General features: G+C 38.9%; 4 protein-coding genes across 4 annotated transcripts; 3 read left to right on the plus strand and 1 right to left on the minus strand.

Annotated features, from left to right (window-relative positions):
- Window positions 1-3,845: 3,845 nt before the first annotated feature.
- On the plus strand, window positions 3,846-17,601 carry LOC127986880 (mucin-5AC-like). The gene is made up of 12 exons (XM_052589138.1): window positions 3,846-3,865; window positions 5,329-5,777; window positions 5,839-5,996; window positions 7,826-7,923; window positions 8,021-8,267; window positions 8,315-8,459; window positions 8,749-8,879; window positions 9,366-9,500; window positions 11,663-11,742; window positions 12,539-13,169; window positions 16,997-17,284; window positions 17,596-17,601. The coding sequence occupies exons 1-12, from the start codon at window positions 3,846-3,848 to the stop codon at window positions 17,599-17,601; spliced, it is 2,388 nt and encodes a 795-aa protein (XP_052445098.1).
- A 7,732-nt stretch (window positions 17,602-25,333) lies between these two features.
- LOC127988453 (uncharacterized) lies at window positions 25,334-28,071 on the plus strand. Its single transcript, XM_052591212.1, has 3 exons — window positions 25,334-26,150; window positions 27,496-27,609; window positions 27,690-28,071. The coding sequence occupies exons 1-3, from the start codon at window positions 25,490-25,492 to the stop codon at window positions 27,746-27,748; spliced, it is 834 nt and encodes a 277-aa protein (XP_052447172.1). The 5' UTR covers window positions 25,334-25,489; the 3' UTR covers window positions 27,749-28,071.
- A 1,662-nt stretch (window positions 28,072-29,733) lies between these two features.
- On the plus strand, window positions 29,734-58,839 carry LOC127988454 (26S proteasome non-ATPase regulatory subunit 1). The gene is made up of 25 exons (XM_052591213.1): window positions 29,734-29,908; window positions 30,422-30,465; window positions 30,548-30,621; window positions 31,532-31,701; window positions 32,117-32,325; window positions 32,412-32,555; window positions 32,637-32,863; window positions 33,035-33,095; window positions 33,173-33,301; window positions 33,433-33,521; window positions 33,616-33,694; window positions 35,167-35,340; window positions 35,431-35,542; window positions 35,672-35,868; window positions 36,392-36,487; window positions 36,786-36,850; window positions 52,434-52,548; window positions 54,684-54,800; window positions 55,660-55,762; window positions 56,397-56,566; window positions 57,229-57,321; window positions 57,444-57,536; window positions 57,622-57,816; window positions 58,075-58,239; window positions 58,658-58,839. The coding sequence occupies exons 1-24, from the start codon at window positions 29,893-29,895 to the stop codon at window positions 58,219-58,221; spliced, it is 2,919 nt and encodes a 972-aa protein (XP_052447173.1). The 5' UTR covers window positions 29,734-29,892; the 3' UTR covers window positions 58,222-58,239; window positions 58,658-58,839.
- htr2b (5-hydroxytryptamine (serotonin) receptor 2B, G protein-coupled) lies at window positions 38,259-49,037 on the minus strand. The gene is made up of 4 exons (XM_052591214.1): window positions 48,592-49,037; window positions 47,470-47,959; window positions 42,052-42,252; window positions 38,259-40,063 (listed from the first exon to the last, which is right to left on the minus strand). The coding sequence occupies exons 2-4, from the start codon at window positions 47,744-47,746 to the stop codon at window positions 39,171-39,173; spliced, it is 1,371 nt and encodes a 456-aa protein (XP_052447174.1). The 5' UTR covers window positions 47,747-47,959; window positions 48,592-49,037; the 3' UTR covers window positions 38,259-39,170.
- Window positions 58,840-63,189: the final 4,350 nt, after the last annotated feature.

Here is a 63,189-nt window from a genome sequence, read left to right on the forward strand (position 1 = left end):
AATATGGAAGCAAAAAAAGAATGTCATTGTATAATTTACAGTAAAAAAAAACAAAAAAAAAACAACAAATTGATATTCACAGAATTCCTTGCATGTCTCTTTACATTTTATGTTTTTCATTCAAATAACTGTTTCTTCTATGATTTTTCTTATTAGATGTGTATGAGGGTTTTTATCATCAGATGTTGTAAAATGAATGTTTATTGCATTTTTAGTATCAAGTGTTTTATCGTGGTGGTGGTGGTGGTGTTTAGTGTTTGTGTGAATGACACTGTGCATCTACTATATATTAGAATTTCCCTTCTCAGTTTGTAGTTTGACTTTCACATCACCACCTGTTTTCGTGGTTATCATTGTATTATAATCAAAACATGTATCAGTACTTTAATAGGTCAGTATAGAAACATTACGTCAGCAAATGAAAATGTTTTTAGTTTTGCCGTGAATTCAAGCTAGGTCTATAACACTAAAATTTTTACAGTAAAGTTCTGGCAATCACAGCTGTAGTTGACAGGGTGGCTCTGTGTTTCTATCAAAACACTGGTTCATTTGTTTGAACATTGTGACCATCCCAACACAGCAATGTTGGCTTAAACTATCACATATTTGGGTTTTCCGGACCAGAGGTAATTGCCTAGAGTCTGAAAACAAGTTTACTATTATTTCCACAGTTTTGCTTGATACCAAAAGTGTTTCTTTAGTGTTTGAAATAAAAACAAAAAATTGTGTCACTTGCAAAAAGTGAGCAGAATAAACACAGAAATTCAGTAGTGAAAATGCTCTTTGCAAAAGTATGTGACCCATAATTCTGCAAGTTCATCTACACCTTAGAGATCAAATCTTGCTCTATAATTATAATCCCTTAAATTTCTTAATACTAGTGCACCATATTTTAAAACAAACTGCCAAGAAATGTCGAAACAAAAACACTCCCTGCAAATGCAAACAAAATTTGCAATGCAATTCATTTTGGCGTAAGTGTCATAAAGGAAAAACACTCGATAAAGTGTCAGAAAAGAAAAACACTTGATAATATAACTGATAGTGAAATATGTAGCACAGTTCATTACTGCATTGTTTGTTACTAAAGGGACATTAAGCTGTTGCCACATGATCAGTTTTCATAACAGTTCATGATAGCTGGTGACCCATTGGGAACTAGATAAGAGCAAAATGGATTTGTGTATATCAACCATTTTTGTAGAGATTTTAGTGCCTCTTTGTGGGATAAATAAAAATGTATCACTTAAATTGTATTAACAAAAATGATAAGATGCACAATACAAAATATCTTTTGCAATATCTGTATTGCAAAAGAGCGTTACATAAATAACGGTGACTTAACTTTTGCCTCATTTTAAAGATGTAATTGTGAACAATAGTAATATTTGTAAATATTTGTTTGCAAACATTTTGAACTTGAACCTGTTTAGTCTTTAAGTTCATTAAACAAATCTTTAACATTTATTTTGCAGTTGTATTACAAATGTAATGTTTGACACCTGGAGCACTTTAAAGGGATAGTTCATCTATAAATGAAAATTTGCTTTTAATCTACTGACCATCAGGCCATCACAGATGTCCGTGACTTTTTTTCTTCAGTGGAACAGTAAAGAAGATTTTTATCTGAAACAGTGATCCTTGGTGATTCATACACTCCAAGTTGATGGCTGCAGGTTTTTGAGGGTCAAAAAAAAGCATACAGACAAGATCAAATTAATACCACAGAGTGACTGTTCTGATTCATAAGACCTCAACGTGTCATCAGGAGATTGGCAATGTGACGATTCGTGTACCCAGAAAGACACAGGGAGAGCGAGATCCAATTGCTGGTATTTAATATAGTAATCCAAATAGTCGAATACAGCAAATGACAAAAACCAAAAATGACAGTCCGAACAAAACAAACAAAGTGAAAGGGACAGGAAAAGGGAACTAGGAATGTGAGAAGACTGGAAGAACGAGCAGACAGGGAGAATCTCGGGAGACGAGAAAGCTAGACACACGAAGGGTAAGGACTCCATACAAACAACAGGAAAAGCGGAGGGCTAGGTCCTTAAAAAAGGCAAACAGAATGAAAGACATAGACAAGAAACCCAGGAGGGAGGTGGACCGGCGGAGGAACAGGGGGAGGGACGGAGGGCCAGGTCCATAGGAGGAAACAGAAAGAAAAGAAACAGACAGCAGAACAACAAAAAGTAAACACAAAAACACAAGTCCAAGAACGACATCACGTGACGCCCACCAGGGCAAAACAGAAGAACTGTGTGGTCGGGACGGACACCCCACAGGGCAGAGCAAAAGACCACCACAATCGTGTGGTCAGGGCAGAAACCCCCCCAGGGCGGAGCAGAAGACTACCATAACCGTGTGGTCGGGACAGACGCCCCCCAGGGCAGAGCAGAAGACCACCACATCCGTGTGGTGGAGACCGGAGTCCCCCAGGGCGGAGCAGAAGACCACCACAACCGTGCGGCCGTACCAGACGCCCCCCAGGGCAGAGCAGAAGACCACCACAACCGTGCGACTGAACTAGACGCACTTCAGGGCGGAGCAGAAAACCACCACATCCTTATGGTCGAGGCAGAAGGCCCCCAGGGTGGAGCAGAAGACCACCACATCCGTGCGGCCTGACCAACTGGAGGACAAGTCTGGTTGGGCAAGTCTGAAACATAGAACACAAACATGTTAGGGGTAGTCTCCGTGGCCACAACAGGAACAGATGGGTGCTCAGAGAGTTCGACTGAGACATAATGAGTCTCTGGAAGTTCCGCAGAGGCAAGGAGAGACTCTGGTAGTTCATCAGAGCCGTGGAGAGGATCAAGTAGTTCCACAGAGAAGTGACGAAACTCTGGTAATCCCATGGTGTTTATACTGGATCCCAGAAGATCGGTGCTGACTTGACTCTGCTCATGAAGATTATTTGTGACTTGCATTTGTTCATGAAGATCACTGGTGACTTGACTCTGTCCTTGAAGATCACCAGTGACTTGACTCTGAAAGGTTAACAGGAATCTGACTCGATTCAGGAGGATCAACTGGAACGTGACTCGACTCTGGATCGTCAACAGGAGCCTGACTCGACTCTGGATAGTCAACAGGAGCCTGACTCGACTCTGGATAGTCAACAGGAGCCTGACTCGACTCTGGATAGTCAACAGGAGCCTGACTCGACTCTGGATGGTCAACAGGAACTAGCCCTGACTCTGGATGGTCAACAGGAACTAGCCCTGACTCTGGAAGGTCAACGGTGACTAACCCGGACTCTGGAAGATCGACGGTGACTAACCCTGACCCTGGAAGGTCAACGGTGACTAACCCTGACCCTGGAAGGTCCACGAGCACCTGACTCGACTTTGGAGGGTCAACAGGAATCTGACTCGACTCTGGAAGGTCAACCGGAACCTGACTCAACTCAGGAAAACCCCCTATAGCTGCCATCCTCTGCAGTGGCTCCGGGCTGGCGGCCGCCTTGTGCAGTGGCACTGGGTTGGTGGCCATCTTGTACTGTGGTACTGGCTCAGCAGACGTGACATGAACACTCCTGGGAATCTCTAGGATCTTTGATAGCATGGAGAAATAATCCAAAAACGTCTCAGTGGCCATCTTGGGCGTTGTCGCTGAACTGGCATCCATCTTGCCTCGTGGTGCTGGGTTGACTGCCATCTTATGAAGTGTCGTGGGACCTGTGGCCATCCTGGGCAGTAGTGCTGGGCCGGCGACCATCTTGTGCTGTAGCGCTGGGCTGGCGGCCATCTTGCCTCATGGCGCTGTGCTGGCAGGCCATCTTGTGCTGTGGTGTGGGGCTGGCTTCCATCTTGCCTCGTGGTGTTGGGTTGGCGGCAATGCTGCACAGCAGCGCTGGGTTGGCGGCCATCTTGTGCAGCGGCACTGGACTGGTGGCCATCTTGTGCAGCGGCGCTGTCTCTGCAGACTTACGCCTCCTCTCCCCTCTCTGTCCACAATGGGGAGACGGTGGCTCCCATCTGAACCCAGGGTCGACGGGGGGCCACAGTGGAGAGTGATGCCAGACCTCCTCTCAACCATTCACTCCTGAGCGACCTCCCCTGGTTCCACGGAACACGACCAGGCGGGTACCCTCAAAACCATTCCTCACCCGCTCAGTGACTGGGGAGGAAGTAAGAATATGCATACCGCTGGATCTCTTAGAAGATGTAGTCCTTCTGTGACGATTCGTGTACCCAGAAAGACACAGGGAGCAGAGATCCAATTGCTGTCATTTAATATGAAAATCCAAATAGTAAATATATCAAATACAGCAAATTACAAAAACCAAAAATGACAGTCCAAAAAAAAACAAACAAAATGAAAGGGACAGGAAAAGGGAACTCGGAATGCGAGAAGACTGGAAGGACCAGCAGACAGGGAGAATCTCGGGAGACAAGAAAGCTAGACACACGAAGGAATAAAAAAGTCACCTACATTTTGGATGGCCTTAGGTCAATTAATAGCATATCTTTATTTTTGGGTTAAGCCTGCATGTTTAGTCCATATGGCAAAAGTCATAAATGCAGATTGTTTTTAAATAAATGCTATTATGTATAAAACTAATTCACTAAAGGTTGAGCCAACTAAAAAAAAAAAAAAACAATTCAGTTAATAATTTGAAGAGAGAGAACTAGATACAATATATATATATATATATATATGAAACAGCTTCATTTTTTTTTACAATGTACCTATTGTTCATCAAGGATAAAGGATAATGTAACTAGCCTTCATTCACAGATCAAAAAGTAAACATTTGTAGTACTGAAATTCACTTAAAACCATGTTCAAACAGAGTATCACTAACACTAAAAAACTATTTATTTATAGGTCAAATAGATGTTGCTTCCATTTTTGCTTTATTCCACTATAGGTCACTATTATCTGCCATGTTTTTCCTCTTAACTCTTCTTCTTTCTTCTCGTGTTGTTTTATTTTCATTTAAATAATCAGCTGCACAAACAATAACTCCACTAACATCAAATGCACCAACATCAACCACTCTGTTAACAACAGTTGCACCCACCTCCGAAACAACTACACCAACATATACGACTCCAGCAACAACTACTGCACCAAACTCAGAATCAACGGCAACAATATCTACCAATCCATCAACAACTACTGCACCAAACTCAGAATCAAAAGCACCAATATTTACTAATCCATCAACAACAACTGCACCAACATCAACCACTCCATCAACAATAACTGCACCAACATCAACCTCTCCATCAACAACAACTGCACCAACATCTACCACTCCATCAACAACAACTGCACCAACAACAACCATTCCATCAACAATAACTGCACCAGCCATTGGGGCATCAACAACAACCACTCCATCAACAACAACTGCACCAAAATCTACCACTCCATCAACAACATCTGCCCCAGCCATTGGGGCATCAACAACAACTGCACCAAAATCTACCACTCCATCAACAACAACTGCACCAACAACAACCAGTCTATCAACAACAACTGCACCACCCATTACATCAACAGCACCAACATCTACCGCTCCATCAACAACAACTGCACAAACATCCACCACTCCATCAACAAAAACTGCACCACCCATTACATCAACAGCAACAATATCTACCATCCCATCAACAACAACTGCAACAACATCTACCACTCCATCAACAACATCAACCACTCCATCAACAACAACTGCACCAGCCACAACATCAATGGCATCAACACCTACCACTCTATCAACAATTGCACCATCATCTACCACTCCATCAACAACAGATGCACCAACCATTACATCGACAGCACCGACATCTGCCACACCATCAACAACAACTGCACCAGCCACAACATCAAGGGCATCAACACCTACGACTCTATCAACAATTGCACCATCATCTACCACTCCATCAACAACAACTGCACCAACAACAACCACTCAATCAACAACTGCACCAGCCATTACATCGACAGCACCAACATCTACCACTCCATCAACAACTGCACCATCATCAACAACTCAATCAACAACAACTTCACCACCAACAACCACTCCATCAACAACAACTGCACCAGCTATTACATCGACAGCACCAACATCTACCACTCTATCAACAACAACTGCACCAACATCAATCACTCTATCAACAACAACTGCACAAACATCAACCAGTCTATCAACAACAACTGCACCAACATCTACCACTCTATCAACAACAACTGCACCAACATCCACCACTCTATCAACAACAACTGCACTGACATCCAGCACTCTACCAACTTCTGTACCAACATCCACCACTCTATCAACAACAACTGCACCAACATCCACCACTCTATCAACAACAACTGCACCAACATCCACCACTCTATCAACAACAACTGCACCAACATCTAGCACTCTACCAACAACTTCTGCACCAACATCCACCACTCTACCAACAACGACTGCACCAACATCCACCACTCTATCAACAACTGTACCAACATCCACCACTCTATCAACAACAACTGCACCAACATACACCACTCTATCAACAACCACTGCACCAACATTCACCACTCTATCAACAACAACTGCACCAATATCCACCACTCTATCAACAACTGCACCAACATCCAACACTCTATCAACAACAACTGCACCAACATCCACCACTCTAACAACAACTTCTGCACCAACATCCACCACTCTATCAACAACAACTGCACAAACATCCACCACTCTATCAACAACAACTGCACCAACATCCAGCACTCTACCAACAACAACTGCACAAACATCCACCACTCTACCAACAACAACTGCACCAACATCCACCACTCTATCAACAACAACTGCACTGACATCCAGCACTTTATCAACAACAACTGCACTGACATCCAGCACTCTACCAACTTCTGTACCAACATCCACCACTCTATCAACAACAACTGTACCAACATCCAACACTCTATCAACAACAACTGCACCAACATCCACCACTCTATCAACAACAACTGCACCAAGATCCACCACTCTACCAACAGCTTCTGCACCAACATCCACCACTCTATCAACAACAACTGCACCAACATCTAGCACTCTACCAACAACTTCTGCACCAACATCCACCACTCTATCAACAACAACTGCACAAACATCCACCATTCTATCAACAACAACTGCACCAACATCCAGCACTCTACCAACAACAACTGCACAAACATCCACCACTCTACCAACAACAACTGCACTGACATCCAGCACTTTATCAACAACAACTGCACTGACATCCAGCACTCTACCAACTTCTGTACCAACATCCACCACTCTATCAACAACAACTGTACCAACATCCAACACTCTATCAACAACAACTGCACCAACATCCACCACTCTATCAACAACAACTGCACCAAGATCCACCACTCTACCAACAGCTTCTGCACCAACATCCACCACTATATCAACAACAACTGCACCAACATCTAGCACTCTACCAACAACTTCTGCACCAACATCCACCACTCTATCAACAACAACTGCACCAACATCCACCACTCTATCAACAACTGCACCAACATCCACCACTCTATCAACAACAACTGCACCAACATCCAGCACTCTACCAACAACTTCTGCACAAACATCCACCACTCTACCAACAACAACTGCACCAACATCCACCACTCTATCGACAACAACTGCACCAACATCCACCACTCTATCGACAACAACTGCCCCAACATCCAACACTCTATCGACAACAACTGCACAAACATTCACCACTCTATCAACAACTGCACCAACATCCACCACTCTATCAACAACAACTGCACCAAAATCTAGCACTCTACCAACAACTTTTGCACCAACATCCACCACTCTATCAACAACAACTGCACCAACATCCAGCACTCTACCAACTTCTGTACCAAAATCCACCAGTCTATCAACAACAACTGCACCAACATCTACCACTCTATCAACAACAACTGCACCAACATCCACCACTCTATCAACAACAACTGCACTGGCATCCAGCACTCTACCAACTTCTGTACCAAAATCCACCACTCTATCAACAACAACTGCACCAACATCCACCACTCTATCAACAACAACTGCACCAACATCCAGCACTCTACCAACAACTTCTGCACCAACATCCACCACTCTACCAACAACAACTGCACCAACATCCACCACTCTATCAACAACAACTGCACCAACATCCAGCACTCTACCAACAACAACTGCACCAACATCCACCACTCTATCAACAACAACTGCACCAACATCCACCACTTTATCAACAACAACTGCACTGACATCCAGCACTCTACCAACTTCTGTACCAACATCCACCACTCTATCAACAACAACTGTACCAACATCCAACACTCTATCAACAACAACTGCACCAACATCCACCACTCTACCAACAGCTTCTTCACCAACATCCACCACTCTACCAACTTCTGTACCAAAATCCACCAGTCTATCAACAACAACTGCACCAACATCCAGCACTCTACCAACAACAGCTGCACCAACATCCACCACTCTATCAACAACAACTGCACCAACATCCACCACTTTATCAACAACAACTGCACTGACATCCAGCACTCTACCAACTTCTGTACCAACATCCACCACTCTATCAACAACAACTGTACCAACATCCAACACTCTATCAACAACAACTGCACCAACATCCACCACTCTATCAACAACAACTGCACCAACATCCACCACTCTACCAACAGCTTCTTCACCAACATCCACCACTCTATCAACAACAACTGCACCAACATCTAGCACTCTACCAACAACTTCTGCACCAACATCCACCACTCTATCAACAACTGCACCAACATCCACCACTCTATCAACAACTGCACCAACATCCAAAACTCTATCAACAACAACTGCACCAACATCCACCACTCTATCAACAACAACTGCACCAACATCCACCACTCTATCAACAAGAACTGCACCAACATCCAGCACTCTACTAACAACTTCTGCACAAACATCCACCACTCTACCAACAACAACTGCATCAACATCCACCACTCTATCGACATCAACTGCACCAACATCCACCACTCTATCGACAACAACTGCACCAACATCCACCACTCTATCGACAACAACTGCCCCAACATCCACCACTCTATCGACAACAACTGCACAAACATTCACCACTCTATCGACAACAACTGCACCAACATCCACCACTCTATCGACAACAACTGCACCAACATCCACCACTCTATTGACAACAACTGCACCAACATCCACCACTCTATCGACAACAACTGCCCCAACATCCACCACTCTATCGACAACAACTGCACAAACATTCACCACTCTCTCAACAACTACAACAACATCTAGCACTCTACCAACAATTTCTGCACCAACATCCAACACTCTATCAACAAAAACTGAACCAACATCCAGCACTCTATCAACAACTGTACCAACATCCACCACTATATCAACAACTACTGCACCAACATCCACCACTCTATCAACAACAACTGCACCAACATCCTCCACTCTAGCAACTTCTGCACCAACATCCACTACTCTATTAACAACAACTGCACCAACATCCACCACTCTATCAACAACAACTTCACCAACATCCACCACTCTATCAACAACTGCAACAACATCCAAAACTCTATCAACAACAACTGCACCAACATCCACCACTGTATCAACAACTGCACCAACATCCATCACTCTATCAACAACAACTGTATCAACATCCACCACTTTACCAACAACTTCTGCACCAAGATACACCACTCTATCAACAACAACTGCACCAACATCCACCACTCTATCAACAACAACTGCACCAACATCCACCACTCTATCAACATCAACTGCACCAACATCCACCACTCTATCAACAACAACTTTACCAACATCTATCACTCTATCAACAACAAGTGCACCAACATCCACCGCTCTACCAACAACTTCTGCACCAACATCCACCACTCTATCAACAACAACTGCACCAACATCCACAACTCTATCAACAACTGCACCAACATCCACTACTCTATCAACAACAACTGCACCAACATCCACCACTCTATCAACAACAACGGCACCAACATCTACCACTCTATCAACAACAACTGCCCCAACATCCACCACTCTATCAACAACAACTGCACCGACATCTAGCACTCTACCAACAACTTCTGCACCAACATCCACCTCTCTATCAACCACAACTGCACCAACATCCACCACTTTACCAACAACTTCTGCACCAAGATACACCACTCTATCAACAACAACTGTACCAACATCTATTACTCTATCAACAACATCTGCACCAACATCCACCACTCTAGAAACTTCTGCACCAACATCCACCACTCTATCAACAACAACTGCACCAAAATCCACCACTCTATCAACAACAACTGCACCAACATCCACAACTCTCTCCACAACAACTGCACCAACATCTAGCACTCTACCAACAACCTCTGCACCAATATCCACCACTCTATCAACAACAACTGCACCAACATCCACCACTCTATCAACAAAAACTGCACCAACATCCACCACTCTATCAACAACAACTGCACCAACATCCACCACTCTATCAACAACTGCACCAACATCCAGCACTCTACCAACAACAACTGCACCGACATTTAGCACTCTACCAACAACAACTGTACCAACATCTATCACTCTATCAACAACAACTGCACCAACATCCACCACTCTACCAACAACTTCTGCACCAACATCAACTGCACCAACAACAACCGTACCAACATCTATCACTCTATCAACAACAACTGCACCAACATCTACCACTCTATTAACAACTTCTGCACCAACATCTACCACTCTATCAACAACAACTGCACCAACATCCACCACTCTATCAACAACAACTGCACCAACATCCACCACTCTATCAACAACTGCACCAACATCTAGCACTCTACCAACAACAACTGTACCAACATCTATCACTTTATCAACAACAAATGCACCAACATCCTCCACTCTACCAACATCTTCTGCACCAACATCCACCAATCTATCAACAACAACTGCACCAACATCCACCACTCTATCAACAACAACTGCCCCAACATCCACCACTCTATCAACAACAACATTTGCACAAGCATTTAGCACTCTACCAACAACTTCTGCACCAACATACACCACTCTATCAACAACAACTACACCAACATCCACCACTCTATCAACAACTGCACCAACATCCACCACTCTATCAACAACAACTGCACCAACATCCACCACTCTATCAACAACAACTGCACCAACATCCACCACTGTATCAACAACAACTGTACCAACATCCAACACTCTACCAACAACTTCTGCACCAACATACACCACTCTATCAACAACTGCACCAACATACACCACTCAATCAACAACAACTGCACCAACATCCACCACTTTATCAACAACAACTGCACCAACATCCACAACTCTATCAACAACAACTGCACCGACATCTAGCACTCTACCAACAACTTCTGCACCAACATCCACCTCTCTATCAACCACAACTGCACCAACATCCACCACTCTATCAACAACTGCACCAACATCCACCACTCTATCAACAACAACTGCACCAACATCTAGCACTCTACCAACCACTTCTGCACCAACAACAACTGCACCAACAACAACTGTACCAACATCTGTCACTCTATCAACAACAAGTGCACCAACATCCACCGCTCTACCAACAACTTCTGCACCAACATCCACCACTCTATCAACAACAACTTCACCAACATCCACAACTCTATCAACAACTGCACCAACATCCACCACTCTATCAACAACAACTGCACCAACATCCACCACTCTATCAACAACAACTGCACCAACATCTACCACTCTATCAACAACAACTGCACCAACATCCACCACTCTATCAACAACAACTGCACCAACATCCACCACTTTATCAACAACTGCACCAACATCCACCACTCTGTCAACAACAACTGTACCAACATCTATCACTCTATCAACAACAACTGCACCAACATCCACCACTCTACCAACAACTTCTGCACCAACATCCACCACTCTATCAACAACAACTGCACCAACATACACCAATCTACAGACAACTTCTGCACCAACATCCACAACTCTATCAACAACTGCACCAACATCCACTACTCTATCAACAACTGCACCAACATCCCCCACTCTATCAACAACAACTGCACCAACATCTACCACTCTATCAACAACAACTGCACCAACATCCACAACTCTATCAACCACAACTGCACCAACATCTAGCACTCTACCAACAACTTCTGCACCAACATCTACCACTCTATCAACAACAACTGCACCAACATCCACCACTCTATCAACAACAACTGCACCAACGTCCACCACTCTATCAACAACATCTCCACCAACATCCACCACTCTATCAACAACAACTGCACCAACATTCACCACTCTATCAACAACAACTGCACCAACATCTAGCACTCTACCAACAACTTCTGCACCAACAACCACTGCACCAACAACAACTCTACCAACATCTATAACTCTATCAACAACAACTGCACCAACATCCACCACTCTATCAACAACACCTGCACCAACATCTAGCACTCTACCAACAAATTCTGCACCCACATCCACGACTCTTTCAACAACAACTGCACCAACATCTAGAACTCTACCAACAACTTCTGCACCAACATCCACCACTCTATCAACAACAACTGCACCAACATCTACCACTCCATCAACAACAACTGCACCAACATCCACCACTCTATCAACAACAACTGCACCAACATCCACCACTCTATCAACAACTTCACCAACATCCACCACTCTTTCAGCTACTGCACCAACATCCACCACTCTATCAACAACTTCTGCACCAAAATCCACCACTCTATCAACAACAGCTGTACCAACATCCAGAACTCTACCAACTTCTGCACCAACATCCACCACTCTATCAACAACAACTGCACCAACATCCACCACTCTACCGACAACTTCTGCACCAACATCCACCACTCTATCAATAATAGCTGCACCAACATCCACCACTCTATCAACAACAACTGCACCAACCTCCAACACTCTACCAACTTCTGCACCAACATCCACCACTCTATCAACAACAACTGCACCAACATCTACCACTCTATCAACAACAACTTCACCAACATCCACCACTCTATCAACAACTGCACCAACATCCACCACTCTATCAACAACAACTGTACCAACATCCAGCACTCTACCAACTTCTGCACCAACATCCACCACTCTATCAACAACAACTGCACCAACATCCACCACTCTATCAACAACAACTACACCAACATCCAGAACTCTATCAACAACAACTTCACCAACATCCACCACTCTATCAACAACTGCACCAATATCTAACACTCTACCAACAGCTTCTGCACCAACATCCACCACTCTATCAACAACAACTGCACCAACATCCACGACTCTATCAACAGCAACTGCACCAATATCCACCACTCTATCAACAACAACTGCACCAACATCCACCACTCTACCAACAACTTCTGCACCAACATCTACCACTCTATCAACAACAACTGCACCAACATCCACCACTCTATCAACAACAACTGCACCAACATCTAGCACTCTACCAACAACTTCTGCACCAACATCCACCACTCTGCCAACAACTTCTGCACCAACATCCACCACTCTATCAACAACAACTGCACCAACATCCACCACTCTATCAACAACAACTGCACCAACATCTAGCACTCTACCAACAACTTCTGCACCAACATCAACTGCACCAACAACAACTGTACCAACATCTATCACTCTATCAACAACAACTGCACAAGCCCCAACATCAACTGCAACATTTTCCACAACATCAACAACAACTGCACCAACATCCACAACTCTATCAACAACAACTGCACCAACTTCTAGCACTCTACCAACTACTTCTGCACCAACATCAACTGCACCAACAAAAACTGTACCAACATCTATGGGTCATTATACGAAAACGTGCCATTTCCCACTTTTAATGTTTGATTTTCAAATTTCTGTTTTGAAAATCTTTAAGCCCCTTTTTGGATTAAGTAGATCCTTACCTCTCAGGAAAATGTGCCGTGCCATCTCAGGCTATCTTATTTTTTTCATTTTTTTCATTTAACTAATTTAAATGTGTGTTTTTGGTCAACCCTGTTACCAACATATTAATTACTTTTTGAAAAGGTTTTAAATACATGTATAGAACAAATCTGATATACTGTGGAAGATATACTCCCCCTTGTTACATTAAGAGTGTTTGTGAATTGAGAATATTGAAAGTTTTATTTTTTTAAGGGGATGAATACGTTCATTTCCAAATTACACTCTCCCAGCATCTTCTGTTTTAAGAAAAATGTATGGAAACAAAAATTAAACACCTCAATTCAATTTTGAGTGGATTATTAGCCTCTCTTAATAAACATTTACAATTAATTGATTACATTTTTATTTACATTTTTTAAGTTATATTAGAATATTATACAAGTAACAGGGTTGACACATCAGTTACAGGGTTGACAACAGCTACCGTATTGATTATACTGCTTGTTTGAGTTACAATTATGGTTGTAATGGAGTCTTAATTGGACATTCATAAACCTTTAATTCAACATGACTAATCAGCATATTATGTAGACGGCTCTATTGAGATATTTTAGCATAAAAATGATGAAAAACCGAAACTTATCTGTTTGCATGAACTTTAACTTTAAAATGTTTTAACTGTTGCCCCGCCTTCTACTTCTCAAACCTCATACTTTCTATGATATTGTGCTGAGAAAACACAGATTTACCCATTCTGTGTTGGTAGTGGCGTGTACCACAGTTTGCTTTGCCAATTGAGAAACTTGATTGGTAAACGGTTTGCCAGAATATACCCTGACCCAGATCTATCCCGTTAGTGAAGCATTGGTTTCCACACTGGTTTCATTAGATAAATAAATAAAGGAAATTATTATTTTAAAAGATTCACGAATAAGAATCATCTGTTCACGAATTGGATCGTGAAATTGCATTACCGAGCCAAAGATGATACTGAACATTTCGAATGAATAAAGAAGTTCATCTGTAAACCACATAAAGCTATTGTTTGACTTCATAAACCTTTATTTTATGCATGCTTCGTATGGATCTGTTGACTGAATGCATAGTGTGATTTCTAGGAGAATGTTTGTGTCGTTATGTGCTTGTAACGGGAAAAAATCAGTCGCGGTATTGTTTGAAATCCCCAAACTTAAATATTAAATTAATAAATTACATCAAAATAAAAGTAATCACTGGTAATCTAAAATAGTTTTCAGATGGTACTGTAATCTGATTACCCCTTATTTAAAATGTAATTTTAACGAAATACAGTTACTCATATTTTGTATTTTACATACGTAACGCTGTTACATATATTTCGTTACACCCCAGCCCTGATTATTTATGATTGTGTAGCATACTGTAAATGTAAGTAGTTCACATGCCATCAAATAATCATACAAGTCACACAAGCTTGATTTATTTTTTGACAAGAAAACTTTTTCAAACTATTTGGATGGAGTGCATGTATGGAGAGTATCCCAAATGCAAACTGAAAAGCTTGTGAATTTATTGACTTCTCATAATAAAAAAAATAATGACTTTTGATTTATAAAGCACATTTATAAAACCCAATGCACTTGTGTGTATCAGTATAGATCAGTAACCTCAACATATTTTAGCCTATCTATCAGTAGAATAAATAAAAAAACATGATTTTTAGGGATAAAAACTGTAAAAACATGTATATTATGTATACTATTTGTAAGAAAAGTATGTCTGTTAAAATTCTCAGTCATCCAGGTCATAGTTATCCAAGAAGGGTTGGCTCAGGGGTGACAACCCCACAGAGGTTAAATGCCTGGCACTCCCCATCAGTCATTTAGAAATGAAGAAACCCCTTGGATGAGAGGCAATAGCTTCAAATATGGACGTACCTAGTCCAGTTGCCCTTGATTTAACCCTTCTTGTGTATACAACATGGGTAAGACACACAAAAGCGTACTTGGGTCAACCCTCTTACCCTGGAATGGTTACAGGGTTGACGGTAACAGGGTTGACGAAAAAGGTTATTGCCGGCCATTACTAGCCATGAGGTATAGGTAATGACACTACATTACGTGCCTTAATGAGAGGCTTAAATATTATCATATATGTAAATTTTTAAATATGTACAAAAAACTTTTTAACATATGCTTTTCTGGTAACAGGGCTGACACAATGAGCGTGTCCCTGTCTTTCAGACATTACATAACCTCAAAGAAAATTCATTAAAAAGAAGAGAACACTTACTTGTCTTCTACCATCAACTTCATGAAAGTCAGATAATGTCACTTCCTGGAACTGATGCAACTTTTGGAACAGTCCATTATCTTTAAAGAGGTGTTTTTATAAAAAGTAACAGGGTTGACAAGAACCTAGGGACCCGACTAAATTGTGTGTTTTTTTATTTTATTTGACACGTTAAGAATAAAATCCATTTATGACTAATGAACTGACACTTAAGGCTTTATACAAGTATATGTTTTTTTATGATAGTTTGACTTTTTTGGCCTCGATAGCAAGTAGAAGTAGAAAAATCTTACTGAGGGACAGGCCATTTTCAACATTTCTTCAAGATGCTTTGTACAAAAATGTGATTAAAATCCTTTAAAAACCAAAGAAACAGAAAATAATTTATTCTTATATTATGAGACATTATGGAAACTAAAATATAAAATATTCTATTTCTTTTATGTTTTATTAAGATTTACAGAGCTTTTTTTCCATGAGGGACACAAAATGGCACGTTTTCGTATAATGACCCCTATCACTCTATCAACAACTGATGCACCAACCTCAACAACTGTACAAAAATCCAGCACTGTATCAACAAATGCACCAACATCAACATCAACTGCACCAACATCTACCACTCCATCCACAACTACTGCAACAACATCAACTGTACCAACATCTACTACTCTGTCAACAACAACTGCACCAGCCTCAACATTAACTGCAACGTTTTCCACCCCATCAACAACAACTGCACGAACATCCAACACTCTACCAAAATCTGCCGCACTAACCTCAACATCAGCAGCACCAACCTCAACATTAACTGGACCAATATCTACCACTCTATCAACAATATCAACTGTGCCAGCATTGACATCAACTGGATCAACAGCTCAAACTACATCAGCTGCATCAACATTCAAATCAACTACATTAACATCTACAACTCGAACAGCAACACCAACATTTGCATTTAATCTGACAACAACCCAACTTGTGTCTACAACTCAACAAGCAAGTCAATCGACACCCTCATCGCCAGATGCTGTCCTGCAAAGTAAGCAAAGTTAATTTTATATGTCCATTCTTTTCTTATTATTATTATTCACAGCCCAGGTTTTGTAAATAAAGTTTTATTCACATATGTTAATATGAATCTGATTTTTTTATAGATATGACAGCAGTTGCATACATAAGTTTAAAATTGAGATCTTTGGTTGAGCTGAGCAGTGAGGAAATCATTACATATATTGAAAAGGTAAGCTGATATTTTGTCATTAACACATATATAGTATGCATATATATATATATATATATATAGAGAGAGAGAGAGAGAGAGAGAGAGATTCTTTGTTTTAAGTTTAAGTGATGAAGTCAGAAACACTGACTCATTATCTCCACATGATAGATTACATAATCTGATAATATATGTTTTCCATTTGAATTGGTTAATTTGAAAGTAGACATTTCACTCTCTATATATGTTTTTCATATCTGTTAGATAAGTATACAAAGAGACAAAGGTGGCAGAAAGGGCATTCCTGTTTGCTTTCATTATTTTACAAAAGGGCAATGTTTTTTTTTTTTTTTTGTCAACTTGAGTGCACAAAAATTATTGTAGAGTTTTTGCATATTTGAAAGATGTATTGCTCCTATCTGTGTAAGCAAAAATGATGGAGTATTTTAAGAGCAAGTGAATGCACCAGCACCTCCATCTGTCATGCAGTGAGCGCTACTGTTCAATTTCCACACTCCACCCATACCCTTCAATAGCATATTTCTGTAGGTTTACATTAGATTGAGCAACCAGGTAAAGTTGCTAATACTTACATATTTCAGATGATAAGCCATATTTGAGGTCGATGAATGACAGGCAAGTGTTTGGATGTCCTGCCCAACAGTGTTAATTTTGACAGCGAATTCGGATTTAGTCTTAGTCTTAGTCTTTTGAATAACACACCATTTAGTTTTAGTCACATTTTAGTCATCTGAAATGTTTTAGTCTTAGTCTAGTTTTAGTCAACTAAATATCATAAGAGTTTTAGTCTTAGTCTAGTCTTAAGTCTTTTAGTCTTAGTCTAGTTTTTTTTTTTAGTAGAACAAAGTCAACTTAGTTGACTTGACTAAATGTTTCCATCAGTCTGTTATGGAATGGTATTTATAAAATAAACATAAGGCCTGCTCTCAATGAAAAATATACATGCTCTCTGAAAAAGATATGCATTCGTCCTGAATGATATGCAATGCATATGACATTCTTTCAAGATGAAGTACAGTATTATTGAAATAGACAACCACATATATTATATTTGTATTGTTTGTTCATTCTGTTTCTTTATTTGTGCTATTTACACAAAGTTTACATTTTTTTAAGTTTGTTTTTGTTCATTTAAAATAGCACTGCATAGTCTTCACTGTAAAATAAAATACACAATCAAACCAAAATGTATTCAGACACCTTCAACGTTTCTTACAATATCACAGTTTATTTGCCTGTAGTTTAGAAATTAGTAATAAAATATGACAATAACTCAACAATTTTTTAGTCACTAGTAAAACAATATAATCTATTCTATCTGATTTTTGGATTGACTTTGGATAAATTCTTGTTAAAACTACAAAGTAATTAAATCAAGAGCAGTGAGTGATTTACTTTCATTTTCATACATTAAAGACACTGACAGCAGAGCTAGTAAATTAGGCGCGGTCACTTTAAGAGACAAATGCATCCATTATAAAGATACGCATCCGATTTCTTTCCAACTCTTTACTTTCACTGAAGACATAACTACAGACTTTTTCGAACACACTTTCCAAGACGGGTATTTCGACATATTTAGTATGTATTTGTTGTCGGTCCAAAAGCAAGAAGACATTGAGACGCGTCTCTGCTTGCTCCCTGAACACCGCGCTGCTGAATTGAGCTTTTTTACTTTTAGCTCTTTTTCTTATGTTTATTTAAAATGCGATTTGTATTTGTTCGTTCAGGTGCAGGAGGACACAAATGTCCTGAAGGAGATCTCGGTTCAGTGTTGCGTGTAACCATCTGCTCAGTTCAGCGTTCCTGCATCGCGGGGCTGAAGCCAACTTGATGCGTTGAATGCTCGGAGCACGTTATAAAACGTATTCTTAAAATAAACATTTCTGTTTTAATAAATGCTCATATTAAAACATAGCATTACACATAAGTAGATACAAAAATAATCAGTGATACATTTACGACCCCATAAAAATTTGGGTCCAAATGGCATTTCAAAAGGTCGCAGTGTAGTTCCCTGTGTAAACAACTTAACTGTTATGAAAACGTCCTCGAAACTGTGCGAATTTCTGCAAACTCATCTTTGTTCTCTTTTCTGTGTAACTGCTGCTGCGTTTGTTTAGCTGTTGCGCTTGCATTTGCCGCGACTTTTTAAAATGGCTCGGCTGCTTCTGCATAGATCAACCTACCCTCAAAGATTCGCTCTGATTGGATCTCTTCTCCATTCGTCCCTCCCATATATTTTCGTTTAATTTTTATTTGTTGACTAAAGTGTCAGTTATATTTCGTCACGTTTTTCGTCATCATATCTGACTTTTTATTTAGTTTTTATTTAGTTTTCGTCCGTGAAAAAGGTTAGTTGACGAATATTTTTCGTCATAGTCTTCGTCAACGAAATTAACACTGCTGCCCAAAGTACTGTATTACCACATGGACCAGCCTTTAATGATCTGTTCATCACTTTGTGGACTGTTTGACTTTGTGGATTTGAATTTTTTATTTCTGCGACTAAGCGACTAATAAAAGTTTGGTCGACTAAGTGTTATGGGGCTAACAAGACATGAGATGTCCGGATGCATTTGCAAAGCTTTATTTAGAAGACAGGCAGGGTCGAACACAGGCAAACACATATGGCACAGGCAAGACACAAGAGTAATCTGTTAAACAGGCGTGGTTTTTTTTAATCGGCGAACATAATCCAGAGAGTTTGACAAGAGTGGTAATCCAATGAACTCGAACAATAGTCCAGGCAAGGTGCAAACATAATCCAAAAAACAAGATGAAAGGGTAATCCAAAATACTCAGGCAAGAATCAGAACACAGGAAAGCAGGCAAGGCAAGTCTATGAAAATAACTCTGTTAACTAGAGCAGGCTCCTTAAAGTAGCTATCAGCTAGGGCAGCAATATGCGCTTGCAATACTCTTTTTGAAAAGTTTGAAAAGGAACTGAGTGGGTGTAATAAAGGGAGTGTGTGATTGGTCACAGCTTTGTGCAATGGATGATGGGCTATGTAGTCTGGGATGACATGCAACAGTTTGTGTTGCACGAGAGTCAATGTAACAGAAGGGTGACCTCAGGTGACCTCCATGGACAGGATTTGTGACACCAAGCCTCTTCTGGTTGACTAAAATTTAGTTGACTATTAGGGAACAGACAACTTATTGGTGTGTGTAAACACACTTGGCAATAAAGCTTTTTCTGATTCTGATATTTTAAACTGATTTTGAGGTACATATATTGGTATAGAAAATATGTAAAAATATAAAATTCTTATGTGTTTTTTTTGTTTTGTTTGTTTTTTACAGGAGTTTCTTATGGTCATTAAGGCTGCATTTATTTGATAAAATATACAAGAAATTATTTATTTATTTATTCTTGTGATGCAAAGCTGAATTTTCAGCATCATTACTCCAGTATTCAGTGTCACATGATCATTCAGAAATCATTCTAATATGCAAATGTATTATAAGTTCTTTGATACTTTTTCAGTTTTCTTTGATGAAAGAAAAGTAAAAAGAAAAACATTTATTTAAAATATAAATATTTTCTAACAATATACACTACACATGCAAAAGTTCATTGTGAGCTCGCGAAAGTTTCTCATGAGCATGCCATAGTTTCTTGTGAGTATGTGAAAGTTTATTGGGAAGCATGCCATAGTTTCTTATGAGTATGCGAAAGTTTATTGTGAGCATAGGATAGTTTCATAGGATAGCAATAGTTTCACATGAGCATGCCATAGTTTCTTGTGATCGTGCCATAGTTTCTCATGGGCATGCATAAGTTTCTCAAGAGCACACAAATGTTTCTTGTGAGTATGCAAAAGTTTATCGTGAGAACGCAGTAGTTTCTAGTGAGCATGCAAAAGTTTCTCAAGAACATGCGAAAGTTTCTCGAAAACAAACAATAGTTACTTATGAGCACCCAAAAGTTTCTGGTGAGCACGTTATAGTTTCTCAAGAGCACACCATAGTTTCTCGAGAGCAACAAATGTTTCTGGTTAGCATGCAAAAGTTTCTCATGAGCATGCGATAGTTTCTCGTGAGCACACAATGGATTCTCGAAAGCGCCCGAAAGTCTCGAAGGCACCCGAAAGTCTGTATATTTTTATATTTTTGCAAATGTCCATTTAGGGAATCTATATGTACATAATTCAATAGATTAAAATTATATTATAGCTAAAAATAGCTGTAAGAGGATAACACTGGATGCCAGGTACATTAAGTGTACAAATGGCCGTGGCTGTTTTTATGGGAAAAATAAGGTGAATTCATTATAAATAAAGATTTAATTATAATGCTTACAGTGCTTATCAATTTTCTTTGCAGTTTTTCAAGCACACAAACAGTAGCGGGACAATCAGGATTACTGTGAAGAAATCAAGAAAATTGTTGACCTAAGGATCTAACATGGAAAACTGCAATCCTCTACAAACAATTTCTGAATGAAATGTCCTGTCAGGTGTCCAAATGTTTTTAATTGAAATTTTTATAGATACATTTTGACTATAAACTGTGATTACAAGAACCAATTAAACAATTAAAATGTTAATTTTATATATATATATATATATATATATATATATTTTTTTTTTTTTTTTTTTTTAAGTCATGCACTTTTTCATTCTGAACTCAACAATCACTTTATTTAAATCACACATATTTAATATGTTGTTTATGTTATAATATTGCTGCTCCTTTCAGTGTGAATAATAAAAAAAAATCTCTCACATCTATGCAAAATCTAAAAGTTGTTGAATGTCTACACATGATGCGAGCGACAGGACTACTACTATATTATTACAATCAGTAACGCTGTCTGGATGCGGTGATGTGACAATTGAAATCCCTGACAGTAAACTGTCGCCTCATTCTATTTATTAGGTACTAACATATAGTTCAAACAATTTGCAACAGTCGCTTTGTTGCATTCAGTGTAGACAGCGCAAAGGCCATTTCACACTGAGCACGCGGTAAATCATCAAATTCACTTCAAGCCTAAAACAATTTATCTGCTAATTTACGCCTGTACACTGTACAGGTGCATCTAAAAAAATTGGAATATCATGGAAAGGTCTTTATTTTTTGTAATTTAATTAAAAAAGCTAACTTTCTTATTTTCTGGGTTTATTGCACACAAACTGAAATATTTCAAGATTGTTTTTTTCGTTTGTTTTTTTTATTCTGATGGTCACGACTTACAGCTTAGAAAAATTTAAAATTCAGTATCTCAAAAAAATTACAATATTCCATTTTGAGCTTGATTAGTTTGATTAATTTTGAGTATATACACTGGGTACCTCTTGGGCTAGTTTAGAAAATGCAACCACAATTATTGGTGTGACAATTGTCCAGAAGACGATCATTGACAGAAGCTGCAGAAGATCATTGCTGAAAGGGCTGGCTGTTCACAGAGTGCTGTATCAAAATATTCATAGAAAGTTGACTGGAAGGAAAAAGTGTGGTAGGAAAAGGTGCTCAAGCAACAGGGATGACCACAGCCTTGGGAAGATTGTCAGGAAAAGCTGATTCAAGAACTTGGGAGAGCTTCACAAGGAGTGGACTGAAGCTGGAGTCAGTGCATCAAGAGTCGACAAACTCAGACATCTTCAGGAAAAGAGCTACAGCTGTCACATTCCTGTATCAAGCCACTCCTGAACCAGTAAAAAAATGTCAGAAACGTTTCACCTGGAGTAAAGAGAAAAATAACTGGACTGTTGCTCAGTGGTCCACTGTCCTCATTTCAGATTAAAGTAAATTTAGCATTTCATTTGGAAATCAATGTCTGGAGTCAGGAGGAAGACTGGAGAGGCACAGAATCCAAAATTTCTGAAGATGATTTGGGGTGCTGTGACATCTGCTGGTGTTACTCCATTGTGTTTTATCAAGTCAAAAGTCTCTTCAAAAACCAAAATGCTGATTTGCTGCTCAAGAAACATTTATTATTATTATTATTATTATTATTAAAATTTAAAAATGCTGAATACATTGACCACATTGATGAATAGAAAGATCCGAAAACGATAAAAAAATGTGCATTTATCTGAAATAAAAAGCCTTTGTAACATTATACACTACATACCATTCAAAAGCTTTGGGGGAGAAATCAGATTAGATTAGAAATTATAAATGAATACTTGTATTTAACAAGGATGCTTTAAATTGATCAAAAGTGATGATAAAGACATTTATAATGTTACAACATAAATTCTATTTCAGATTAATGCTGTTCTTCTGAACGTTCTATTCATCAGAGGCACCTTTTTTTAGAACAGAAAATCTGAATATTAGAATGATTTCTGAAAGATCGTATGACTGGAATAGTGATGCTAAAAAATCTACTTTGAAATCTCTCTAATAAATTACATTTTAAAATATATTCAAATAGAAAACAGTTAAATATAAACAAAAAATATTGTAGCTTTTTTCTGTTTTGCTGCAGGCCTAGGTTGGATGAAATAAATGCAGAATTGGTGAGCAGACGAGACTTTTGACTGGTAGTGTAAATTAATTTTTGCAACCGGGACTGTAACACTTTGTAACTTTTTTTGTTCTTTCTATCTTTAACTCTAAAACTCACACCAGATGAGTCCATCTAATGAGGAGGACATTCGTTACAGTATATAGTGAAGTCCCACTTGTAACAATCTGCAGATTTAAAAGATCATGTAAATGCTTTACATTGTTTACATTCCTGTGAAACTACCTGGCAGGTTTAAAATGCAGATAAACCAGAGTCAGCGATGGGAAATTAAAAGAAAACAAGATAATCTCATTGTTCTCTTATGATAAGGTATTTGGTAAATAGATTTCCTTGTCATACTCTTGTTTTAAAAACCAAACTAAGTTAAAACTGTTTCAAGTTTCTTCATGTCTAAGCATTTTTAATGCATGTATTCCACAGCATGCTACTGAGCAGTTGAATGATGGAATTATTACACACAGAAGTATTTTATTAAAATCACTCAGTATGTTTTAATGGATTTAATATTGAATAGTAAACATGATAACATTACAGATCAGATCAATAATTTCATCATGGTTTATTTGAGAAGACATTTTAGTAGAATGCAAATAGTCAGAGCTGGTTAAAGGTCAGGCAGACTGTTTACCCATGCCTTAGGTTCATCATTGATTACAAAACTAGGTCTTTTGGGGAGTTAAAAATATTCAGAAGAGGGCTGTTTAAATTTAATGTCTACATATAGAGATTTTGAAGGCTTACGTTTTATAGTTTTTAATTAAGGAAAAAAATTATAAATACAAATTATAAAACCACGCCATTCTAATCTTAATCTAAATAATCCAGTCAAAAAACAATGAAAAGATAGCAGAAATTTTAATAGCCCTCTACTTTGTTATTTATAGTTACTGTTTAAATGAAAATCACTTTTAAAATTCTATTAAGAGGAACTTACAAATTGAAAAGTATTTTATAATCAAAAAATATATATATTTCAACTTTAACGCGTCGTCTCGTAAACCCCGCCCATAGATGTGCTTAGCCAATCAGAGGAGCATCTCCTCCTTAACTCCGTTCGACACGCTTGTCAATCATGTGTGCATGAGCCCCGCCTACACACGTGCTCAGCAAATCAGAAGACGCGTACCACTTCCACCTTCACAGCCAGCTTGTCAATCTTGTGTAAATAAACCTCGCCCACACACGAGGCGGAGGGACACGTCCACTTTCACAGAGAGGTTTCGTCGTCGAAATGCTCTCGTGGGAGTTTTTCCAAATAAGTTTTGTGTGTCGACAACTTTGTCTACTCCTACATAAATAAACGAGCTGTCCGGTGAAGACGGCAATGGCTGCAGAAAGCGAGCGTGATAATTCATTCCAACAAATTCTGCATCAGATCGGTGGAAAAAGTAGCATTCATTTAATCAGCGCTGTGAGAGGACCCGATGGAGACACTAACGTATTACAAGACTTCATCGCGGACATGTTTAATAACGGGGAGCGCGAGGAAACCAGCAACAGCAACGGCGAAATCAAAATCCAAACAAACGTGTGCAGCCATAACCAATCGCACACCGAACAGAATTCATCCGATCTCTGCAAGAGCGAGAAACCAGATCCACTCGAGAACAGAACCGTGAGCTCGAGCCGATTCAGCGGCGGAAAACACAGAGCCATTCAGTGCGCCGTGATCATATTCATCTTCAAACACGATTATGTGTGTCATAAAGAGAATCGCGTGTCTTTGAGGGAGATTCTGAAGGACGTGAGAGCTCGGATCAAGAGGAACGCGCTCCGTCCTGCTCTGCTGGGACTCGTTCACACTGACTCTGATCAATCACTGAGTCGCGATTCAGTGGAGTTCCTGGATCGATCCCTGCGAGCGGTGTTCATTAACCACCCCCCGCAGGCCATATGGACCGGACGTTACGTCACAAAGTCCCCGGATGTGCTACAGGAGATCAAGTTGAACACCTGCAGGGCTGTGAAGAGCTCGATTTCCACAGGTCTGTTGGGCGTCATAGTCCAACACGATATTATGTGCTTTACGACAAGGCGATTTCGTACAAATTTGTATGATGTGATTATTACGGAAAAGTATGAAATTTTATTTTATTTTTTGAAAAAAGGAAACATGATGGACCACCCCTAACCCCACCCGGTAACCTAACTGTCTGTGCGGCGCAAGCAGATTGTACGAAAAAAATCACGACTGAGATTGTATGAATTGTGCGAAATTGTAAAATAGTTTTTCTATGCAAACGTGCACTAGACTTAACGTTATACACTTGGCAATTGCGCTTGTCTTCTTACACATGTACTGAACTTCAATAAAAAAAAAAATTACAATTGCGATAGCTACAAATATAACTATAATGTTAATTATATTAGTGTCCTCCTTAATGCGCAATATTGTTATGTACATTATAAGCATGCCCTGGCCCTTTAAATATTCGAGCTCTTCAGAGTCACTGAATTCTGATTGGCTGTCAAAGTTTTTATCGTCCATCAGCCGAAAAAAAAAAAAATCACTTTTCCTCCGTATCAATTGTTATCCATATAGCTATAGTGTGAACGTCCATATATTTTGAAAGATAATCGTTCATTGATATCGTTTTAGTTATCGTCATTGGTTCGAATGGGCATTTACCAAATTTAACACCCCCTCATGTTGCGTTTTTTTTATGACAACAACACGTTTTTTGCCTTTTGCCGCACTGCTTTTCTATTGTTTTTCATATAAATGTACACGCTTGATCACTTTGCGTCTTTTTGAAGCATCTTGCGCATGATTAGCTATTTACACAGAATGCTTATTTACATTGGAAAACATGAAAATTCTTATGTATTCATACAATTTCATTGAATACGTTTTCGTAGATCTGCTTATGCCCCACTGACGGTTAGCTTTAGGGGTAGTCTTTCAAGCATTCGTACGACAATTGTACGTTTGCATATGATTCTGGTGTCATAAAACTACTTGGACTTTGGTCATCATTGCGACCTGCTTGTTTCTCGCTGCCTAGCTAGACAGCTTTTTTTTGCCAATTATCTTCTAGAAACGTACTGAGGAACCTACTAAGACAGCATTGTTGGGTATCATTGCCAAAAGAACATCAGCATGTTTTAGCATGTTAGCATACAGTGAGCTGTTTATCTAGACAGTAGTTTGTGGCATTATAGCCTCAAAAACCTGAGTGTGCTGCCCATCTAGCATCTTTCAGCTTCATGTAGGTCACAACTCCAGCCGAATCACATGATTTGGGGGACTATAATGAATAGAGGCCCCTAGAAAATAGAAAGAAAGAATGCGATTAACGAGTCCTTTCTCAATGGCTCTTTATGTTGCAGATAGCACCATTGGCGGTAAAAGCAGTTTGTTTTGGCCACTGAAATGTTTCCCGGGACTCTTCAGAAAGACACACAGAGGACAAGCTGACCTAAACACCAATAGTTGGCAGCAAGGTTTGAGGATGCTCATTAGCATTCAGATTGAAACCTGTTTGTTTAGCTATCAACTAATCGTGCAATCTTAACTCTTCCAGCCAATACGAATGTGACTGAGGAAGGAATCCCACTGCAGACGCGGCCCACAGCAGACTGACGCCATGCCGGCTTTGCCAATAGACCAATGAAGATGAAGAACAAGCCTCAATCTGTGTGCATGTGTGCTACACAGGTCATATACTCTTGCACTATGACTAACCAGTCAGGAAGATTCGGAGAAGTGAGAAATGAAGGCAACGAAAGGCTGCTAGAGCATTATACATGATGCCTTTTTTTTTGCTATCTCAGAAGGATATATCACTACTATCACAGTAACATACAGAGTTTATTAGTATTAAATAATCTAATGTGACCATTCCTGAACACTGTGACTGACTACTGTATCAGCTGTTGTTTTTAAATAAAAGAAACATGTTGTTACATCGACTCGACCAATACATGAGGTATTCTGAAGAAAACAAGAAATGTGACGCATTCTAGCTGTTTAAAAAGCGTTCAGTGCTGTACCAGACACATTGGTGAATAAATGAAAACGGAAGAGTTTATGTTAGACTACTTGGCATTCATACACAAAGCATTTTTGGACGTATGTGTTTGACTGGTTTCGGTTGAATCGACGTTTGTCGTCTTTTTCGTGGCTACAGAATAGGCTTTAACAATTTTCTGCACGCTGTTTACAAACTGAAATATTGACTCAGTGTTTGTAAGCGAGTGATTAATTTGAGTCGATTCTCTTCAATGAATTGATCAAGTTCGATAGCAGTGGTCTGAATCCGTTCATGATTCATTCTGAATGATTCGAACTGATCACTCGCGCACTGAATCGTTTGGAGAGGTCATTCACTTCAATAGTTAAAATAGGCCTATATTTTCAAGATTTTTTTTTTTGTCACATACACAATTATATAGAGCATATATAACAAGCACTGAAATGTGAGAACTTAAAAAAACATACTTAAAAAAAAATTGGGACGGGGGAAGGTAAGTTAAATTAAAACAATATAATTGTAACTATTAAAGTGACTAAAATCAACACAATAAATGTTAATTTTTTATTTATTATTTTATTTTGTTATTGTATTTTATGCTATTTTTGTTAATTTTATTTTGCTGTTTTAGTTTTTTCTATTTTTTTTTAAATTGTATTTAGCAATTTTATTTTGCTGTTTTGTTATTATTTTATTGTATTTTGTATTTTTATTTTCCGATTTAAAAGCTCTTATGTGTTTGACCACCGAGTAGAGAGAAATGTGAAAAAGGGGTAGAAATATAATTTATATGGGTCCCAATATTGCATCAAATGAAAAGGTGATAAATTGGCCAAGGATGCTGCTCAAAAGTAGACTATAGATGTAAACCTAAATCTATCTAAGGCGAAGGGTAAAAGTATAGTATGGCAGGAAACTTACAAAAATGACAACAGTTTTGGGAGCAAGAAATCAAAGGGAGACACATCTGTTCTCATTTTCTAGTAGGGTAACGGACTCAGTTAATATTTATAATAGAGAGAGATAAGTCGTAAGGAACAAGTTATTATTTCTAGAATGAGGATTGGGCACACATTTTTGAATAACACTTTATTTATTTTGGGAAAAATCAAAAGAGTGGCTTGTGTTCATGTTTGGAACCTGAGAGAGTGGAACGTGTTGATTTCGTGTAGAAAATATGACCTTCAAAGACAAGATTTATTCGGAGAATTGCGAGAAATTGGTTTGGAAGAAATATCTCTGAAAACTATTTTAGAAGTAGGGATAAGCGAGACACTGGACTGTATAAAAGTAAATCGTGCAATAGAGTAATACATCCATAGACGGCAGCAATGCAACTTATTGGATGTCGTAAAATCCCATAGAAGAAGAAGAAGAGCCGCTGTAGGGTTGACCGCCAAAAAGCCTGTCTGGAAACAGTTCGTTTTTATTCCTGCCCACCTAAAATATTGATTTAAAAATAATTGCTATTTCCAATTAAATAACTATTTTGTAACATCTGATAACAGCCGCGTCCACGTACTCTGTAGTATGTGGTTTCCCAGTAAACGGCGAATGATCGGTTCAGGCGGAGCCCCGGCGCGCCCCGGAGATGAGTCTGATCCGCCGCCGCTGCTGCTGCTGTGTAATAGCAGTCGATCGCTCGCCGTTCACACCGTTTCATTGAGAGTGAAACAGACTTTCTTCTTCTTCTCACTGTTTGTGTGTTAAAATCGTTGTGCTGGAGGAGATCCGGTGACGGACACAGACAAACATGATCACTTCAGCCGGTGAGTGCACGAGCTCGAGCGCGTTTGATTTAGCTGAGTCACACAGCTAGCGGCTAACGAGCTAGCGCTTCATTTGTTCTTTATAACAATAAATGTGCTCTAATATATAACTTACTACTTCAGCTTTCACATACAGGAGTGATTGAGAGTGTAACTGTTGGCTAATGTTTCTAACGACTTTGACAGAAGTGGTTTGTTTAACGTTAACGTTACCTCATCAGCCGAAAATAAACGAATTAGCGCGATTTATTAAAAACCGGATGTTTTATTTGCGCCTGACTGTATAAACATGTCAGAAATACATGTATATGTTATGTGTGAATGAAACCGATGTCTGAACTCGTTCTGTAGCAGATCTATCATGTCACTGTCATTAAAGATGAGAAGGATTGGCAGAAAGAGACCGATATAACTGTCATATTGATGGATAGGGAGCAAAAGAAGACTGTATCTGTATATCTCTCTCTCTGTATGTAACCGTTACTGTACTGATGGTGTTTGTCTGTGGTGCAGCTGGTATTATTTCCCTCCTGGATGAAGACGAGCCGCAGCTCAAGGTACAGACCAGCTCTTGTCAAACACATCAGATACATGATTAACTTCAGGTGTCATTAACAGTCTGTTGTTTTTGTTTTAAAGGAGTTTGCTCTTCATAAACTCAACTCTATTGTCAATGACTTCTGGGCTGAGATTTCAGAGTCTGTGGACAAGATGTAAGTAACATCGACTGATTGTTTTCAAGAGAATTGCACATAAAATTGCAATTCTTGATTAAAACTTGTTTAATCAGGGGTGTGGTTTTTACATATAGTAATAATTATTAATAAGATTTATTATTATTAATATTATTTTAATGTAAAGTGTGCCCCGTGTGAACTGCAGGAATATAGAGGAAAACGGTGGTAATATTAAAATTTTACAGCTATTCTGTAAACTACATTATTATTATGAAATACTCATTTTTATTGTACAGTATATTAGTAATAGTGAAATTAGTGATACTTTTTTGGTGATTTTTTTAATTAAATACTTAATACTACGAATTATTGGTATTATTAGTTAATTTGTCTTTTAATACTATGAATGAAATAGTAATATATTAAGTTTTGTTTGTAATTTTGACGATAATAATTTGAGTATTTATTTACAGAACAATAGTATTACTGGAATAGTAATATTTATTATTATCTAAAATATAATTTAAATCAAAAAGTCTGTTGTGAATGGTAATAATTCTTATTTTTATTAATTGCTTGTGTTTTTACGATACTGTAGCATTATTGCAATAGTTTAGTTTCTCGATTTATTTCCTTTTATGATTTTATTAATGGCAATTTATATTTTGTATAAAAAATACAGTTTATAATACTACTATTTAAGTGTAAAAGTTAGTAATTAATAATCATAATAATAGTAATGATTTATATAATATCATTAAAAGTAAATTAATATTATATTATATCATTTTAAATTAAAATTATATGAAGTTATTATTAAAAATGCTTAAAAAATGTAATGGAGAAGTATATCAGCATTCCAATGATAGTGTTGTAGTGTAAAGTGGTTAAGAGTGTCATGTGAATGTGTAGAGAGCATGTGTTGAGCTCAGTGTTTGTGTGTCAGCGAGGTCCTGTACGAGGACGAGACGTTCTGTAGCAGAGAGTTTGCTGCACTGGTGGCCTCCAAAGTCTTCTACCACCTCGGCGCTTTTGAGGAGTCCTTAAACTACGCGCTCGGCGCTGGAGACCTCTTCAACATCAGTGACAATTCAGAGTATGTGGAGACCATTATTGGTAAGTGAAGAGCTGTCGCTATCAAACTCATTTGATAGCAGTTAATACTTCCATTCAGCAGATTTGAGCGTAAAGAGTAACCCTTTAACATAACTGTGTGAATGTGTCCGTTCAAGCGCAAAGCGACATGAAAGAGGAATACATTTGGTGTTTAAAGTGCGTCTGTCTCTGCATGTGCGCACACCAGTGGCTGTTTGAACCGAAAACAACGTGGAAGTCCCGTTTCGAGTTCTCTTCCACATGAACGGTTTAAAAATGCTTGAATGTGTCAATTTGGCGAGACAGAACACCAGCAAATGATAAACTTCCACTCTATGATGGTTAAACTTCACAGTTAATCCGTAAATCACATTTGTGATGAGATACTTCTTTCAAAAACATGAATCCTACCAACCCTTGTCTCTGTGACCATCAGCCAAGTGTATCGATCACTACACCAAACTGCGCGTGGAGAACGCCGAGCTGCCAGAGGATGAGGAGAAGAAAAGCATCGATCCTCGTCTGGAGGGAATCGTCAACAAGATGTTCCAGCGCTGCTTGGGCGATCACATGTACAAACAAGCCATCGGCATCGCGCTGGAGACCCGCCGCCTGGACATCTTCGAGAAAACCATCCTGGAATCTGTATGTTACTAATCTACAGAGTCCCACATTGAATATCGATCTCAAAGGGATTGTTCACCCCAAAACTTTGTTTGGTTTTCCCACAGAAGGACATTGGTGGTTTGCTGGCCTACAGCCTGAAGATCTGCATGTCCCTCATGCAGAACAAGAAGTTTCGTAACGACGTTCTCCGAGTTCTGGTCAAGCTGTACATGAACCTGGAGAAGCCTGACTTCATTAGCGTTTGCCAGGTGACCTGTCCTGAGCGGGTTGATCTTCATCCCTCTGTGCGTTCAGGGATTCCTCTCTGACGTTGTTGTTTTTCATCTTAGTGTCTGATTTTCCTGGACGACCCTCAAGCTGTGAGCGATATATTGGAGAAGCTTGTGAAGGATGATAACCTCCTGATGGCCTATCAGATCTGCTTTGACCTGTACGAGAGCGCCAGCCAGCAGTTCCTGTCCTCTGTCATCCAGAACCTGCGGACCGTAGGAACACCCATCCCCGCCGTGCCCGGGTCCACCAACACCGGCACCGTGCCCACCCAAGAGAGAGACAGGTACACATGTTACCGCTTGCATATTGGTGCAAACGAACTGAGAAATGAGTTGAGAGAAATCATATCTTTCAGTCTATGTTGGCGCTTTTCCACTGCGTGCTATGGTTGAATTGTAAGAAACTTTACTAATTTGATTCGGAAGATGATTTTAATATGTTGTTATTGTTTCAGCGATGTCATGGAGACCGAGGATAAAGCGGGAAGTTCTCCGGCTGGAAAAGCTGCAGACGTGGTGAGTCTTTGAGCTCATCTGATGTATCTGTCTCGTGTAAAACGATGTTTAAAGTGTATTTAACTGTCTTCAAATAGAAGGGTGAGCCCAAAGACCAGAACTCAAAAATGATCAAAATACTGAGCGGTGAAATGGCCATCGAGCTGCACCTTCAGTTCCTCATCCGAAACAACAACACAGACCTGATGATCCTCAAAAACACAAAGGTGAGAATCCAGCTCTGGAACGGGATTATAACTCTAATGGTATTTGATATCAGCTCAAGCAAATGTCACATGAATCTAATCCTAGATGTTGGTATACTCTAATTGGTAAGCTAATTGACTCATTTTTTCAGGATGCGGTGCGAAATTCAGTGTGTCACACAGCAACAGTCATAGCAAACTCATTCATGCACACGGGAACAACGAGTGACCAGTTTCTACGGTAAAGCACAGTCACATGCTTCGTCTTGCTAATCCCTAATGATATTGATAACAAGAAAACAGATTATGACAGCTGTCTCCGTTGTGTTTTACAGAGAGAATTTGGAGTGGCTGGCAAGAGCAACTAACTGGGCCAAATTTACAGCAACAGCCAGTCTTGGCGTCATCCATAAGGTTAGCATTGTCTTTATGCTCAAGATGCTTCCACGAAAAGGAGCAGTTTGGTGATTGTTTGCATTTGTTCGCTTTTAAGATGTTTGCTTGCTTTTGCTTTACATGTCCAGTTGCTTTTTGTTTGTTTTCTATTATTAACATTTTTCATTTACATGTTTGTTTGTGGATTATTAAATGACAAACTAGTTTCTTTTGACAGATGAATTTTTTTTTAGCCCAAATAGGATGGATTGACCATTATTGAGCGCTATAAACGCATGTAATGCGTGTTTCGTTCATACTGATAGCCAGAGAGCGCCCCCCGTGCAGAAACTCAACATTTGCATGACAGAAGTAACACTGATGACTTTCCAGGAAATCCCTAATATAGATAAAGGCATCGCTATTGGTGTAACTGAATAAAAATATATAATTTTAAACTTTTGAATGATGAAATGTAAAAACAACTTTAAGTTTAAAAAGATTTAAAAGTTTGAAAAGTTAAGAAGTTTAAAAAAGAAAGTGATTAACATATTGCTAGCATTAAAAGCAAGTGACTACCATGTCATTAGCATGATTAGCAAAGTTGCTAACATGTACTTAACATGATTAGCAAGTGACTAGCATGTACCTAACATGATTAGCAAGTAACTAGCATGTCGCTAGCATGTTTGTAACAGGATTAGCAAGTGACTAGCATGTCCCTTCCATGTTACTAGCATGATTAGCATATTGCTAACATGTTTCTAGCATGATTAGAATGTCGCTAGCATGATTAGCATGCGGCTAGCATGTCTCTAGCATTATTAGCAAGTTTGCTAGCATGATTAGCATGTTGCTAGCAGGTTTTTAGGATGTTGCTAACATGTTTATAGCATGATTATCATGCGACTAGCATGTTGCTGGCATTATTAGCATGTTGTCAGCATTTTTCTAGCATGATTAGCATGCGGCTAGCATGTCTCTAGCATGATTAGCATGTTGGTAGCATGTTTCTAGTATTCTTCTAGCATGATTACAAAGTGACTAGCATGTTGCTAGCATGTTTGTAGCATGATTAGCTAGTGACTAGCATGTTACTAGCATGTTCCTAGCATGATTAGCATGTTTCTATCAGGACAAGACAAGAAGCCACATCAGATCACAAAAAGATATTATTTCAAACACCCGACTGATGTTGTGAAGTAAAAACAACTAATAATGTTCTCTCTTTTGTGACAGCAGGTTTAGAAATGCTTCTCATTGTAAGTCAGTACAAGGGAAGATGCTCGGCGTATGTTGCTTTTCCAAGTGCACATTAAAAGTGGAAAAGCATGTCCGCGTCTCAGCACGTGAACTTGCGTTATACAATCATTGTACATTATATTAATGCATGCAGCCCTGTTATTGCAACACGTAACAATGAGACATTTCAGCATACCAGGAGGCTTATATTTCGTCTGCAGAAAGTTACCGGAATATATTATGTTCTTCAAATTTTCTTTTGTGTCCAGGGCCATGAAAAGGAAGCACTACAGTTAATGGCGACTTACCTGCCCAAAGACACCTCCCCTGGATCAGCCTATCAGGAAGGAGGAGGGCTGTACGCTCTCGGGCTGATCCATGCTAATCACGGAGGGGACATCATTGACTACCTTCTGAGCCAGCTGAAGAATGCCAGTAATGATGTATGTGCATAATCACGCTCAAATAAAGTTTCACTGCTCGCCAACTCCAGAAAACAGGAATAACTCTCTAAATCGAATTGTTTTGTGCAGATTGTTCGACACGGTGGCGCCCTGGGTCTCGGGTTAGCTGCCCTGGGCACTGCTCGCCAAGACGTCTACGACCTGCTCAAATCAAACCTCTATCAAGATGACGCAGTAACAGGCACGTGCAGCATGTTCATCTTATTTAACGTGAACCTTTATCAGTAGTTCTAGTAGTTTAAATGGGCAGCATTGGGTCTGTAATTCTACGTCAAGCTCGCTCTCATCGTGTTATTTGGTGTTGTCACAGGAGAGGCGTCTGGTCTTGCTCTGGGGCTGGTGATGTTGGGCTCAAAGTCGGCTCAGGCCATTGAGGACATGGTGGGCTACGCTCAGGAGACCCAGCATGAGAAGATCCTGCGTGGACTGGCTGTCGGCATCGCAATGGTGATGTATGGACGGATGGAAGAGGCCGATGCTCTAATTGAGAGCCTGTGTAGAGATAAGGTGAGCACTGAGTTTCAAAAGTCAAAACTATTTCTGTACATAAACTTAATTGTATCTTAAAAAGAAAAATCATCTGTGATTCTCAAACAACTTGCAAATAGTAAAACAAACATGACAAAGAATTGTGATTTAAAATCTTTAATCATGATATTTCTAAAAGAATTACACAATGCACCCTTTTAGAAAAATGGTTTTATACTCCCAGATATACTCCCCAAAATGGCGCTACAGGGTGACAGTGAGGAGACGAATTGTTGAATGAAGTCATTATTTTTGTTTTCGACAAAAATATCGATTAAAATCACCAGGAAATGTTGAGATATTGTATCACACACCCCTAGTTTCCTAACGTTTTCTAGACTATTTTGTATAATCGTAATTGTGCCTCTAACAGGCAGAATACATTCTTAGCAGTCTTAACTGTTTCCAGAAGGCCATGTTTACTCTGTGAATACATTAAGAGGTTCTGGTCCTCAGTGCAGACGGTGCGTTGAGCTTCTGTTTTATCTCCCTGTCCCGACAGGACCCCATCCTGCGCCGCTCTGGAATGTACACCGTGGCCATGGCGTACTGCGGCTCTGGGAACAACAAAGCCATCCGACGTCTGCTGCACGTGGCTGTGAGTCTTACACTAGCAAACGTTACCAACAATAGTAGTATTAAACGCTAACAGTTATAAGGTGGTCTTTCTTTCCTTTTTTTGAGGTTTATTTTTGTTCAGCAGGGCGTCTATCCTGCATTTCCTGCAGATGGCGACACTTCCATAAGTCGTTTTGTACTTGCAGCTAAAGAGCTAAAAAAAAATAACTCATGCCAAACCTTGCTTGCTAAGGGATTGAGGGTTAGCTTGTATGAGGAGGACTTCTATTGATATTGTGGATATGTGGGCTCTGATTTCTGGTGTCTCTTCCGGTCAGGTAAGTGATGTGAACGACGATGTTCGGAGGGCTGCTGTGGAGTCCATTGGATTCATCTTGTTCAGGTATGGTGCCGTCTCTCTCTCATCAACGCTCCCTTCGTCTCATCCTGTGCTTCATTATAAACAGACCTCATCGGGATGAGCCGCTCTCTAAAAGCTTTCCAGTAACCCTGATTAATCAGCCCTTAATGTATACACAGACGAGATTCCACCCATTCCTCTGTAGCGCTTTACAGAGAGTCTTCTGAAGCGCTTGTCCTCAGGAGTTGATTTTAGTCCCATTAAGAGATGGATCACTTCCTCCTATCGTGCCCTGTGGCACTTGCTTTATTGGCGTCCTTTCGTGACTCTGCCTAGTGTTTCGGCAGGTAATGGAAATTTCTGTCATGATCTCTTATGCAGTTTTTCAGCTTGGGGTGCGCGATATCAAGAAAGAAAATCTGTTTTTTGGGGATTATATTGATAATCATAATTAGATTATATTTTGCTGAGTGTTATTCTGCTGGCGTCTTAAAGAATACCATAGACGAGAAACCAATCTTTTCCAATAAGTTTAAACTGATTTGTACCTTTTTATGGGCTTTTTTTTTTTTTCCTTAAGGTGTCCATCATCTTTTGAGTCAAATTCTTACATTTAAACAGTTAATTAGAATAATAAGACATTTGCTAATTAAAATCAGACCAAGCTAATTAAATCAGTAATTGAATTAGTCTGGTTTACGGTCATGTCCGCTACACACTACACACTTCAAAACATCTGGATGCTGAAATAGCCAGCATTGATTATGGATCAATCTAAACATTTGATGACCTCAAAATCACCAGCTTCAAGACAAAAAAAATACTTTGAAGTAGTTTTTAATCATAGGCCCAACCACAGATTTCGATTGAAAACAGCTTGCACTTTTAAACACTCTGCATGCAAGGGTAGAACATGTTGTGTTGTCCCATATGCTTCTCTTTTTTTATTTTTTTTATTATTATTTTGCCAGCAGTAAGTTCCCCCCTAGACGCCCCCTCTGGTTCTTGTCTGAGTGGAACTGCTGAACTATTTTAAGCCCTAAAAAGGCCATGCGATATTCCCATAATCAATTGTCAGTTAAAAGAAAATAAATAAATCTATATAAATCCCTCCTGTGTTTAGAGAGTGCACAGAGCTGCAGCAATTCAACAGGTTTGTGTCGTCTGTCTGACAGGCCTCCTATCACGGCTGCACATGCAAATCATGACTGCACACCTTCTTCTTTTCTGGGTGTTGATTGATCACTCACTACAAATGCGAATGGAATCTTTCCCCCATAAGATCATGCTGGAAAACATGGCTGTTGTTGTTTTTTTTTCTTCATAGAAGAACAACTTCAAAGTAGCACTGTTGACATGTTTTTGCGCCAAAACAAGCACTTCTTAGTTATGCTAGTATGCAAGAAATATTGTCTGAACGCATAATAAAATCATAATGTCAACAACTTTTTATCTGGAAAAAAAGTTTATTTGGCAATAGTTCAGAAGAATCTTGCAAAATGTCAGTATCTACAAAGTTATTCCTTACATATACAAAGGCATTTTTGATTCAAGATCAGTCTGCAGAGGTAAAGAAGACCTGCCATAACTTAGTGAAGCATGTATTATTTATTCATTGTTTACAGAAGATAAGTGGAGATGTTATTTATTCAAGACTTGTGCTTTATATAGAGAAGATGTCTTATTTTGGCTTCACTTTGTAGACCCTGTCTACTAACTTTGGGATGTGCAAAAATACTCCTCTCTTTGCCATAGGTACTGTCTATTTTCACAGTACCACCAGTTATTAGGCTGGCATTACGTTCACACCCCAAAGCTATTTTTGTCTTTTGGGGGTTCTTAGACAGTCATATGAAGTGTGAATCTATCTACCAATCCAAGGAATTAAGATGGAGTATCAGGTAACACTTTAGTAAAGGACCAATTCTCACTATTAGCTAGTTGCTTATTTGCATGCTTGTTATTATATACAAGTTGTTTATTAGTGCTCATAAAACACATATTTTGGCTGACCATATTCTACATCCCTAATCTTACCCAGTACTTAAACTTAACAACTACCTTACTTACTATTAATAATCAGCAAATTAGGAGGTTATTGAAGGCAAAAGTTGTGGTTAATGATTTGTTAATGGTGAGAATTGGACCTTAAAATAAAGTGTGGCTGAATGTGATATTGGCGACCATGCAAAACAACCCCCCGACCATTTTATACATCCCTTCTGAACACTTTTAAACCATATCTCATTGGTTCCCACGAGAACTTGTGGGCTTTTGGCACTGAACGACTGGCACATCTCTATCTTGGCTTCTTATTTGAGGTGTATCGGATGTGCTACTTATTTGAAGTGTATCGGATGCGCTACACGTGGCTTACGTGTTCGTCAGGTTTGAAATCTTCATTGTCCGTCAGAAGCAATGTGTCCAGCGTGATGTTCAGAGAGGTCTGCAGATGCGTAGGACGCCGCCGAAGAGGACTCTGATAACTTACAGTGCTGATGCCATTCTTCATACCATGTTTCATAAACCGTTTTGAGTTTTCGGTCACCGATGGCCGAAAAGAAATTCTGTTTCTCCGTTGCATTTTTGGAGTCCTTACACGTCTGTAGTTACATGTGATGTAGCGCCTAAAGGCCTGCCTGAATGTCCTGTTAAACAGCGTATAAACCAGCGGGTTGATTCCCGACGAAACGTAGCCCACCCATTGAAAGATATCCAACAGCTGGTCCATTAGATTACTGTTGCACCCTTGACAGAGTACAGAAGTCACATTGGTAATGAAGAAAGGACACCACATCACAACAAACAACATGAATACAATCCCCAGAACCTTTGAGGCTCTTTGTTCATTGCTCAAGTTTTGCATGGACCTCTTTCCTATGGTGGACATCCTGCGGAGAGGGATCTCATCCCTTGTGACGGGATGCAGTGTTCGGTCCCTTTTGATTCCATTTGCAATGACCACTTTCTCAGGCGAAGAGACAACCGGCAACTCCTGGTGGAAGACAGTGGAAATGCTGGGCCTTGCTGCTCGCGATCTCAAAAGATAAGCCTTCTTGCGCAGTACTTGGATTGTCAGCAAGTAGATAATCATCATAATTGTGAGCGGTATAAAGAAAGCCGTCAAAGACCCATACACCTTGAAGTCCCCGAAACCTTCTGGTGACAACAGACAGGTGTGGTTGCTGTTGAACGTGACATTGTTTGGATGGTCGAAGACTTGTAGCCCTTTGATTGGAATTGGTATTGCAATACCTGATGGAGAAAGACCAATCATTACATTTAACAGAGAATAAGGTTTAAATAAAACATTTGATTGATTAAACTTAATCAAATTGATTTCAAGTGTGCCCAGTGTTGCTCCCAGAGGGGAACCTTCCTCCTGAACCTGCTAAACATGGTCTTCGGGATTACCTGAAACTTCAAGCCAGGATGGTAGTACTCAGGACCAATTTGATTCACCTCAAAAAGCATAGCATATTTACATTGTCTGAATCATGCAGATCCACTTCAGGTCTCATCTCAACTCATACTCGACCTTTTTCTGGGGTCATTCTTGACTGATTCAGTCTACACTGGTCCTTTGCCTGGATTTGGACCTGGACTTCAACACTTGATGGAATTAAAATCTCCAGGAAGGGATATATCCAGGAGCAGGATTGGACACAAGTAGACTAGGTAACTGCATAGTCCAAGGATCTCCCACTCTGCTTCTGTAGAGCTACCGCCCTGCAGACTTCAGTTTGTAGTTACATACCTGTTTTTAGTTATCAAGCTGCCCTGAGCACCTTGATTACCTGGTTCAGGTGTGTTTGATTGGGGATGGAGCTGAAATCTGCAGAACCTAGCTCACCATGTGCAGGGTTGGAAATCTGCAAAAACGTTATTGGACCATGGTGTCCAGTCCTTCACCTAGATGTAAACCTTCCTGGAGAGATTAACTCAAACCAGTGTAGAAATCTACACCAACTCATTTAGGTCCAAGTCCAGGCCTAGACCCGCATAGGCTGAATTATCAAGTAGCCTTGAACACCTTGGTTAGCTGGTTCAAGTGTGTTTGATTGGGGTTGGAGTTGAAATTTGTTGGACAGTATTGGATTGGAGACCCCTGGCATAGTCAGCCATTTCCTTTAAAAGCTTCTGCCCACCGAAAAGTATTTTTTGTGCTTTTGGCGGCTACCTTCTGTTTTTAAGCAATGCTATGAATTGGTGCATTTCCAAAACAACTGTTTGACTAACTGGTTCTGCAGATGCCTTGAACAGTTCAGTTTGTGTGGGGTTCATCTGATCCCGATTAGGTTTTATAAGAGGTGCTCACATAAGATGAGATCTGTTGTTGGAAAAAAAAAATGGATGTAGCACTACGTAATGGAACAGAACACAGGCTTCGAGGCATGTTTTAACTTGATACAGCGTCTTATAAAAGCAACATTTATAGCACAGTAAAATAAACTAAAAATGCAGAAGATGTCTTTTTTTTTTTTTTTAGATATTGTGGAACTCTTGTGCTACAATTGTATAGTGTATACATTTGCCAATCATTACTAACAATAGCAATTACAACATCAATAATACATCTTGGATTTGAAGTCTCTCAGTTTAAGTATCTATAACCATCAGCTCCTGTTGCCTGCTTTCTCTCAGTAATAGTGCTTTGTCAAACGTGAGAATTTGCAACGTCATTCTCAGGAGTCCACAGTTTCATGGTCAGTGTTGAAGTGACACAGCACGTGGCCTGCCTTTCATGGTGGTGAAACTGCTTTATGATTCCAGAACAGTGCATTGAGCTTGTCCAAACAACACAGCCAAAGTTATCGTCTGGACTGATATTAACGAGCAGGATTTGCAAGGTGTTTACTTTCATCCCACCCCCCACAAGCTAACGTCCAAGTATCACTAAAACCGATTATTAAAAGTAAATTGTTTGTTTGTGTAAATAATAGAAGCTCACTGTTTAGTCAGTGACGTGAGAGAAATGAAATGAACGCACATGCAAGTTTTCCAGACAACAAGTGTTGAGATCATCGATCGGTTTGGCACTTAGAGACTGGGATTTTCCAGATTTGTGTAAAGATGTAATTTCACATTGTATTAAACGTAAGTAATGCAATTCTAGATATGAGTTTGTTCCCATTTGTAAGCCTCTTCGTCTTCTGGAAGGAAGCTGTGGCATTTGTGTTTTTACAATTGAAAATGGAAATATTCTGCATCTTTAAAGGCTAATGACTAACATTGTGACTTACCTATAGAGATTAGCCAGACAAGTGCTATTTTAGCCAGCGCTTTAGCTCTGGACTTGAACTGGCTGTGCTGGATAGGTTTCTTGATCGCAATGTAGCGGTCGAGGGAGATGGCACACAGGTGCATGATGGAGGCAGTCGAAAACAAGACATCCAGGAACAACCAGATAGGGCACAGGAAATCTGCAAGGGGCCACCTGGAGTCTGAAATATGAACAGAATATTAAGCACAAATCAGTGCACTGTCTGAACTTAAATTAAGACCACCTCTGAGACCTTTTTGTCATTTTGTGATGGGACACACATTTTAAAGGCATCTTTCCTCATTATTTCATGCACGCTAACTTAGCATGGCTTTCATCAGAGTTATTGTGCCATTCAGTGTTTCGGGAAAATGCAGGCCAAACCTTTCATATTTAATATTCAAAGTTAGTATTCACTTCTTGTTTCTTCTTTTCATTCACCTATGAAGAACTTCAGATTATTTCAAGTATGTTGTAAGTCACAGATTCTTCATGGTAGGAAAATAAATAAATTACATAGAAGAAATAATATTTTTTTACATAATACACGTTTTTTCTTGTTTATAATGTCTTGTTTGGACATTAACATTAATGCATTGCTTTAAATTAATCACAGCCTTTGCATCCCTTCTTGTATTTAATGTATCACAACATTATTAAATAGAAACAAGCTTGAGTTGATAAAAAAAAAAAAAAACGTTTTAAAATATTTTTTAAATATTTAAACTTTTGGGCGGTTCATCTTTATATTCAGTGATGTGGTTTATTTTAGTGACAGACATGAAATGGTGGATAATCGAGTTGGTCCTTAGTGCTGCAACAAATTATTATTTTGATAGTCAATTAATCTTACGATTATTAGAACGATTAGTCGACTAATCTTCGATTAATCAATAGAATTTGATTATTCAGCTCTTGCAATTAATTAAAATATTGTTATACGTATTAAATAAAAGATAGTATAATCACTTCAGCTTTGGGAAATAATATTATGTATTTACAATTATTATATATAAATAATTCATTTATCCAAATATATATATTTGACACAAAATGAGATGAGAGAAACCTTCTTATTTACCATTTGATTACTATATGTAAATTAACTGAATGACACACCATTCTGCCTAACATCTCCTTTCGTAAGTGTATAATATGGATGAGAAACAAAATAAAGGTGATTAGATGTTTTATTTTTTGATAAACAATTTTATTCACAATATACACTACCAGTCAAACATTTTTTGAACAGTAACATTGTTTTTAAAGAAGTATTTATCAAGCCTGTATGTATTTGATCCAAAGTACAGCAAAAACAGTGAAATTTTGAAAGATTTTTTACTATTTTAAAAGTTTTAGAAAATATATATATTAAAATGTAATTCCTGTGATTTCAAGGCTGAATTTGTATCATCTTTACTCCAGTCACATGATCTTTCAGAAATCATTCTAATTTACTGATTTGCTGCACCATTTATTATTAATATTATTATTATTATTATTATTATTATTATTATTATTATTATTATTATTATTGTTGAAGAAAAAAATTCCGGTTTCTTTGATGAAAAGAAAGTTCAGAAGATCAGCATTTATCTGAAATATAAATATTTTGTCATTTTAAAGCATCCTTGCTAAATAGAAGTATTAATTTCTACAATAATCCCCCCACCCCAATAAAAAAAAAAGTGATATTGACTCCAAGCTTTTGAATGGTATTGCGTATAATGTGACAAAAGTTTTTTTTTTATGTCAGATAAAATCTGATCTCTGGATCTTTATATTCATCAAAGTATTTTATATTATTTTTACTCAACGTGAATGCTTTACTGAGCTCGTGCAAACATCCACATCGGTGTAATAAGATGCATATTTAACTGCTGCTTTCACACTGCTGTGATATTGTTGTTGTTATTGATTATTTCGTTACTGAGAGGAAAGCGTGTGTCATATATTTTCATATCCAAACGCCATTCAGTTCGGCTCAGGTGCGTTTCTCTGAAGCAGCGTGTACTCTTGTGACGCTGTATCTCTTCTTCTCTTGAATTGCATCGAGGTGGGCTGAATTACAGTCTTGCGCTACAGCGCCACACTGGTCAAACTGCATTATTGCAGGCTCTAAAGTAGGTCAAATTAAATCAAATGACTACTCGACAACAAAAATATTTGTCGACGATTTTTTATTGTCTACATTGTCGATAATGTAGACTAATCGCTCCAGCCCTAGTCTTCATCCCATTGCACTTACAGATGCTGTTCTTTAAAGTCTTGTAAATAAGGTTTACAAGATTAAAAGGTTACGTAGTTTTCATCTCTGCAGTCTTTTTCATGCTAAACTGAAACAGATAAACTTTGTTGTACATGCCATTATTACTGCTCTCATGACAATTCTACATTTACAAGAAAGTGAAAACGAAGGTAAAATGTTAAATAATACATCGATAAAACATTGGTAAAACTCATAATAAGCTGCTCCAAATACTTCAGGATATCGTTTTTCACAAAGTTGCCTTTTGTAAAAACCTTTTGGGGCTCATTACTACAATGTTTGCTTACATTTTAAACATGATTTCTAGCCTTTATGGACCTTAACCGTAGTGTATCTCCAAAATTGTGTGTGTGAGTGGACCTCCATGGTTTGGAGAGCCTATAACCAGATGTTGAAAACTGGCATGGATCAGATCACCCCTCTTCACTAAACATATCCTCATAGAAGCTCGTCAGAGAGGGCTACATTATCGCCAGGTGGGCTTTCTGAATCCAGCATGTTTTGCAGTCATTTTGTAGGCTAATTAATTTAACCAGAATGATGGTTAAATGAATACAATTATTAACTTCTATAATCCCTAAAATAAATGGTTCAAATAAATGCAGCCTTGGTGAGCAGAAGAGACCAATTTATGTATATAAATGGGTGCTATCAAAATTAGCATGTTAACAGAGGTGATATATTTTTCGAATTAAACGCAAACGCGGAACTAGGGTTGACTCATACTATTATTTCATATTAAAGCATGAATTAAACTACAAACCTGTGTCAGATTCATGTTATGTTCAGCAGTGGCAGCTCTTAAAGTAATAGCAGCCAAATAAGCTTATAACCCATCTGTTGTGATGTCTGTTCATCAAAGAGCAAAAGATAGAAAAAATAGAAATCAGTTGCTTTTGCAGCTTTAAGGATTCATCTATACCTTATTTAATTTAGAAATTAGTGTTTGATAACTTTATTAAATTTCTGTAGGCTATAGTTCCTAATTGATAAAGGGCACATGTAAATATGACATTTGTTATAATGGGTTTATGTGAAGATCTGTTTTAAGTTAACCTAAATTAGAAGTTATTTGTTAAAGTCTTATAAATGTTAAAATTGATAGCTCTCAACTGTAATGTTGAATAGTCAATGGTTAAAAAAGAAAATAACAATTTCAGAGATGTCAGTAGTATTGCTATAAGTGATACTCGGCTTAAGTCAAAAAAAGAAGCCACTAAACAAATATTTTTATATTGTTTTTACATTAATTTGAAGATTGCATGTGAAATTACTGCAATATAAAAGTATATTTCAAAGCTTTCATGTAAATATGCGATTAATTTTGATTAACAGCCTGCATTAAACTAGACTAACCTGCAATAGATGATACTATTCTGTATTGCTTCCTTGCATTTGTGTAAATCGTCAATTAAATCAACTATCCTGTTTTTCCCAGTCACATACATTTTATTCAAAAAGCCATTGTTGCTCAATGGATTCTGAATGTTGAATGATTGCGGTCACACTTACCATTTTCCATTGCAAAAGTCATTGTAATAGGAATCCATGCATTTGGGAATTTTGCTTAAGGGTGAAAGATTTTAAACAGATTTTGCAATCCGAATTAGCGGTGTTGACCAACAGATAGCCACTTAGTTTAAAAGTGATTGTGTTGGGAGTAGTGCTCCATACATCACTGTCGACAAAAGACATTGGATTTTCTTCCCCCACAAAATCCCGGCTAATGTGACTACAGCATAAGAACTAAAACAATAAAAATGTATAAAATGTTTGTTCAAATATCATTCACCCAAACACATTAGTAAATATACCACATAGAATCCCCATAAAAATGATTTTGGGTGATAACACAATTTTGTTCAAATGTCAAGGCACATGAAAATCATTATGATATTTCTTAGACGTTTTAAGGCGAGACACAAAATCTAAGCGAACATATTCACTATGTCGTCCAGCCCTAGTTCCCATAAAGACTGACAGGCAAGTGTGCCCTCTCTTGCTGAAAGCAAAATAAAGAGTCACTCTGCTCAACCACACTTTAGGTTTGCCCCGCCAAGTCTCAACTTCCTCATGTAAATATTTCTCTCGTTCTCAGAGAAACACATTTGTGCTGTGCTCTCCATAGTAAGCTCTTGTTTTTTAACCTTGCTGAGACTCTTTATCAAGCGCTGTGTAGTTTTACACAGAGTCATGGCTTTAACTTCAGTTCCCGTCTTCACCTGGTCCACAGATGTGGATGTGGCCTTTGGTGGACGTTTGGTTTTAATGTTTAAGCGAGCACATCTTACCTCCACAAGACTGAAAGCTTTGAATTGCTCCAGTTGGTAAAGGTTGCTTTTATTTTTATGATTGCATTTAATCACGAGTTATTGTGTTGAAAAAAATTAACATCTAGAGTTACCATTGTCTCACACACATTACATTATTGTACCCCCTGATTATATTACCAAAAATGTGTAATGCAATTGATTACGTCACTTTACTATTTTCACCATGCAATTTGGAATCAGTAACTGACTACAATTTATAAGTAATCTACCAGCTCTGTTAAAAGCATAGTTTGCCCTAAAAATGGAAATCCAGACTTTTTAATGTAACTTAACATTACTGTAATGTTGTTCCAAACCTCGGACAACATTGAAAGTCCTAAGGTTTGGTGTGACATGAAGTTGAGCAAATAACAACAGAAATTCATTGCTGAATTGTCCCTTTAAGGTCCTTGTTCAAGAGCCAGATTATGATCTAGTAAACAAGGTCCAGCAAATAAGGTTCAATAAATGTCATCAGGTCTAATTAATGAGAAATAATAGACCGACTGGGGGTTTTGGCATCGGAACTGAAAGCCAAGCTGGCATCAGAACTATAATAGCAGTAGCTTGGCAGATGTTGTGTAGTTTGAAGCTTGTGAGGCATGTTTACACCAGAAACAGTTTGAAGAGTGCTTGACTTCTGTGTGTATTCATTCTGTCAGTGCGGGGAAGCGAAACATGGTCTTTATCGCTGTTTAATACGGTTTTAGTGTAATTCTGAGAAACTTTAAAGCTTTTCAAAATCAGGACACCGACTCCATCTGCTAATAAATTCTACAATAAACAGTCCTCCATAATTAATGTTTGGGTTACTTACGAAATAGCACAGTCACCAGAGCGATGGGCATTACTAGCAATCCCACCAGCAGATCGGCCACAGCCAGAGACATCAGGAAGAAGTTAGTGGCGTTCTGGAGTTTTCTCTCCAAAGACACTGCCAGAATGACCAGGATGTTTCCACCAATGGTGGGGATGATAACCAGAAGAATGAGCAGCGCGGCCCAACGGAGTGGTTCTCCAGGCTGGAGGGATTCCCAATTCTCGCTCCCTGTTTGGTTGAGCTCTGGCGTAGAGGAGACGCTACTGCTAGCCATTCTGCTTTGGAAAGTTGTGCTTTAGTTTTTTCCGTGAGCTCGTCCAGCATTGTCACAGACTCCCTCTGGTCCGAGGGTGGTGGTACGTTCAAGTTCAAATAATGCACTTGTGTTTGCTTGAGCAAAAGAGTTTTCAATTTATTATCTCCAGATGAATAAAAGAGCGGATTAGTCACATGGTAGACAAGGTCCGGACCATCTTTGTTCTTTCTCCTGCGAATATGAACATTACAGTGGTCTTCAAACTGATGTATGATAAATTAGATTTTCTCGTGATGTGATTAGTGGTACGTGTTCCAGGCCATGTTTCTGAATTAAGCAAGGAAGTAGCTATCAGTAATGATCTGTGAGTGTTGACCATATGGAGTAATTTGTATTCCTATCTACTTCAATCAATCTAATGACTTCATAAACAATGTTTATGTTTACAGAATAACTGGGGTTTCATAACTTCGTTATAATTTCGAAATGGCTCCCTCTAACATAACGTTATGTAATGAGTGTGGTGAAATAGACAAATAGTGTATATGTATATAATTTTATGAAATATAGGAAAATTCTGGCATTTATAGAAAAAAGTAACTACTGTAGAATAACATGAATTTACTGTAATTTTTTTTTTATTTCTGTTATGGAGACCATTTCATTTCCCTTACCAACTTTACCACTGTTTGAAGTAGTTTTTACCCCATTATAAGCTTAATATACCTTGTTTTTATCTCATCAAATTACATTAAAATTTTTTAACTATATTTTGTCTTCTAAATTTAAAATGGTTCTAAATACATTAAAAATTCTTCCATGAAAAAACATATTATGAAAATTTCAGTCTCTTTTTCACTTACCTTGAATTCAGACCTGAAGATTTCCTTCTAGCTTAATTCCATATCATTCAACGTTTTGTTTTCGCTCATCTTTCAAGCAAATGAAACGGGTGCTACTACATGAAACGTTCCTCCGATTGTGAACTCTCATCTTATATGTACACCAAAAAAAAGTAGACGACCAAATTCTCTGTGGGAACGGATCCAGATATTATCTCACATTTCAGTTGCATGCTGAGGAATGTCCTTGTTCTCGAGGGTCTGGACGAATCCCCAGATCTTCTCCGCATCACCTACCGTGATCACCGACTGGTCTAAAACTTCCATACGTCCTCTGAGCCTTCCTCTCTCATTCTGTGTCTGCTCACTGACTCGCTCTGCCTCTGCCTCTCGCTCTCTCTCACTCTCTCACGAGTTAAACCTGGAGGAACGGATGAATGTGTCGACACTGGGATCCTGGGGGGTCATTTTCTTCAATGCAGCAATGCTGCTGTTTATTTTTGTCATTCATACTTTTTCCATAACGTGATTTATCCATTTTCTTTCATTCAGTCAACTAGTCATTTAAAAAAAAATGGTTTAGCACATCCCTGCCACCTACTTCTTGCCAGAGATGAAGAAACATGGTGTTTTTGATTCTTTTTGTTAAGCTATTGAGTTTCTATTGAGCTATTGGGTTTCTATCCAAACTTGGACCTTGAAGCACCCTGCTAATTTCCCTCAGCTGTCTGTATATCCAGATGGAGCGTGATTGCCCTTTAACACCCTCTGAATACTGAGCAGGTCGCTTCTGTGGTTGATCTGTCGTATTTTAAGAAGTATCGATTGAGGACTTGACTCTGACTTTCACATTAAATGACTTTTGCGAGGCCTATCTGTGAACAATCTTCGTCCAACTCGTCCTTCCCAGTACTGCTATGTGCTGTATAGACACATCTGTTTCCCACCTTGACATTGTGTAGCTAGAGGTTGAAAACGCCAACAAAAGAGGCTCATTCTAAATGTTTTTTAAAGTAGTTATAATAGTATCATTTGATTGTACCATTATTATTATAAATATTTTGAATAAAAAAACTTAATTTGAGCCATTTAGTAATTTTGTTCTATTTGTCATTTTCTTTGAATAATAATCTGATATGATAATAATCGGACCTAAATTTATTCTTTTAAAATTCCTTCAATTGCTTTTATACCCAAAGTTTTGTAGACGTCTAATGAGAAATGTTTCAGTTGAAACTCTTTGACTTTTCTATTGTGAGTATGTATGGAAACCTGAAGTCTTTGTTTTAATAATAAACTAGTAAAAAAAAAAAAAGTGGACTGGTGTTGGTGGAGGGGACTCTTTTGTTTGTTCATTTTACTGGTGCGTTGGATAATGTCTGGCAAAGGGAAACTCTTGAACCGTGAATGCCTCCGACTCCTGGAGTGTGTCAGACTTTGTCTTTTGTTTATGAAAGTTAACAAGAAAAAACTTAAATCAGACAAAACTAAATTTAGGACTGAGCTTTTAGCTAAAGAATTAAGAGGCTGTTAAGGTTGATTGAGCTTGCGAAGTAAGACAAAGCAGTTCTTATGAAGGAATTTTTTATATATATATATGATATGTGTATGTATATATATATATATATATATATATATATATATATATATATATATATATATATATATATATATATATATATATATATATATATATATATATATATATAATGTGTGTGTGTGTGTATATTTAGCCTTTTGGGGACAGTGATCTTTGACATTGAACGAGTGCAAGTTGTGAATATAAAGTTTAAATTTTTTTATTAGAATGTTTAGTACTTTTTCATTAGTGTTTAAATAATGGTTTTCTGTTTTTTGTTTTTTTTTTTACTTATAGATGTACCATGCATAGGCATGTGTATTAGTGTAGAGTGCAAACATTGTCTTTTTTTATTTTATAAATGCCTAAAGATGTATTTTTTTTTTTTTTTTATAAAATTGGCAAGTGGCTATGAATGAATACCAGAAAATATTGAAGGCAAATCTAGATTTGTGTGTGACAACAAATGAAGCTCCAGTCTGAATCTGAGATGAGCCTCTAAAACCCAAATGACCAGTCAGGATTAGATTGAATAAATGGCCGTGGATGACCATAAGACCCTGGCCAAGATTTGTATTTGTACAGAAGGTTCCCAACTCCAGTGTTGAAACTGTATTTCTCAGCTTGCCAAGTTCGGCCCTTGATATCCAGCACAACTCATTAATTCCAGCCTGATGAAAGATTAAGTCAAATCCTTTTTATTGCTAGTTGGCATTTGTATGGGAGTACTAAATTGTGGATTAGCTTCCCACGGAAATGGTTTGGCCTGTGGAAAGGGTTCAATAAGTTGTCTCAACTGGACATGTTGTCTGTTATTACTGACGAGATGTTGTTTGTTGTTGCTCTGGACCAAAACTGAACTTTAAATTTAATTCAGTTTATTTTAAATCGACCTGGTATTATACAAACTACAAATATGGTTATGCACAATTAATCGCATATTGCAATCAAATGATCTATGTCGAGCAGATTAGTCTGAATTAAAGATTAGATACTTATTTGAATTCATTTCCATGTTTACATAGATGTATTATTAACTTTTAGTTAATAATATTTGATACTTTTTATTTGAAGCTTTTAAGTATTTAGATTGGCGCTTTAATATCTGTGTTTCCATTTCTAATTTGCACCTTTGCATTATTTAATATAAAAAAAATAGCAAAATGATGCGCTTTTATTAATGAATGTTAAGCTAAACTAAAATGTATTTTTGTATTTTTTTCTCGCGACAAGTCACGATGACAGATGTTGCTATGTTTACATATATAACACAGACACAGCACTAGCCCTTATTTTTAATTCGAAGGGTAAGCCAGGTGACCGTTAATTGTGGGGGGGAAAAACACGAGTCTTAAAAAGTATTGCGATATATGGAGGTTTTTGGCGAAATTCATGTTTACAGCTGGCGAATTTTCAATTTGCGCAATTTGAGAGGTAATGGAAAAACAGCGTATGAAACGTAATACTAGTATATAGAAGTAAGGATTTATAATAATGGATATTGATTACGTTATATATCAGTGCCATCCCTAGATTGATTGATTGTTATTTTTTATTTTTTTTTATGTAAATAGCTAATTCAAGTCAATGAGAAGAACTAATTCTCTTTAGTGCAATAACTTTGCTCCCTTTCAGTGACTTTGTGTTATGTGACATATGAGAGTGTTGGCATAGCCGAGTCTCAAAGGAGGATTTAATGAGGAAAATGAGGCTGTTATTTGATTACTTTATTCCTGCGTGGCCATTTAGACCTTCGGGCTATTTAAGATTACCATTACCACAGACTTAAACAGAAGATTTACATAGAAACGTCCTTGAAACGGTTACTGCAAGACTCTTTTTTTCTTTTTCCTGTAATTGGTAAACTATGTTCCTCAACAGATCAAGTTTGCATAGATATTGATATTTTTGTTCATATGGAAGCTTTCTATATATTTCATTCAACTGTATTAAAAGCCAAAGAACCACATTTTGAAGTCTTGTCACATTTATGGCCTAAGATTCCCATTGCCATACTTTTATGTTTCGTTCATAATAAACTCATGTGCATACTTCAGATATGCTTAATGAATGGAAACCTGTAGTGTTTTATAGAGTAAGATTCTTTTGTTATAAATTTAAGTTTGGCTGCACACCAGTTTAATAGTCCTTTTGCATAAACTTTGTACAAAGAACTAAAGCCTCGCATTCCTTCAGTCGATCCAAAGTATTGCTGTCGGAGAAAATAAACCGTTTGGAGAAATGGATGGTCTTTGCTTCAAGTGTTTTGTGTTTGTGTCTACAGGACTCCAGAACAGTGTCCCAGTGTGGTTTCTCTGCTGTCTGAAAGCTACAATCCTCACGTCCGCTGCGGCGCTGCAATGGCTCTGGGCATCTGTTGTGCTGGCACTGGGAACAAGGTGAGTTTGGATCAATACTGTATCTGTACTCGGTACTCTTAGCTTGTTAATACATTTAAAGGTGTCCCCAGAGTGTGTATGCAAAGTTATATCTCAAAATACAGCACAGATAATTTTTTATAGCTTATTGAAATTGCCAGTTTAAGGGTATGAGTTAAAATGCTCTGTTTAAGTGTATGTCCCCTTTAAATGAAAATGAGCTAGTGCTTCCTCCTCCCTTACAGTGTTGCCAAGTCCGCAGTTTTCCCACGAAATTGGGCTACTTTAACACTGTTTCAAAACGCAATTTTTAACCACCCCATTCCTATACACAACCATTCTGGCAGCACGAGAAGGCAGCATTAGTGAAAACAGACCTTGACAATTGTAGCTTTAGCAACATTAGCCAAGAAGCTCTTTTGGTGATGCGGGATGCCTTCTTTTATGGAGTCTGGATGTTTGCGCACGAAGCATTGGTATCGATCCCTCTTTCAGAAGCGATCTTTGCACAACTCCAGAACTGAACTGAGCCTCGTTTGTGAAGTGTAAAGTGTTAATAGGACAGAGAGAGTCACAAATGGGTGGGACTTTCTCTGACTATGCAGTCATAGTCTGGAACTGCTAGTGTGCAGAGACTGTTTATGATTTTTTGGGATGGTAAAACAATAAGTGAGTGGATTTGTACCATTTATAGGGTGGTTGTTTTCAAACACTGCAGCCACACAACCGTGTTCAAACACCTTAGAAAAGTGATTTTTGCATTGTATGGCACCTTTAATCGAGTCTTTTGTGCACAAATCGAACATGTGGTATAATGATGTCAAGAGTTATGATGTCAGATTTATTATTTATTTGTATTAACATTTTTCACAACATTCTTTCAAAGCAACTTTACATAAACTCCTAATGCTAATGTATAATGTAAGATATTGTAATATCTTCACGCCTTATAGTTGCATTTAGTAGATTAGAGCTGGAAATGTTATAGCTTATAATATACACACATCATATCGATATATCATATGTACAATGTGAGTATAGTGTACGTATGCAAATAAAGTTGGGTATATATAACTTTATGTTAAGTGCTCTGAGATTTGATATAGTAACGTTTTGTTACAAGATTTGTATCGCTTTATATGTGTACTGTAACTTCTAATTTATCAACAATATCAGTTCTTGTTCAGTCATTGTTGTTGCATCTGTGGCCATTTTAGTCACAGTCTGGAGCCCTTATATGACTGTTAAAGTTTAGATGGCTGAACGATTATTAAAGGAGTCTGTAAGACAGCTGGGCAAGATCTGCCAGGACCCAAGAGAGATGTTTGAACTGTCTTACAACAATCCTGAGAGATGGGATTGGCTCTTATGCATGCTCAGGTCGGTTCTGTGACTAATTGCATTACCAGTGGAAGAGTCACAGATGGCACATTTACCTCTCGAGTGGAGATGAGATTAAAACCAATGCCTTGGACGATGCTCAAGCCATTAACCACTCAACTCCCTCGTTGGGTGAGCTGGAAAAATGGAATAGGAAGATGGTCTTAACTTATAATAACTCTGGGAGTTTTTTGGTGAGCCAAGATCTCCCACATTTTTAATTCTGTTTAAATGGGTCACAAATTCAGCTTTGGGTCTGAGATTTATACACCTGGTCAAAGTTTATTGCAATATAATTTCTGCTTTTGCTGTCCCGACACAATCCTTTTTTGGCTCCGTTTGTCAAACAAACTCTGGCTTTATTTTGAATTAATCGTTCCAAACAACTGCTGACTCAATCGAGGAAATATGATGGTATGTTGTGTAATGTTACCTGAGCTCTCAATGATCTGTGAGCCAAACTTGCTGGTTCGGGCTCCGTCTTCAGTGTAGTTGTAATTCAAAATGATTTGGCTTTTAACTTAAAGATCAAATGTGACCCTAAATACCCATGAGCCAAACTAAAGGATGAAAAGTTCATGTGCTAGAGTCTAAAATTTTCAGGGCAAGTCTTTCAGTTTGGTACTCCTGTTTATCGAACAAATACAGCTTTGTTTTAACCACTGTATGAGTGGAACTTCATTGGGAACAAGACACAGTGTCGCGTTCATAAGACATTTATAAGATTTAAATGAGAAATGAGATGATTTAAAAGCTGCATTATATGCAATTTACAGGAAGCAATCAATCTCCTGGAGCCAATGTCCAATGATCCAGTGAATTACGTAAGACAGGGGGCGCTGATCGCTTCGGCTTTAATCATGATCCAGCAGACGGAGGTCACCTGTCCAAAGGTAAGGGGGATGTGTGACTTTGGGTGGTTCGGGTTAATTATTTGGCTTTTGGGATTCGTAAGTGTTAAAAAAAGACTTTGTCAATCCTTGCCTGACTGCAATATGAGGCACAGAACTACAAAATCACAGTAAATGTTTAATATACATTCATGTGGATCGCATGTTACACCAATAAGGTTCCAGATTAACGGATGTACATTACCTAGAGGAACTTTTTGTGGGCTTGAGAGACTACACAGACTGAAAATGAACAATAGGCTGTCATTTAACTGTTTATTATTGATTCTAGTGTGCACCTAAATTATAAATATTCACCTCTTATAATATCAGACTTTTGTCGAATCATTTCTACAATGTGGTTGTGTAGTCACGGTACATTTGCTTGTTTCTTGGGGTGATTTTCCTTCGGGTTTACCACATGATTATTACCGGACTGCGAATTTTATGGCCACATGAAAGTAACATTGATTTGAAATCCTTGTTTTATGGTGTAATAAAAGGCTGGAGTTGTAATAATGGCAATCATTTGTTAAATATCCCTTCCGGGCAGACTTTAATTCATGCTAGCCACATGTTTTATGAGCCTGGCCTGAAAACTTGGGGAGAGAAAGCGGAGTATGATTCTCATAAATGCCTTCGAACAGACTAAATTTAACAGAATCTAAGTGTTTATTTAATATTTTGGAAAGCGAATTAAGTCATTTCGCACATGAATCTGTATTGACCTTGTCAAATCCCTAAGAAACCATCTTTTAAATTAAGACCAGAACCATTTTGATTTTGCATCTTGTTTCCTGTTCTCGTTCATCGGTTGTTGTATATCAGAGATCAGCTGTACCTTGGCTATTTCTTTCCATAGGTGAACCAGTTTCGACAGCTCTACTCAAAGGTGATCAGTGACAAGCACGATGATGTGATGGCCAAATTTGGGGCCATCCTGGCTCAGGGCATCCTAGATGCAGGTCAGTATCAGATGTGACTATTTAAAGTTTCTAGACTAGACTTTTGTGTGTTTCGTTTCATTTATTTCTTTGCATTCTGCCTTACCTTCTTCTCATTAATGGAATAAAGGAAAAATGCTTAGTAGAATTTTGATCTTTTTAATGCATCTATTGCTAAAAATGTCAATGGATTTTTTTTCTCTCTCTGGGTTAATGTGCTTTATAGAGTCTTTATCTCAAATAACTGAATGGTTGTGCGTTCTGTGCTAAATGTGATGGTGAAAGCAAACCTTTTGTATGCATGTTAGAGCAGGTAAGTCGTTTTAAGGCTTTGCGAATAAACCGAATAGAATCGTGACAAGAATGTGGCGTGGCAAACAAGATAGCACCACGTCTTCATGCCACTACAAGCAAATATCATTCACTCAGTCCCACGGGTGCTTGCCTATTAATATTGAAAGAATGCATCGACCTTCAAGATGCTCTTGCCCCAGCTTCCCAAATATAAGCTTGTGTACAAACCCACCAATTCGGGAGAGTATTTCACATGGAGTGTTCTGATGGGTAGCATTTTTGCTGTTGAAGCTTTGCTAATGAAGAGTTGGCTTGGGGTTCCAGAGGAGCTTGCTTACACCATCTCTCTGATTCTTCTCAGGCGGTCGTAATGTGACGATCTCTCTGCAGTCACGCACAGGCCACACCCACATGCCATCTGTGGTGGGTCTCTTGGTCTTCACCCAGTTTTGGTTCTGGTTCCCGCTCTCTCACTTCCTGTCTCTGGCCTTCACACCCACAGCTATCATTGGCCTCAACAAGGATCTGAAGGTAAGAAGAAACATCTTCCAGCCTATAAAGCAATCCAGTGCAACCTCAACATGGCTGACTTCCCTCGTATATAAGAGAAACATTTGTATGCATTAAGTGTCAAACTTTATAAACCCCATGTATCCATCTTGAAGCCAAACCATTAAACCATGCATGCTAGTTGGAGCACTGGTAAAGCGGTTTGTTCAGAAGTGTCCAATCGTGTTCCTGGAAGGCCACTGTCCTGTAGTTTAGCTCCAACCCCAATTGGTCACACTTGAACCAGCTATCAAGAGTCTTCAGGGACGGGTTTGGATTAATCTGGGGTTAACGCAAATGTTAAAACTAGGTAAAGCCGATGCTACCAAAATTGTCCTCTTCATTGCTTGAGGCACAAGTACTGCATGTTAAGAGTACTCTCAGAAAAAAACTTGGTGAACTAGTGAACTTGGTGGATGTTGCAACATCCTAACTGTCATTGAACCTCCTATGTGACTCCTATGAAAGGCTGTAAAGGGGCAATGACTTCTGGAGTCCTACAAATAACACTTCTCAAACAAACCACACAGGAGACCTGTTTGATATCAAAATATTTCTAAGAGAACAGAATAAAGGTTAAATCTTTTAAGTCTTTAAATCTACACTTTTCCATTTTGAATGAATAAGTTATTTCCTGTCAACAGATGCCAAAGGTGCAGTATCGATCCAACTGCAAGCCCTCCACCTTTGCTTACCCTCCACCCTTGGAAGTGCCAAAGGAGAAGGAAAAAGAGAAGGTCTGTTTTAACCCTTTCATCATGAATGCTCACCTGGCTTGTCACAACTCCACTCGATACCGAAAACCAATGTTCCAGTCCCAGATTTCGTGGCGTAACTTAACCCGCTGTTCTTCTGTCAGGTTTCCACCGCCGTTCTGTCCATCACGGCTAAAGCCAAGAAGAAGGAGAAGGAAAAGGAGAAGAAAGAGAAGGAAGAGGAAAAGATGGAAGTGGTATGCCTGTCCCACAGCACTTCCAGAAACCTTTAGCATGTCACGTACTGCAGAAACCTAGTAATTTGGTCTTTATCTGATGCAGGAAACACAGGCAGAAGCAGAGAAAGAGAAGAAAGACGAGGAGAAGGAGAAGGAAAAAGAGAAAGAAAAGGAAAAGGAAAAGAAAAAAGAGCCAGAGCCAAACTTCCAGATGTTGGAGAACCCAGCCCGTGTCATGGCCGCCCAGCTCAAGGTCCTCACCATGCCTGACACCTGCAGATACCAGCCCTTCAAACCCGTGAGTCTGACCCCTTTGATTTGAGCCTGTTTTCTGTAAAATGAAATACAATGAGCTGCCAATGAAAGAAACATCTTCAGAGAGAAGACATTTGCTTAATAAACAGAAATTTTAGGAGACCAGATATGAAAATGTTGAAAACATGATTCTGAAGTTTGCATTAAATAAGACATGCAGACAACTGATTTTGCCTGAAAGTATATAGTTGGACTGTCACACCATATAGTAAACCACCTTCGTCCACATTGTCGCTCCCAGTTACACACGGGTGGCATCATCATCTTGAAAGACACCAGTGAGGAAGAGGAGGAGCTTGTGGAGCCCGTGTCTGCTCATGGCCCTAAGATCGAGGAGGAAGAACAGGAGCCCGAGGCTCCAGAACCCTTCGAATACATAGACGAGTGAGAAACGCCCCCCTTACAGGTACTTCCTCTACATTTTCTTTTCTTTGTTGTACTTTGTGAAGACGCTAAACTAAGAAAGATTCAATTTAAAATTTCATGAAATTCCGATACAATTTGATGGAGAAGTTTGGGCACCCCAGATTATTATCATTTCAACAGAAATAAGTGACTACGGGTAATCTACACAATTAAAAGGGTGGCAAAACTTTTGCACAGCCTGTTTGTCACCTTTTAACTTTTTCAACTCAATGCTGCTACTATAAGAATTTCTGATGTCTAGAAAACATCACATTATGCAGCTTTCTATAGAAACTTCATGGTATAGCATAAAAAAAAAAAAAAGAATTATAAAGATATTATGCTGCCTCATGGGGTGCCAAAACTTTTGCATCAGAACTCGCTGAAGTGCATGTGCTCATCTCCACTCTTTTTTGCAGGTGGTGTTATCAGTTCTGCGTGTTCACAGCATGCACCGCAACACGTCTACTCAAATGCTCACCCCCCCCCCTTTTTTTTATTTTTACGTTGTTTCCTCCACTTGGCCTATCGTGGTTCCTGGACGGATGTTTTACACAATGGTTTCAGTCAATACAATAAAATATATATATGTTGAACATGAGATTGGTGCTTTTATTGTTGTGGATCTGCTGTATGTTTTATGTATTTTTGGTATTATTGTCAATAATGTTGCATAAGGTGGGTAGTTGACATGGAATGCTTTTGAGAAGATATGCTATTCTACTTTAAATAGCATAACAAACTCATGTATGCAAATTGCAGTATATAAAATGAAGGGTTGAAGACACAGAAGTGGTTAAAATGTACAAACTGTGATTAACATCTTCCCACGGTCACCCACTCACTACAGCTAATATCTTTTTAAATCTCAATTTACATAAAATATAGTTAAAGAATAACCAACTGTCTGGAGGAAAGACACATCATTCAGTTCACTCACATCATCATCAATCATAGTGACAGTATTTTCTTGGAAAAATTAACAATCCACATTTTTTCCATATACTGTATATCATGCGTTCTACAGAAACTACCAAGTGACTGTGAAAGGAGGCATTTAGTCACACTTTTTCCCCCGATTGTTCACTATATCCCCTAAAGGAGAAAAAAAAAAAAATATATATATATATATATATATATATATAATTGTTTTTTTTTTTTTTTTCAGGAATAGTGACTCCGTTCAAGAAAGAAACTCATACATTTATTTTTCCTTGAAATTTGTGGTCATGCCTTAGCATCTCTGTCATTTTAGGGAGTCTAGAAATTTGACCTTCAAATGCTTTTTTTTTACAGGATTAATTGTAAATTGTGTCGTAACTGCAGAGATCTTCAGTAGTTTATTTTCCAAATAAGAAAAAGAAAGTGTTCCATAGTTCTTTTAAGGACCTTGCAAAACAGACCCCAGTCATCATCAGCCTCTCTTGATGGACCGTGCTCTTTTAAACTGAATGAAAGCAGATGAAACCACTATATTATTAAACTTATGTGTCAACATCTTTCATTTATTGCACGTTTCTGAGTATGTGACCATACAAGGTGATATATCTACCAGGGAAAACAGAGACTTGTCTTGATATGACCCTAAAGGGAAGAATGGCATGTCCCGCCCAAGAATGATTGTTGGTGAACAAATACCTCCATCGCTTTTTGCCGTGAAGTACCAGTCTGTTGAAGCCGCACTAATGACAGAATGGATGGAAGAGCCAACCTCTTTTGTTCGTTCGGTCAGTCAGCAGGCTGGCCGGAGTGGTGTTGGAGAACTGTTTATGATGGGTGTCCAGGCTCTGGAGGTGGTCGAGAGCCTTCTGTTTGTTGTACTTGCTGGGTGCAGTGATGGACATGCTGACTGGCCATTTGAACTGGGGACAGGGATGATGTTATGATTCCTCGAGAGTCAGGGAATTAATTGATCTTGGCAAGAATTGCAGAACATCATTAATACAATCCTGTATTTATACACAAGAATCGGACCAATGGCTCTCTTTAAAGTCAGTAGCCCCTCACTGCAGAACACAAGATCCAGGGGGCATGGCTGGATCCACATCTAGTTGATTGAGATGGGTGGGTTTTGGGATCAGAGGGTGGAGATGGGTAGGTTTAGGGGTGGAGATGGGTGGGTTTAGGGATCAGAGGGTGGAGATGGGTGGGGTCAGGGGGTGGATACGGGTAGGTTTAGGGGTGGAGATGGGTGGGTTTAGGGATCAGAGGGAGGAGAAGGTTAGGTTTAGGGGTGGAGATGGGTGGGTTTAGGGATCAGAGGGAGGAGAAGGTTAGGTTTACGGGTGGAGATGGGTGGGTTTAGGGATCAGAGGGTGGAGATGGGTGGGTTTAGGGGTCAGGGGGTGAATACGGGTAGGTTTAGGGGTCAGGGGGTGGATACGGGTAGGTTTAGGGGTGGAGATGGGTGGGTTTAGGGATCAGAGGGAGGAGATCGGTGGGTTTAGGGATCAGAGGGAGGGTTGAGACAGGTAGGTTTGTGGAAATGTTTGGGTTTTTGGGTCAGTGGGTGGAGACGGGTAGCTTAAGGGGTGGAGATGGGTGGGTTTAGGGGTGGAGGTGGGTGGGGTTTAGGGATTAGGGGGTGGAGATGGGTCGGTTTAGGGGTGGAGATGGGTGGGTTTAGGGATCAGAGGGAGGAGACTGGTAGGTTTAGGGATCAGAGGGAGGGTTGAGACAGGTAGGTTTGTGGAAATTTTTGGGTCAGTGGGTGGAGACGGGTAGCTTAAGGGGTGGAGATGGGTGGGTTTAGGGATCAGAGGGAGGAGATCGGTGGGTTTAGGGATCAGAGGGAGGGTTGAGACAGGTAGGTTTGTGGAAATGTTTGGGTTTTTGGGTCAGTGGGTGGAGACGGGTAGCTTAAGGGGTGGAGATGGGTGGGTTTAGGGGTGGAGATGGGTGGGGTTTAGGGATCAGGGGGTGGAGATGGGTCGGTTTGGGGTGGAGATGGGTGGTTTGACTGGTCAGGGGTTGGTTTAGGGGTGGAGATGGGTGTGATTAGGGATCAAGGGGGAGGTGGGTAGGTTCAGGTATATTTAAGGTGTCAGGAGTTGGATCTGGATCCAGCCACGCCCCTTGGATTTTGTGTTCTGCAGTGAGGATTATCTTGTAAAAGTGGCAATATGGAACCAGGTCGCAATGAACTGCAGGATTTCTAGTGGCATCAATTGGATCTGCGATCTGTTCGTTTGAAAGGCCGGCTTTAACCACAATAATGAGAGATTAGCAGACAACGGAAGATGCCAAGTTTGATACTTATTTAGAAATCTTTTATTTGTTTATTGTTCTGTAGATGCATTTATTCTTATTAATTTCTTATACCTTGACTCTGAGAGTCTCCGCAGCTCTTTCATTTCAACCACAGCTGAAGTCATTTATTTCAAACCATCTTGATAAGGACTTGTTTGACAGTAAACTGTTTGTTACCATGATTGCGTGTCTACAGTGCCCACATCCCATGAACTATGCCAAAGGAATTGAGTTTATATAAGAGATGAACCTAGCTGATAAGCTTCTGTTAAGGGACAGTCTGTCTTCAGTCCTTCGTGTGTATGTGTGTGTGTATATATATATATATATATAATTCTTATTATTTTTATTTTCAGTTACAGAACAGGATAAGGAAGTGTTGAACACTACAAGGACCTATACAATTTATTGTTTGTTGTGGTGACTGAAAAATAGTTTAGGGTTTGACTTAGCAGTGACCACAGAAGAGCTTCCAGTTGCTTTCGCAATGTGTTTCATTGGGTCTCCATGTCCAGTGTTTCTCGAATTAAATAAACACTTCCAGAGCAGACAGTGCCAAGAAACTTTGGACACCGGTAGACTCACGGGCCGTATGTTGATTGAATTAACCTCCACAACAGAGGGTTCTCGTGTTGGTCAGGGTCTTGGCTAACCTGTCCGAGTCCTCTCTTTGAGCACAGCTGCAAGCCAGATTCACTGTCACGGATTCAGTAGATTTTCCAGCCATTTGCTGGCCAGGCTCTGAGGTGTAGTTGATGAGACCCTTGGGACTCTGCTCTTAAAAGTGTCTCCACTGGAGAGAGCGACTACAGGGGCCCTCCCTATTCTGGGAAGTGAGAATAGAGTAATAGAAAAACAATGCGAGTCAGTTGGCTAAATGGATGAAATAGGGCAACAAACATCCACAGTTTTTCAGCCATTAGGTGGACGATTGCGGCGTGAAAGTATGTTGCTGACAGTTCGCTTTCATTCATCATTACAGTCAAAGGAACAATGCCACAAAGCCTGTTTAGATTCTCCACGCTTGCATGCTAGTGATTTTTTGGAAGTGAACTCATGAGTCAATCTTGAACGGTCAACTTCTGGAAAGAAGAGAGAAGACTTCGGTTCATTAGGCAAAGAAATCATTAAGCAGAGTGGTAGAACAAATGTGGTGGTCTCCTACGGTTTCCACTTGATGTTAATGTTAAGTAGGCTATGACAGAGTTTGGCTTCTTGTGTTCAGAATTGAAGCATTAGCGTTAGCTTTAGCTTTTTTTACAAGTATGGAAAGGTTTAAAATAAGAGTTAACTATGATGGAACTCTTTTGAGGACCGCTTGTCAGGATGAGGGTTGGATACTAACATTAATGGAGCTTGCCTTCTTTGTTTTTGTGCAAATATATTTATTTATGGAGGGGAGCAGGCCTCAAGCAGTGGCTCTTTGTCTCTCTGCGGGAAGCCAGCCGCAGATTTCCTCTCCACCGCAGAGCAAGGATGGATGCCTGGAGGACGCTAGCTTGAATAAAATGAAATTAGTTTATCATCTGCCCAGTCGCCACTTGGAAATGATGACATAACATTATTTAAAATAGTTTACAGTCGAGTCATTCACTTTGAAAACCATTTCACAGTACTCGATTTGTTTTATATGCTCACCCTTCACTTTGGCTTTAAGCTTAGCAATAACCATAAACGTTAGCCTTCTTATTTTACAAGGTTT

Source organism: Carassius gibelio, chromosome B22 (genome assembly GCF_023724105.1).
Source record: "Carassius gibelio isolate Cgi1373 ecotype wild population from Czech Republic chromosome B22, carGib1.2-hapl.c, whole genome shotgun sequence".
In the NCBI taxonomy this organism is placed as follows: domain Eukaryota; kingdom Metazoa; phylum Chordata; class Actinopteri; order Cypriniformes; family Cyprinidae; genus Carassius; species Carassius gibelio.

Excerpts from the sequence above, each read along its gene's own strand:
- LOC127988454 (XM_052591213.1), top strand. Across the intron at positions 55,763-56,396 it reads TCAGGGCATCCTAGATGCAG|GCGGTCGTAATGTGACGATC; the intron begins GTCAGTATCAGA and ends GATTCTTCTCAG. Across the intron at positions 57,322-57,443 it reads AGGAGAAGGAAAAAGAGAAG|GTTTCCACCGCCGTTCTGTC; the intron begins GTCTGTTTTAAC and ends TTCTTCTGTCAG.
- htr2b (XM_052591214.1), bottom strand. The coding sequence starts at position 47,746 with ATGGCTAGCAGTAGCGTCTCCTCTACGCCAGAGCTCAACCAAACAGGG. Across the intron at positions 42,253-47,469 it reads TCTGGTGACTGTGCTATTTC|ACTCCAGGTGGCCCCTTGCA; the intron begins GTAAGTAACCCA and ends TTCATATTTCAG. Across the intron at positions 40,064-42,051 it reads TGTCTGGCTAATCTCTATAG|GTATTGCAATACCAATTCCA; the intron begins GTAAGTCACAAT and ends TTTCTCCATCAG.
- LOC127988453 (XM_052591212.1), top strand. The coding sequence starts at position 25,490 with ATGGCTGCAGAAAGCGAGCGTGATAATTCATTCCAACAAATTCTGCAT. Across the intron at positions 26,151-27,495 it reads GAAGAGCTCGATTTCCACAG|ATAGCACCATTGGCGGTAAA; the intron begins GTCTGTTGGGCG and ends TTTATGTTGCAG. Across the intron at positions 27,610-27,689 it reads CACCAATAGTTGGCAGCAAG|CCAATACGAATGTGACTGAG; the intron begins GTTTGAGGATGC and ends TAACTCTTCCAG.
- LOC127986880 (XM_052589138.1), top strand. The coding sequence starts at position 3,846 with ATGCTGCACAGCAGCGCTGG. Across the intron at positions 5,778-5,838 it reads CCACTCCATCAACAACAGAT|CCACAACATCAAGGGCATCA; the intron begins GCACCAACCATT and ends CAACTGCACCAG. Across the intron at positions 9,501-11,662 it reads CCACTATATCAACAACTACT|CACTCTACCAACCACTTCTG; the intron begins GCACCAACATCC and ends ACCAACATCTAG.